The 67,338-nt window shown below is 43.8% G+C and overlaps 2 protein-coding genes and 1 long non-coding RNA gene across 4 annotated transcripts; 1 reads left to right on the top strand and 2 right to left on the bottom strand.

Moving 5' to 3' along the window:
* The first annotated feature begins 12,761 nt into the window (after positions 1-12,761).
* On the top strand, positions 12,762-13,423 carry LOC121861424. 2 transcript variants are annotated; one of them, XR_006088025.1, is made up of 5 exons: positions 12,762-12,793; positions 12,874-12,963; positions 13,014-13,043; positions 13,092-13,121; positions 13,344-13,421. It is a non-coding gene; the product is annotated as an uncharacterized LOC121861424 (long non-coding RNA). The 2 variants fall into 2 exon arrangements; XR_006088031.1 differs by lacking the exon at positions 13,092-13,121 and having other exon boundaries at positions 13,344-13,423.
* A 13,995-nt stretch (positions 13,424-27,418) lies between these two features.
* LOC121861209 lies at positions 27,419-30,279 on the bottom strand. The gene is made up of 3 exons (XM_042358877.1): positions 30,270-30,279; positions 28,775-28,918; positions 27,419-28,500 (listed from the first exon to the last, which is right to left on the bottom strand). Exons 1-3 carry the CDS (start codon positions 30,277-30,279, stop codon positions 28,244-28,246), a joined length of 411 nt encoding a protein of 136 aa, XP_042214811.1. The 3' UTR covers positions 27,419-28,243.
* On the bottom strand, positions 30,166-66,456 carry LOC121861142. Its single transcript, XM_042358737.1, has 16 exons — positions 66,424-66,456; positions 65,899-66,238; positions 53,121-53,212; positions 50,751-50,862; positions 48,559-49,304; positions 48,248-48,284; positions 44,664-44,795; positions 43,016-43,227; positions 40,042-41,097; positions 39,258-39,326; positions 37,279-37,397; positions 36,912-37,185; positions 33,211-33,311; positions 32,581-32,746; positions 30,873-31,988; positions 30,166-30,419 (listed from the first exon to the last, which is right to left on the bottom strand). Exons 1-16 carry the CDS (start codon positions 66,454-66,456, stop codon positions 30,291-30,293), a joined length of 4,734 nt encoding a protein of 1,577 aa, XP_042214671.1. The 3' UTR covers positions 30,166-30,290.
* Between the last annotated feature and the right edge of the window lie 882 nt (positions 66,457-67,338).

Genomic DNA, 67,338 nt, shown 5'->3' with positions numbered 1-67,338 from the left:
CACCCCAACACCACACCCAGCCCACAGTACCCCAACACCACACACCAGCCCAGCACCCCAACACCACACACCAGCCCACAGCACCCCAACACCACACCCAGCCCACACCCCAACACCACACACCAGCCCACAGCACCCACACACCAGCCCGCAACACCCCAACACACACCAGCCCACACCAAAACCCAACACACACCAAAAAACCCACAGCACCCCAACACCACACACCCAGCCCACAGCACCCAAACACCACACCCACCCACAGCACCAAACACCACACACCCAGCCCACAGTACCCCAACACCACACCCAGCCCAACAGCACCCCAACACCACACACCCAGCCCACACCACCCCAACACACACCCAGCCCACAGTACCCCAACACCACACCCAGCCCACAGCACCCAACAACACACCCAGCCCACAGCACCCCACACACCCACACAGTCCAACACCACACACCAGCCCACAGTGCCCCAACCACCACACACACCCAGCCCACAGTACCCCAACACCACAGCCCACAGTGCCCCAACACCACCACCATAACACACACCAGCCCACAGCCCCCAACACCACAGCCCAGTCCCCCAACACCACCAACCACAGTACTAACACCACACCCAGCCCACAGTACCCCAACACCACCCAGCCCACAGTACCCCAACACAACAGCACACAGCACCCAAACACCACACACCAGCCCCACAGCACCCAAACACCACCCAGCCCACAGTTCCCCAACACCACACCAACACAGCACCCCAACACAGCCACAGTACCCCAACACCACCAACACACAGCACCCCAACACAACACACACACACAGCCCACACCCCAACACCACCACACACCACACCCACCCAGTACCCCAACACCACCCCAGCCACAGCACCCCAACACACACACCCCCACAGTACCCCAACACCCACACACCCAGCCACATTACCCCAACACCACAGCCCCACAGTACCCAACACCACACACCAGCCCCACACCCCAACACCACCACCCACACCACCAGCCCACAGTACCCCAACACTACACCCAACACAGTCCCCCAACACCACACCCAGCCACAGCACCCCAACACCCACACCAGCCCACAAACACCCAGCCACCCCAACACCACACCCAGCCCACAACCCCCCCAACACCACAACCCACAGCCCAAACACCACACCCAAACACACACACACCCACCAGCCCACAGCCACACAAAATTCCCCAACACACACAAACACCACACCCACACCCAGCCCACAGCACCCCAACACCACCCCAGCCCATTGCCCCAACACCACCACCCACAACCCCAGCTTTACACACAGCCCACATTCCCCAACACCACCATCCCACAGTGCCCCAACACACACACCCACCCCACAGCACCCCTGACACCACACCCAACACCCCAACACACAACACACCCAACACACACCCAGCCCAGCACCCCAACACACACCAATACAGTGCATCACACACACCCAGCCCACAGCACAACACCACACCCAAACAACCCCACACAGCCCACAGCCCCAACACCACACACCCACAGCACCAACACCACACACCAGCCCCACAGGCCAACACACCACACCAGCCCCAGTACCCCAACCCACAACACCACCAGCCCACAGCCCCAACACACACACCCAGCCCACAGTACCCCAACACCACCCAGCCCACACACAACACCACACCCAGCCCCACAGCACCCCCAACACAGCCCACAGCACCCCAACACCACACCAGCCCACAGTCCCCAACACCACCCAGCCACAGCACCCCAACACCACACCCACCCACAGTACCCCAACACCACACACACCACCCCACAGCACCCCAACCACACAGCCCACAGACCCCAACACCACACCCAGCCCCAGACTGCAACCCCAACACCCCAACACCACAAGCATCCCACACCACCCAGTCCAGCACCCCAACACCCACACCCAGCCCATGCCCCCAACACCACACACCCACAGTACACACCTCCAAGACCCACAGTACCAACACCACCCCACAGTACCAACACCACCCAGCCACAGCCCCACAACACACAGCCCCACAGCACCCAAACACCACACACCCAGCCCCAGCACACATTCCACAACACAACACCACAGCCACACAGCCCCCAACACCCACCCAGCCCACAGGCCCCAACACCACACCCAGCCCACAGCACCCCAACACACACACAGCCGACACCACACCCCACCCCACCCACACCACACAGCCACAGCACCCCCAACACCCAGCCAACAACACCACCAACAACACAACACCACAGCCCACATCACCCCAACACCACACCCAACACAGCACCCAACACCACACCCAAGTCCAATCACCCCAACACCCACCCAGCCCACAGCACCCCAACACCACCCAGCCAGTACCCCAACACCACACCCACAGCACCCAGCACCCAACACCACCCAGCCCACAGCACCCCAACACCAACATAACCACCCAGCCCACAGCACCCCAACACCACCCAGCCCACAACACCACCACCCACAACCCCAACACCACACCCAGCCCACAGCACCCTGACCACACCCAGCCCACAGCACCCCAACACCACACCAGCCCACAGCACCCCAACACACACAGACCCACAGTCCCAACACCACACAGCCCACAGCACCCCAACACCATACCCAGCCCACAGTGCCCCAACACCACAACACAGTACCCCAACACCCACACACCCAGCCCACACGTGCCCCAACACCACACCAGCCCCACAGTACCCCAACACCACCCAGCCCACAGTGCCCCCAACTTTTCCACAATTCAACAGCCTACACCCAGCCCACAGTGCCCCAACACCACCCCACCCCACAGTACCCCACCACACACACCCAGCCCCACAATCCTAACACCACTGATATATAGTGTTTATAAATCCTATATCCTATCTGTACTAACCTCTTGTGGTGTATGTGTGTGTGTTCAAACTTTCCGCCAGTGTGTGTGTGTGTGTGTGTGTCTGTGTGTGTGTGTCTGTGTGTGTGTGTGTGTCTGTGTGTGTGTAGAGGTAAGCTACTACCCCAGGTGACAAACTGTTAAATAAACACTAATACTCCAAGAGGAGAATCAGTCCATCATGTACACTAGAATACTTTACACAGAATACAATGATGGCTGTGTGCAGGAACATCAGTGTATATGATGATAAGAAAGAACAATTTTGGTGACTACAGTAGCAGATGTGATGCTTTATAGGCTAACGACATCCCTGATAACAAGCGGGCTAACCTCTTCCACCAACCATTGGTGCTGAGGCTTACAAATTCTCAGAGGTTGTGTGGCCCAGACAACCTTCGAATACCAAGACTTATAATGAGTTAAAAAGATTATTTCTCTACTTTATGACTTTAATACTGTTGAGATTAATGCCTCTGGACAGCTAATCAGAAGATGAACCTGTGGTGGAATATATTAACAGATAACTAAACTATCGGCAATGTAACTTTAGGGTCGTTTCTACAGGAGGCTTCGTGATAGACTCGTCTGTGGTCTATAACCATGAAAGATATACAAAGATATTTATTAACTGTTCTAACCTTACAATGGGCCAGGCTACAGCACGGTGTATTAGTCATGGCCAGGACATATACAAACAGTAAGAACTTGTTATGTGAACTGATGATAAACTGAAGAAAACAAGAAATACAACTCCTACAAAAACACCTCAAAAAAACCCCCACCCCTCATAACAACCCCCACACCCTCCTTAACCTTCCCCCTCCAACAACCCCCCACCCTCCTGCCTGACTCTCATAACAAACCTCACACCTCACATAACCCCCACACCCCTCATAACAACCCCACACCCCTCAACAACCCCACCCTCTACAGCTTCCACCTCTAAAACCCACCCCTCAACCCTCACCTCATATAACCACCTCACACCTTAGCCCCACCCCTCCTGTACCCCACCCTCCATAACCCCACACTCCGTAATAATACCTCAGCATGGGTGTTGTGGTGGCAATCATCAGAGCCGAGAACTGCAAATCGAGGCTGTTTGTTACCTGTGCTACAACAGCACATCCGTCCTGTGTGCGCTCTCTCAACTCATAAGGTTAAGATTTACCTTTCATGTACCTCCCAGTGAGAGAATATTGTCATGCATTATATACAACTTTGGGTCAACTTCCTTCCTTCAGTTATTTTATTTCACAGTTAACCTAACCTAAAGTTAACATAATCTAAACTAACTTGGTAAAATTATCTTTTCATCATCCACCTTATCCTGTATTTGGAAGTTGAAGTTATGTTTTTCTGGGTCATTTTTGATGTTTTGAAGCGACTCTTGCGTCATGGCTCCCACAAATCACTACTTTTCAGCCCCTCAGGATAATGTGGCCGGGGTGTTGGTGGGATAATCACAAAAATGCACTTGTGATAGAAATAGAGTCCAGAATCATCCAAAGCCTAACCTAACCTACCTCTAAACCTCAACCTAAACCTAACTCACATACCTAACCTACCCCAAACCTAACCTAACTCTACCCTAAACCTAACCCTAACCTAAATCTAAACCTTAACCTACCATACTAACCCTAAAGCCTAACCTCCTCAAACCTAACCTATCCCATTGTGCTCACATTAGACTAGGATGACTCTGAGATGGGTCACCGGTCCTCCTCCTCCTCACAGTGTTGTTCAGCTTTGTATCAACAGGTTGGTTACACTGCCTCAGTAGCCTCCGTAGGTAAACCACTTCGTTGGCTTGAGCATTTCAGCTTTCCGTCTCTACTGTGATGATGAAATCTGGCAATGGTTTGGAAATAATTCTTATGACAGCCATTGCACAAAAACATCTTGAACAAATCAATTTGAGTGGGTGGGGGCCTTACTTGAGGGCTGTGATTGGTTGATTCAAATCATACCCACCAATCAATGTCAAGAGCGACTGCTTGTGTTGTCCGTCTATGGCGCATGCATAGTCCGAAGCGCGGTAACCCAATAAACACACTCGCAGGATCTCTGAGTCGATGGTAACATAAACAGAACTTGGAAAAATACAATATTTTCCAACAATTTATTGCAGTTTCTCAGAAATTAATCATTTGTGGAAGAAATAAGCAGGAGAAATGAATCATTGAATTTGATAACTACTGATCCCCTAAAACATATAATTCCTTCCAGTTACTCCGACTACTCCTGTTTAATATATTTCACTAGATTCACCTGGAACAAAACACTAACCTAATGCTGTTGACCATTACATGATTAATTGATATGCTTGATCAGTTTCACCATGTTAAAAATTGATACCAACACTGATAGAAAAGTTATGTGCAGTACTCAAGGTATGACAACACTGGAATGACGTAACACCTGCGGTAAATATGAAGAATAAATACTAATAATAATAAACCTTAATTTAAGTATTCTGTATATAATAAATTATTTTGAAACTTCATTCATTAACACTCACATGAATTAGTGTCACCCCATCACCTCACTGCCTGTATGTTCAGTATCTGACACATACCTCTCCACACACTCAAACATAACATTATAGATGATAGATATTGGGGCGGTATTTACAGTACTTTGGTAATATCTCCGTTAGCCTGAATCCTCTTAACCGCAACTTTCAATAGGCCGGTTTGAAATTTTTCCATGGGCACATTTTGGAAAATTCTCAAAATGTTCCAGTACTGTACCTGGAAAATTGCGAAAATTGCAGGGATGTTTTTTCCGGTTTAGAGATGAAAATGGGGTGTATTTCCAGAAATTCAAGAAATTTATTCAATCACCGAAAATTCGGGAGGAGATTTTTTCCGCTTTTGAGAGTTCTTGTTCGAAATTCATTCCCGAAGTACTCTGTTAAATTGTCAGCTAATGAGATGTCACTAGTATATCAGATGACACAAGTAATACTGTAATTATTTTGGTGTAATTAATATGGTGTTCAGCCAAATGTATGAGGATCAGTATACAGAGCAATAGACTCCAGTTGTATTATGTTGTACAGGTACACCACCATGGTCCGGAACTGATGAGTCCGCACCTCCTTTAGTCCAGACAAAATTATGAGGCACTTAACTTCCCAGCCAGGGTGAAGGTGGTCTAGGCTAAAGTTTTTATCTTATAAATGTTGCTGACTAGACTTAGCAGAATATACAGTAAATTGCATTGCTGGAATCCTTGTAAGATAGTGATAATTTGAGTATAAACATCACATAGTTTGCACAAGAGATAGAAATTTTAGTCTAGTGTTGCATATTTGAGTACAAAGTGTGTACAGTAATGTTGCTCAAAATTATGGCTTTCACATTTAATTTACATTTAATATTTGTTTAATTTAAGTTTCTATCAGTCCATGGTGCTTTAGAACACAGGAGGTGTAACTGCATTGTTGAATTATTATTACCTGACCAGTTGGCTAGCAAGGCGATAATCCGCAAGGCTTTGGAACCAAAGTTGCGGAAAATCGTGGTGTACCTGTACATTAAAAAAAGATACTGTATTAATGTTTGCACAATAATTATAAATAGAATATTTTATGTGGCAGCCAAGGCATAGTAACTGAGTATGTTTGGTTGTAATAACGAGAACAATCGAATGATCTGGATAAGAAAACCCCAACAGAAATGAGCAAATAATCAAACACAAAAATTTGGAAATTGTTTATATTAATGAAAATATTCTGAATTGAGTTAATTCAGATTTTGCAATTGGAGTTATCCAGAGCCTTTTATGTCAAATGAACGAGGTGTAATGTACAGTTCCTTTCACTAGTGCATTTACAGAGCTTGTCGGTTTGTGCAGTGTGGCAGCACTGTGTTTGTTTACATTCAACAGAAGAAACTAGCACTAGTAAACATACTATGAATCAAAGTAAAACAATATTAAAACAAATAGTACAAGTGCTTCGGATAATTAAGCTGATTTTTATTTCAGTCCACTATTGTTCACGGATAACGCCCTGGATGTACCCAAGAATGTCTGCAGGTAGTTTAAAGTTGCGGCATTTTTGCGGCCGGGCAGGAGACATTAGTTCTACAGACAGTAATTTCCTTCACCTGTATTGCATATAGGTGTGTGTGTTTTACACACACACACACAACATACCCACAATATAATGGGAAAAATACTCACAAATAATCAGAAACAAATTTATTAAAATATGAGTTCACAGGTAGTTTGCTATAACGCGATAATTGTGTTCTTAAAAATATCGTGTTACAGAAAATCGCAATAGAAATAACAGGGCTTATGGAGAAAATAGGGTTAGGTGCAGATTACTGAAATCGAAAAGATTTAGTAGTTAGCCTAACACAAAGAGATAAGCACAGTCTAAATAAATGCTACATTCATATCTAATAATGAAATCATACAGTAAATGTTACACTTTACTTGATGGGGGAGAAGGGTGATTTTGAGGTTGATAAAATCGGCTTCTCTTCAAGTGTTATATCCTTTTTCCGATCATCACGGGAATTTATCACCGAGCGCTTGTTGATATTCTTTACTATATTCACAAAATTGGAGAAATAGTAAGTAAAAATCGCGTTATAGCAAACAAAGCGCTACAAATATCGCCTAATTCATAAATCGCGTAGAGCAATTAAGATCAAACACGCTATAGCAGAAATCACTGTACCTCGTCAAACCGGTGCTTTATTAACCCCTATGCCCTGTTGACATTTGGATCATTCATCTAGGCGCCTCGTTGATGTTCGAAATACGAGCCGCCCATTGTTTGAATGCCCAGCCGGGTTATAAGGTTACAGCGTGACTATAGTAAGGGTCGGGATATATTGCCAGATAGGCCCAAGGATACCATATATACTAAATCGTGATATATAATTACATGTAATCAATGGAAAATAGGATTAGGTTCTGGAGGCCAATAAAAGTGACTAAACTTGACTTAATGAGTTTATTTTCTTACTAACTAAAGCACCAAGGAACACTAGACTGGAACAACAGACTCGCAGCAGATGCCACTGCCACCTCACTTGACAATCCCACACCTACATGACCAACACCAAAAATATTAGTTACAGTATTAAATCTTCTCCATTAAGTTTCCATCTTTCACTTCACTTTTCACGCCGCCAGCAACCCATTTACCACCTTAGAAGTCGAATCTGCAGCAGTCGTCAGCTGACTCGCCACTCACCCAGAAAGACTGACGGGCGAAGCGGAACGAGAGTGAGCAGCCTGCATGCCTCTGGAGCAAATAATGCATTTGTTGTCATGGCTGTATATTTTAAATATTTTCTGCCGATTTCATGAAATAAATAGATTTATCGCTATTTATTGAAAATGTCGATAATTGTGGTATGATATAAAAAATAATTTAAAAATCGCGATATATCACACCCTACTGTATTATGATCAGTAAATATATGCATTATACATCCCGACACAAAAAAGGCAGAAAGTGGCCACCTAGTGACCAATAGCTGCCAGCCAAAACAACACTGTTCTCCTGACCACCAGAGGGCTTACAGGGTCAATATGCAGTATAGTTTTTCTTACTTATTATTTATTGTTTTATCATTTAAAAAGGTTAACAATTATTTTTTGAAAAGTGGACTTATCGATACCCCTGAGAGGTGCACCCAACCCGGCCTAGGGTTAATAAAGTACTGAGTAACTTGAGGGTAGATGTCACATTTATTATTATTTATTTGTGTTGTCACGGTCTCCCTCATGCTGTAACATAAATATAATCAGGATAAAAGTATATTAAACAATAATGGACACGCCTGATAGCTTCCACGAACTTTACATTAATGTCAGTCTTATATCTTAATCTAACAATATGCTCTCTCTCTACTTTACAAGTATGCTTCACAAATAGATTATAATATCTTATTACTACCAGTAAAAACTGGATTACCCTTTCAACCTGTGAGTTTTCACGATACAAAATACCATCCTTCACCAATAACACCCAGAGAGAGAGACTGCTTCCATGTTCCAATAAAGTTTCACTAACTTATCCTCACTTTGTTTACATCTTCATTTAAACCACTGCAATATTCTCACATTGAAAACTGTTTCACAAAATCATAAATCACCCTTAGGCCCCGGTGGCGTTCCTGAAACGTCCACCTATTTTCCCTATATTTTATTTTAATTAATTAATTTGGAAATGTTGATTTTTGATTCAAGATGGGGTACTGCCAGCAACACCCTAACCCGGGCTTATTAATGTTCTTTAATCATATCAGTTACCTGAACATATCACAAATCAGAATAACAAAACATATACAGTATCACAATCTTAAGAAGACTTTAACCTTCACAGTGATTAAGGGTGTCAAAGAAATGAGACACTTAGGTAATGGGATGACTGAGGAAAACATAAGTACATAACATTTTCTACACACACACACACACACACACACACACACACACACATATATACAATACAGGTAAAGAAATAATTACCCTAAGGGCAAACACATAAAGGGAATACAGTATACTGTACATTTATTTATACACAAGGAAAAATGTAGCCCTGGTCAGCAAATATTATTCACGGATTTGCGATTTGTCCATTTTGAGAACCTAACCCCCCGAATTTGAAGGAAAAGTTGTATCTCAAAGATAATGATTTGTGGAATGTTTATATGATGGGCCCTGTAAATACACTGTGAAGGGGACTGCACCTGACTGGCCAGGAAGCTGTCCCATTGAACCCTGTGCTATAATGCTCCTGATCTACAATATTTTGATTTGTGACAGGTTTTCAGGAACATAACTCCATCGAGATCTTCTGGGGATTCCAGTACAGTGGGATATGCTATAACGAACGGATCTGATGAATATTCCTATAACTAACGGTTTTACCTATAAAATTGAGAATGCTATAACCAACGAAACTCCTACAACATAATAATTTAATTTTTTTTTCTAATTTATTGTTTTATTATTACAAATATTCATGATATTCTTTATTTCAGGGGTTTAGATGCATATTTATGCACTTTTTACAATTTTACAATTTTATATTATATTTTTCAGTGTTAAGTGGTTGTATTTGGGGCCTGGAGCGGATTAATCCTATAGAACGAATGCTATAACGAACAAGGTTCTAGAACCAATTAGATTAGATTATAGCATACCTACTTTGATCCGGATGGTTCAGCATGATTCTGTTTCCGATGGTGCCGGAAAACTGGTGGTCAACCTGTAGAGCATTTAACTTGTATGCTGTGTTTACTATTGGCTTATAATTATGGCCTACACCAACAGTTTATTTAAGTTTGTTTTTTGTCATTTTAAGACATTTAGTCTGTGGAAAGTGCTTCAGTTATTGAAACTCTTTCATAAATCGGGAATAATAATGTTTATCATCGAGGAAACACAGATGGATAAGTGCTGTACTAGTGAGGTGTGTGGAGTACAATATTGTGCCAACACAGACGTACTCTACTCTTGTTCAATCCCAAACTTGCAGCTGAGCCAAATCAGCTTGTGATTGGTTGAATCATGGTGGATGAATAATCACTGGGATGGTGGAATAAGGTAACAGGAAGTGCATCTTATTGCTAATAAAGTCATTTTAAGATATCAACATTATCAATGTGTTTCACATGCTAATTTTACTTCCTCAGCTTCAGATATCATTTAGATCAATACTTGATTTAATAATACAGTACTTGCAGCCAATCAGTTTCACTGATAAAATCTGCTCAGATTGTGGGGCCATATTCAGTCATTACACCACCCAACCAATTGGGATCACTGTGGTTATTCAGAGACTCCTACAATCTCAAAGGTGGTCCGGTGGATCGCTTCCTATCAGGATCATTGAAACAAATTCATGAGGGGGTACCACTATAGCAGTCCCGATGAATATAAGAATTTTTAGCCTCCAAACTTTGATATACAGAGATAGAATACAGTAAACCCTTGTTACCAGAGAGATGGGGTCAGGAATTGCATAAATAGGCAAACCCGCGAATAGCAACTTATACTATCTTAGTGCACAACTGTATACCCAGAGTTGTAAAAAGTACTGGACTGTTACTAAAAGTAATATTGTTACATTAAAAATGTTACCTGCTAGCAGTAAAGTATCCAAATATCAATGTACTGTACTCAAGTAGAAAAGTATCTCATTCATATAGTATTCGTACTGAAAGTAACAACAAAATTATTATTGGTCTCAAATATTAAAATAAATTCACAGTAAATTATAAAAACTATTTAACTAAAGACTTAAAATAAGTCACAGCATTACACATATTTATTTGTTAATCTTTCTGTTGAGATTAATCAATAACTGGTTCTCAACATTATGGCTGTCCTATCAAGATGTTTTAGGGCCTAGATATAAGCCCAGCACACTCTACTGAAAGAGAACACATTCCCCCTGCAATCCATCGCAGGATAGTAAAAGGGCTTATATCCATCCAACACTCTGATCACTAGTCGACATGGATTTATGGTCCACAGACATAATTCTCTGCTGGCATTAGGTTAGGATACAGACCCATCTGGCAGTATCTGAGGTGGGGATGACCACGTCTTTCCTGTAACTGTCCCAACACTAATACACTTCAACACTATTGCCTTACCTGTCAGGGACCTCCCACAGGAGTGTCACTAACCAGTATATGTCACCACTACCACACTTTGGTGGTGCTAACTCCCATTGTTCCAAATCATATCAATATGGTTCCATATGAAGTCATAAGTGGTCCTGCGAGACAGAGTACCAAGTATTAGTGTGTGACCGCATGGTCTTGGGACTAGGCTTGTCGCCTGGGGTAATAAATTAATTAAATAATAAGCCCAGCATGACTAAACAGACACGCAGCAGCTGCTGGTAGGGGTGTTAAGCTTCAGAGATAAGTCACATAATATCAGAAAGACTTGTATCCATTCCATCCCCTGGGCATGACAAGTCGCTATCAGGCTCCTTCGGAGAGGTGGATGACTGTTGCTCCGTAATGACCGACTAAGACCAACGTGAATCTGTGGCTGTGGTAGTTAGTTATTAGTGAATTTTAAATACACTCAGTCTCACACATGCGTTCTACAGTGTGGAGTAACTGATGTCTAATGGAAAGAAGGGGACAAGAGGGTGGGTGGTCAAGGTGCATGGACACAAGAAAATAAAAGGTGAAAAGTCTGCTGTCAGGATCACCTCATGAGACCTTGTGTGACTGCTTGGTGTCTCCCCTGTAATATGGGCCGTGGTTTACCTCTGTATTGTTCTTATGTACTAATGTATGTCTAAGGATGTAATGCTTTTTTTTTTACATATATAGGGGGGGAGTATAGGTTAGATTAGTGAAGCTAATTAAAATACTGTAGAGTGATAGGTTAGGTGAAGTTTGTTATGTTCTGGCAAACTTTATAACATCTGCTCATTACTGGTGCTCAGAAACTTTTTATTTTTTAACATGATGGTGTTCTTGAACAATATTTTTAACACTTAAGTATTTTAACATGGTACTTTGTTTACAGACTGTTGGTTCTCATACAGGGAAAACAAGAAGAGCATCCGTGATATTCTGTGGGTACAAGTTGTCCCTGTGTGTGCTCATTAGTGTGACTCTTCCAGCTGCTGATCATGGGTGTTTTTATCTAAAACGTCTTCGAGGACCTGCCAATTGATCGGAACTTTTGAGAACACCAAGAAATACATGGATTTAGTCCGCCGAGGTTTTAAGACGAATGCTTAACTGCTTCATTGCGGTCTTCATATTGCCACTGTCTGCCTGGCAGTTTTACCTGAACCGAGTTACGACTTAAGGTGTAATGAATCTATATCAAGTGTATATGAGGTGGTGTTTGTGCTGAGCTGTGTACATGAGTGGTGTTTGTGCTGGTACATGAGGTGGTTTTGTGCTGAGCAGTACATGAGGTGGTGTTTGTGCTGAGCAGTGTACATGAGGTGGTGTTTGTGCTAAGCAGTGTACATGAGGTGGTGTTTGTGCTAAGCAGTGTACATGAGGTGTGTGCAAGCAGCTACATGAGGTGGTGGTGCTGAGCAGTGTACATGAGGTGGTGTTTGTGCTGAGCAGTGTACATGAGGTGGTGTTTGAGGAGAAAAAGGAGGTGGTGTTTGTGCTAGTACATGAGGTGGTGTTTGTGCTAAGCAGTGTACATGAGGTGGTGTTTGTGCTACAGTGTACATGAGGTGGTGTTTGTGCTAAGCAGTGTACATGAGGTGGTGCTAAGCAGTGTACATGAGGTGTTTGTGCTACAGTATACATGAGGTGGTGTTGGTATACAGTGTACATGAGGTGGTGTTTGCATGAGCAGTGTACATGAGGTGGTGTTTGTGCTAAGCAGTGTACATGAGGTGGTGTTTGTGCAAGCAGTGTACATGAGGTGGTGTTTGTGCTGAGCAGTGTACATGAGGTGGTGTTTGTGCTGAGCAGTGTACATGAGGTGGTGTTTGTGGAGAGCAGTATGGTGTCACTGTACAGTATATAATATCTGGTGTAAATGAAGACATCACAATACTATAGTGAAGGTGATGGTGGCCTCACATGGAGACATAAATGATATAGTGCACTGCACTTGGTAGAAATACGTCTACCATGACTACACCTAGGAAGGAACATCTACCATGACTACACTAAGAAGGAACATCTATCATGACTACACCTAGGAAGGATCTACCATGACTACACCTAGAAGGAACATCTACCATGACTACACCTAGGAAGGAACATCTACCATGACTACACCCAGGAAGGAACATCTACCATGACTACACCTGAAGGAACATCTACCATGACTACACCTAGGAAGGATCTACCATGACTACACCTAGGAAGGAACATCTACCATGACTACACCTAGAAGGAACATCTACCATGACTACCCAGGAAGGAACATCTACCATGACTACACCTAGGAAGGGAACATCTACCATGACTACACCTAGAAGGAACATCTACCAGACTACACCTAGGAAGGAACATCTACCATGACTACACCTAGGAAGGAACCAGCACAGTATCAAGGTGTGTGAGGCTCTCAATTGTATATACAGTATTGTATAAATGTTGTTTGTGGATCAGTCTTATCACTTGAATTTTGTATTATTGGTTTAATATTCTTCCGGCTCTGTTGTTTGAACTGTTGAATTATTATTTGACATTTAAATATGTATTGAAACACTATACAGCACAAAGTATATTTATAAATACATTTTGGAGCAAGTATCTAAATACATATATGATAAAAAAATTAAATATTTATATAGAAATACTCAATATCAGATACATTTAAATACTTTATTTACAGTAAACATTGAGCTGATACATTATAAAAAATCTTCCAAAACTTTACAATAAATCTAAGGAAATTAGTAACACCACCACAGGTACAGCAGTGGTCTGTAGCCTCGGTCCTCAGACAATGATGAGAGTTTTTACCTTTGATATTTCATCACAGCACAAACCCCAGAAATGATGGTCCAGTACATTACATTACAGTACAGTACTAATATAGGTACAGTACATTACATTACAGTACAGTACTAATATAGGTACAGTACATTACATTACAGTACAGTGAGTTCTGCTATAACGCGTGTTTTGATAACTTGAATTTGCTCTAACTCGATTTATGAATTAGAAACGATATTTGTATAACGTGAACGCTTGTTTGCTATAATGCGATTTTTGCTTACTATTTCTCCAATTTTGTGGTATTAACTGTGAATATGGTAAAGAAGAATATCAACAAGAAGCAATCTGGTGATAGAATTCCTGGTGATGATCGTAAAAGAAAGGATATAACACTTGAAGAAGCTCGATTTATCAACCTCAAAACCACCCTTCTCCCCATCAAGTAAAAATTTAACATTTACTATGATTTCATTATTAGATATGAATGTAACATTTATTTAGACTGCTATCCTTTGTGTTAGGCTAACTACTAAATTTTTCGATTTCGGTAGTAATCTGCACCTAACCCTATTTTCTCCATAAGCCTGTTATTTTCTATACGCGTTTTCTATAACACGATATTTTACAAGAACACAATTATCGCGTTATAGCAGAACTACCTGTACTAATATAGGTACAGTACATTACATTACAGTACTAATATAGGTACAGTATATTACATTACAATACTAATATATCTAAATGATCCAGACAATAAATTAACACAAATCTCCCCTAATTCTAAATTTTTTTTTTTTAAATATAACCCAACATTGCCTTAGTCAGCACCCGATGTATGACCATTTTTCTTTGTTCGACTGAGAGTTTGGTGCCAATACTTTACACTGTTGGCAAAGTAAACATGGAAAATGCGGCAACACCCCTCAGGTTCCTGCCTGAGGTACAGTTAGTCGCTATGACCAATGGTCAGCGTATGGTTAAGTTAATAATTTTATTTTATTTAAACTGGAAAAGCAGCAACTGACAGCCTGAGGGAATACATTTGTTTTAAAAGGTTTGGAACTAAATTCATATATAATTTTATAAATGTATTTTAAATCTATTTAATTATAATTTGGAAATACTGTACTGTATTGTACTTAGTATTTAAACACATTTCAGTGACAACCTACATTACAGAGCTAAGGTGAGACAAGCAGTTTATGACTACACATTAACATTACTTAGCACTGTATTTTATATAACATTATCATCATCAAGTGTAAAGATTGTTACCTCAGCCTAACCTGACCTATACTGTACCACCTGACTGTAGCATTTCTTGAACTCTGAGGTTAGGTTAGGACAGGATTAAGGAAGAATCATGTACTATATATGATTTCATCTTTATACACAGTGCATAAATTATCATTCAGAGTGAAAGATATTTTGTTGAGTCGTCTATTATGATTAATGTATTAGTAATTGTTGTGAGAGTTGTCTTAAAACAGTTAACTTGTCCTGTGGGTATATAAGTTGATGGGTGGCAGATAACACTATAGTATTGTGTGTGTGGTACTGTATATATTGTCAACCATTATATTATATGAGATGATAAACTCTTTTCCTCTCTTACATCCTTTGTAATATATCTTGGCAGAGAACTGTTATAATTATATAGTTATGAGTACTGTATTTTACGGCATATAAGGCCCACTTTGGTCTGAAAAATGGCAAAAAATCAGTCTGCATCCTATATGAAGTTGCAGTCTCCCTCAGCTAATGAATCCCACAGTTGCTGTCTCCAGTAGGATCAATTCTACCTAACACTCAGAATTAAAATATATTGCTTATTTAAACACATTATTATTTCTAATTAATTAAAAGAAATAATTATTATAAATATAAAACTTATTTATAACTACTGTTTGATGATGATAACCGACAATTAATGTCCCTACAGACACAACTCTTCTGAGGTAACTAAACAGTAGCCATTTCTGAACTCTTACAAGCATTACAATCTATTAATGCCATACCTGCAACATTTATTTTAAACCTACAATTACCTGAAACAAATGAAGATTTACAGATAACTTTCTTTTCATATTTACATCTGTTAACATCACTGGCAGCGTTGTAGCCAGGTAAGACTTGTCTCTGTAACCATCAGGCTAGGCCAAGCTGTTGTTTTCAACTCGTATTTTGGGTGAACATACGTTTCTTGCACACGAGTTAGCTGGCTGTGGGAGGACTGTTGGTGGCGGGGGAGGGGGTGAATGTTGCTAGGAATAGGTGGAGGTAGTGTCGCCGTTGCTATGGTGAAGGGGTACAGCTGTGCACAACCTTAACCAATGAACTTTTATTTATTCGTTTGGCAATACATTATTATTGTCGTAATTTATTTATTGGTATTTTTATTTATTCCTCATTTACTGATACAGAACAGGGCGCCCGCATCATTAGGATTATTCCACCAAATTTGAAACCAGAAAACGGCATTTAAAGTTTTACTACTTAAAACATTCATAACTTTGTTGTTTTATGAGATACAACAATCATTTTTTTACATTTTGAAGCTAAATGACTGTACTTGCAGATGGTGATGGCGCATCATGAGTGATGTACTGGGTGTGACTTAAGCAACAAAGCTCCCACCCACTTATGGTTTTTTACTTTAATCAGTATCAGAGTGTAGATCCCCCACAACAAAGAACTGAGGAGAGGGATTCAGCCTCTCTTTGGCTGGAGGGCTGTGGCGTGAATCCAGATGCTCACTGTCATTGGCCGAGATGGGGAGGAGGCTGTAGGCCGGCTGATTGTCAACATACACACCGAGGTCCTTCTCACATTCAGTCTCAACTAGTGCAGTTTCTTCATCCCGTTGGGACATATGGTACGCCTCACTTACCATTAGTCGCCCCAGGTGCATCCTCTTACACCGTGACATTGAATCTCAGCAGCCATTCCCGACCATTCCTGGAGCCCACAGAGGTCCTTCTGCAGCTCTTCACTGTCAGCTTGGTTCTTAATTTCCCGGAATAACTTAGCGTCATCGGCAAACATTTGTATGGAGGGGCGTACAACGTCAGGCATGTCATTTATGAAACAAACAAACAACAGCGGGCCCAATACACTGCCCTGTGGTACCCCACTTGTGACAGGTAAAGATGATGATTTTTGCCATTAATCACCACACACTGCTTGCGGTCATGTAGAAAGTCTTCTATCCACGCTAGGACATTTCCCGAATTCCATCCTTCAGTCTTATATGCTGTAAGTATGGTATATGTTGGCAGGGAACTACTATTCAGTAAAACTTCCATAATTCAAAATAACAGAGGCTCATGCCCTTCTGATATCAGACTTTACTCTCGCATATAAGGGACACTTTCTCAGGGGTATAAAACAACGGTACTTTTCGTTATTTGCCCCAAGTAATAATTTATGATTATATCCACACTCCCTGACCTACTGTAGTTATAAACATTTACTTAAAAAAAAAAATTCCAATTAAATAAAAGAAGAAGAAATTTTAGAAAGGACAAGAACAAAAACAATTGTAATAAGATGGCAATTTTTTTGTACATTCAGAAAATATATATATACAGTCCCAGACGAAAGTTGTTGATACAGTCAGGCGGAGGTGTAAAGTCCGCCCCGCCCTTACTCGACAGGGCGTCTTGTCATTCATTACCCCTCAACACACATACAAGTAGTTCAACAATCATTTCTCAATGAGGACTAGGGAAGGATGTCATTGTTTTGTTAAATTCACAAAACAATTTACCCAATCAAGTTTTACATTTTTGACAAAGCGGGTTACTGGTAGGTCATACTGTATTATTTTCGCCTTTTTGACTTAGACCTGATTAGTCGGGACTGAACCCGTCATAAGTCGAGGAGAGAGACTGTATATTCTGTAGCACTGTATTGATTAAAATTAAAATAATTTGAATTTACATAATTTTAATACTTCAAATTCTGTTTAGCGATCTGGAAAGATTCGAATGCAATTCGTTAAACTTTGTTTTTCAGAATTGCAACACTGATAATGACCGCCGTCAGTAAGGGTGGAGTTGACTTCACACCATCCACCTTGGCTCTATCAAGAATGTTCGTCTGGGACTGTACATTATGTTTTGATTTTTTACACAATTACATTATGGCACTATGGAGGCATCTGTTATTCACCATACAGTATAGTATATTGAACATAACTATAAGGCCACAGCTATAAACTTAATGACTAATTTACTTAAAACTTAAGGTGATAAAAAAATGTTAGTGGTAATTTCCATCACAAGTGTGTACCATTGTCCTGGTGGTACACTACAGGTGTACCATTGTCCTGGTGGTACACTACAGGTGTACCATTGTCCTGGTGGTACACTACAGGTGTACCATTGTCCTGGTGGTACACTACAGGTGTACCATTGTCCTGGGGTACACTACAGGTGTACCATTGTCCTGGTGGTACACTACAGGTGTACCATTGTCCTGGTGGTACACTACAGGTGTACCATTGTCCTGGTGGTACACTACAGGTGTACCATTGTCCTGGTGTACACTGGCAGCAGTAAACAGTAGCCTTTACTGAGGCAACACCCTGAAGCTCACTCACTACTGTACAGTGACAGTACAGTACAGTACAGTATAGCACAGTACAGTACAGTACAGTATAGCACAGTACAGTACAGTATACAGTATATAAGCACAGTACAGCAGTACAGTACAGTACAGTACAGTACAGTATAGCACAGTACAGTACAGTAACAGTATAGTACAGTATAGTACAGTACAGTACAGTACAGTACCTAATGCTATTCTGGGGTTAGGTTAGTTAAAAGTACATTAGTTTAGCTTAGGTTAAGATACCTTTAGGTTAGGTTAGGTTATGACAACTTCAGAGAGATGTCTGAGTTGTATAACCTTTACTTTAGTCTCTGTCACTGATTGGTTGGTTAACTTTTGAGCAGTCGGTCACACTCTGTTACACACTGTTGGGCAAGTACTGGCTCTGCTAGACACTGTTGACAAATTACTGGCTCTGTTACACACTGTTGGCAAGTACTGGCTCTGTTACACTGTTGGCAAGTACTGGCTCTGTTACACACTGTTGGCAAGTACTGGCTCTGCTGAACTGTTGACAAATGCTGGCTCTGTTACACACTGTTGGCAAGTACTGGCTCTGCTAGACTACTGTTGACAAGTACTGGCTCTGTTACACACTGTTGACAAATTACTGGCTCTGTTACACACTGTTGCTTGAAGTACTGGCTCTGCTAGACACTGTTGACAAGTACTGGCTCTGTTACACACACTGTTGACAAGTACTGGCTCTGCTAGACACTGTTGACAAGTACTGGCTCTGTTACACACTGTTGACAAGTACTGGCTCTGTTACACACACTGTTAGCAGAAGTACTGGCGCTGTTACACTGTTGGCAAGTACTGGCTCTGCTAGACACTGTTGACAAGTACTGGCTCTGTTACACACTGTTGGCAGTACTGGCTCTGCTAGACACTGTTGACCAAGTACTGGCTCTATTGCACACTGTTGGCAAGTACTGGCTCTGTTACTACACTGTTGACAAGTACTGGCTCTGTTACACACTGTTGGCAAGTACTGGCTCTGTTACACACTGTTGGCAAGTACTGGCTCCTGCTAGACACTGTTGACAGAGTACTGGCTCTGCCTAGACACTGTTGACAAATTACTGGCGCTATTACACACTGTTATTGGCAAGTACTGGCTCTGTTACACCTGTTGGCAAGTACTGGCTCTGTTACACACTGTTGGCAAGTACTGGCTCTGTTACACACTGTTGACAAGTACTGGCTCTGCTGAACACTGTTGACAAGTACTGGCTCTGCTGAACACTGTTGACAAGTACTGGCTCTGCTGGTTCACTGTTGGCAAGTACTGGCTCTTCACACACTGTTGGCTTAAGTACTGGCTCTATTTACCCACACTGACAGCAGAAGTACTGGCTCTGTTACACTGTTGGCAAGTACTGGCTCTATTACACACTGTTATGAAGTGCCTGATATGTTACACACTGTTGACAAGTACTGGCTCTGGTATTTACTCATTGCTTAAGTACTGGCTCTGTTACACTGTTGGCAAATTACTGGCTCTGCTAGACACTGTTGACAAGTACTGGCTCTGTTACACACTGTTGGCAAATTACTGGCTTTCTGCTGAACACTGTTGACAAGTACTGGCTCTGTACACACTGTTGACAAGTACTGGCTCTGTTACACTGTTGGCAGAGTATAGCGCTGTTACACACTGTTGTTGGCAAATTCTTTGGCTCTGTACACTGTTGGCAAGTGCTGGCTCTGTTACACTGTTGGCAAATTACTGGCTCTGTTGCCTGTTGACAAGTACTGACTGCCTGCGTTGCTGTTGACAAAGTACTGGCTCCTGCTAGACACTGTTGACAGGTAAACCACTGAACACTGTTTGGCAAGTACTGGCTCTGTTACACACTGTTGGCAATACTGAAATATATTACACACTGTTGGCAAGTACTGAGCTCCTGTTACACATGTTAGTACTGGCTCTGTTACATTGAAGCAAGTACTGGCTCCTGTTACACACTGTTGGCAAGTACTTGTCTGCTACACACTGTTGGCAGAAGTACTGGCTCTGCTAGACACTGTTGGCAAGTGATGCTGAGCTCCTTCTACACTGTTAGCAGAGTACTGGCTCTGCGCTACACACTGTTGGCGAAATTACTGGCTCTGCTGAACACTGTTGGCAAGTGCAGGCTCTGTTACACACTGTTGGCAGAAGTACTGGGTCTGTTTACTGTTGGCAAGTGCTGGCTCTGCTAGACACTGTTGACAAATTACTGGCTCTGTTACACACTGTTGAGTACTGGCTCTGCTACACACACTGTTGACAAGTACTGGCTCCTGTTACACACACTCTTGGCAAATTCTGGCTCTGCTACACACTGTTAGCAAGTACTGGCTCTGCTAGACACTGTTAGCAAATTACTGGCTCTGCACGCTACACACTGTTGGCAAGTACTGGCTCTGCACTACACACTGTTGGCAGAGTACTGGCTCTGCTAGACACTGTTGGCAGTACTGGCTCTGCGCACTAGACACTGTTGGCAAGTACTGGCTCTTACTACACTGTTGGCAAAGTACTGGCTCTGCTACACACTGTATTGGCAAATTACTGGCTCTGCTAAGACACTGTTAGCGAAGTACTGGCTCTGCTAGACACTGTTGGCAAGTACTGGCTCTGTTACACACTGGCAAGTACTGGCTCTGCGCTGTTCATTGTGGCAGTACTGGCTCTGCTAGACACTGTTGACAAGTACTGGCTCTATTACACACACTGTTAGCGAAGTGCTGGCTCTGCTACACACTGTTAACGTGCTGGCTCTGTTACTGTTGGCAAGTACTGGGTCTGTTACCTGTTGACAAGTCTGGCTCATAGACACTGTTGACAAATTACTGGCTCTGCACTACACTGTTAGCAAGTACTGGCTCTGTTACACACTGTTGGCAAGTACTGGCTCTATACTAGACACTGTTGACAAGTACTGGCTCTACTACACACTGTTGTAAATTACTGGATGTTACCTGTTGGCAAGTACTGGCTCTGCTGAACTTACTGTTGACAAGTACTGGCTCTTACACTGTTGGCAAGTACTGGCTCTGTTACACACTGTTGACAAGTACTGGCTCTGTTACACACACTGTTGGCAGTGCTGTTACACACTGTTGACAAGTACTGGCTCTGTTACACACTGTTGGCAAGTACTGGCTGTTACACACTGTTAGCAGAAGTACTAGGCGCTGTTACACTGTTGACAAGTACTGGCTCCACCTGTTGACAAGTACTGGCTCTGTTACACTGTTGACAAATTACTGGCTCTGTTACACTGTTGACAAGTACTGGCTCTGTTACACACTGTTGACAAGTACTGGCTCTGTTACACTGTTGACAAGTACTGGCTCTGTTACACTGTTGACAAGTACTGGCTCTGTTACACTGTTGGCAAGTACTGGCTCTGCTACACACTGTTGTAGCAAGTACTGGCTCTGTTACACACTGTTGACAAGTACTGAGCTCTATTTTTACCTGTTGGCAAGTACTGGGCGCGCATTTACACACTGTTGACAAATTACTGGCTCTGTTACACTGTTGGCAAGTACTGGCTCTGTTACACACTGTTGGCAAATTACTGGCTGTTACCTGTTGACAAGTACTGGCTCCTGTTTACACACTGTTGACAAGTACTGGCTCTGCTAGACACTGTTGACAAGTGTACTGGCTCTACTACACTGAAATTTGGCAAGTACTGGCTCTGTTACACACTGTTGTAAAGTACTGGCTCTGCTACACACTGTTGGCAAGTACTGGCTCTCTGTTACACACTGTTGGCAAGTACTGGCTCTGTTACCACTGTTGGCAAGTACTGGCTCTGCTGAGCCCACTGTTGACAAATTACTGGCTCTGCTAGACACTGTTGGCAAGTACTGGCTCTGTTACACACTGTTGGCAAGTACTGGCTCTGCTACACACTGTTGGCAAGTACTGGCTCTGTTACACTGTTGGCAAGTACTGGCTCTGTTACACTGTTGACGTGAAGTACTGGCTCTATTCGCCTGTTGGCAAGTACTGGCTCTATTGTTACACACTGTTGGCAAGTACTGGCTCTCTATTTACCACTGTTGGCAAGTACTGGCTGTTACACACTGTTGGCAAGTACTGGCTCTGTTACACTGTTGGCAAGTACTGGCTCTGCTAGACACACTGTTGGCAAATTACTGGCTCTGTTACGCACTGTTGGCAAGTACTGGCTCTGTTACACACTGTTGTAGAGTACTGGCTCTGTTACCACACTGTTGGCAAGTACTGGCGCTGTTACACTGTTGACAAGTACTGGCTCTGTTACACACTGTTGACAAGTACTGGCTCTGTTACCTACTGTTTGGCAAGTACTGGCTCTGCTACACACTGTTGGCAAATTACTGAGCTCTGTTACACACACTGTTGACAAGTACTGGCTCTGCTGAACTTACTGTTGACAAGTACTGGCTCTGCTACACACACTGTTGGCAAGTGCTGGCTCTGTGTACACACTGTTGACAAATTACTGGCTCTGTTACACTGTTGGCTAAAATTACTGGGCTGGTACACCACTGTTGACAGAGTACTGGCTCTGTTACACACTGTTGGCAAGTACTGGCTCTGTTACTGTTGACGAAGTACTGGGCGCTGTTACACACTGTTGACAAGTACTGGCTCTGTTACCACTGTTGACAAGTACTGGCTCTGCTGAACACTGTTGACAAGTACTGGCTCTGCTACACACTGTTGGCAAGTACTGGCTCTGTTACACACTGTTGGCAAGTACTGGCTCTGCTACCACACTGTTGTGAGTACTGGCTCTGTTACACACTGTTGTAAGTACTGACTCTGTTACCTGTTGTGAAGTACTGACTCTGCTAGACACTGTTGACAAGTACTGGCTCTGCTAGACACTGTTAGCAGAGTACTGGCTCTGTTACACACTGTTGGCAAGTACTGGCTCTGTTACCTGTTGGCAAGTACTGGCTCTGCTAGACACTGTTAGCCAGTACTGGCTCTGTTACACACTGTTGACAAAGTACTGAGCTCTGTTACACACTGTTGACAAGTACTGGCTCTGTTACTACCTGTTGACAAGTACTGGCTCTGCTGAACACTGTTGACAAGTACTGGCTCTGCTACACTGTTGTGAAGTACTGGCTCTGTTACACACTGTTGGCAAATTACTGGCTCTACTACACACTGTTGGCAAATTACTGACTCTGTTACCACACTGTTGGCAAATTACTGGCTCTGTTAACACACTGTTGGCAAGTACTGGCTCTGCTAGACACTGTTGACTTCAAGTACTGGCTCTGCTAGACACTGTTGGCAAGTACTGGCTCTGTTACACACTGTTGGCAAGTACTGGCTCTGTACACACTGTTGGCAAGTACTGAGCTCACTGGAACATACTGTTGGCAAGTACTGGCTCTATTACACTGTTAACAAGTGGCTCATATTTACACACTGTTAGCAAGTACTAGCTCTATTACCACACTGTTGGCAAGTACTGGCTCTGTTACACACTGTTGGCAAGTACTGGGCGCTGATACCTGTTGACAAGTACTGTGGCTCTGTTACACACTGTTGACAAGTGCTGGCTCTGTTACCCACTGTTGGCAAGTACTGGCTCTGTTACACACTGTTGGCAAGTACTGGCTCTGTTACACACTGTTGGCAGAGTACTGGCTCTGCTTGCTACACACTGTTGGCAGTACTGGCTCTGCTAGACACTTACTGTTGGCAAGTACTGGCTCTGTTACACACTGTTGGCAAGTATTTTGGGTCTGTTACACACTGTTGGCAAGTACTGGCTCTGCTAGACACTGTTGGCAAATTACTGGCTCTGCTTGCTAGACACTGTTGGCAAGTACTGGCTCTGTTACACACTGTTGGCAAGTACTGGCTCTGTTACACACTGTTGACAGAGTACTGGCTCTGTTACACTGTTGGCAAGTACTGGCTCTGCTAGACACTGTTGACAAGTACTGGCTCTGTTACACACTGTTGGCAAGTACTGGCTCTTTACACACTGTTGACAAGTACTGGCTCTGTTACACACTGTTGCTTGAAGTACTGGCTCTGTTACACACTGTTGACAGAGTACTGGCTCTGCTGAACACTGTTGACAAGTACTGGCTCTGTTACACACTGTTGGCTTAGTACTGGCTCTGCTACTATTTGACAAGTACTGGCTCTGTTACACTGTTGGCAAGTACTGGCTCTATTACACACTGTTGACAAGTACTGGCTCTAGACACTGTTGACAAGTACTGTGGCTCTATTTTACTGTTGGCAAGTACTGGCTCTGCTACACTGTTGGCAAGTACTGGCTCACCAGTACACACTGTTGGCAAGTACTGGCGCTGTTACACACTGTTGGCAAGTACTGGCTCTGTTACCTGTTGGCAAGAGCCTGGCTCTGCTACACTGTTGACAAGTACTGGCTCTGCTAGACACTGTTGGCAAGTACTGGCTCTGCTAGACACTGTTGGCAAGTACTGGCTCTGTTACACTGTTGACAAGTACTGGCTCTATTTACACCTGTTGACAAGTACTGGCTCTGTTACACTGTTGACAAGTACTAGGCTCTGCTACACTGTTGGCAAGTACTGGCTCTGTTACAAGTACTGGCTGTTATTTACACACTGCTGGCAAAAAATGGGTCTGTTAATACTCAAGGGCAGTACATGTACTCTGTAAGCACTGGCTCTGGCTACACACTGTTGCGTACTGGGTCTGTTACACACTAAGGGCAGTACTGCATGTACCTGTAAGCACTGGCTCTGATACACACTGTTGGTAAGTACTGGGTCTGTTCTACTAAGGGCAGTAATGGGAATTTCCTGTAAGCACTGGCTAATACACACTGTTGGCAAGTACTGGGTTGTTCACAAGTACTGGGCATGCACCGGCTCCTGAATGTGCCTGAACTGCTCCAGTGTTTGTAAGTCTGTTCTTGAAACAGCTCACACTGGGTGCCGTACACTCTCTGGTGGTGTTGTAATAGTTCAGTTCACAACTCTCATTTGTAGCTTCTTCAACTTGCTGTGACAATGGGGGAGGTCATCCACCAGTTCCAGGTATGAACACTCAACTGAGTAATGACCTGGGGTGTCTATAGACCACCTTTAGTAATAGTTAGTAACTGCAGGCCTTCTTAAATAATAGTAGCAGGTAGCTGAGGTGCTGGAGTGCATGTGTTATCACCAACTGACATGTTCCTCTCTGTATAATGGTTCTGACGTTATACAGATGTTTGGTTGGTGTTATAACTCTGATTTAAAGGACAGATAACTGACTTTGGTTTAACAGGGGATTTTTTCCATTGTTGCTCAATTTAGTGAACTAGTTAGCTAAATTGAATACGTTAATACATTCACACCTACGGAGGAACCTCAGGCGCATGATGTGTACGGAGACACCTCAGACACATGATGTGTACAGAGACACTCAGACACATGATGTGTATGGAGACACCTCAGACACATGATGTGTACAGAGACACCTCAGACACATGATGTGTACGGAGACACCTCAGACACATGATGTGTACAGAGACACCCTCAGACACATGATGTGTACAGAGACACCTCCAGACACATGGTGTGTGCGTGAGACACCTCAGACACATGATGTGTACAGAGACACCTCAGACACATGATGTGTACAGAGACACCTCAGACACATGATGTGTGGAGGAACCTCAGACACATGATGTGTAATGCGGGACACCTCAGACACATGATGTGTGCGGAGACACTTTAGACACATGGTGTGTGCGGAGACCTCGGACACATGATGTGGACGGAGATACTCGGACACATGGTGTGTGCTGAGGACATCGACACATGGTGTGAAAAGAGACACCTGTGACACATGATGTGTAGGACAGGTTGTCTGATGTGTAGGGCGCCTTGGCACATGATGTGTGGAGACACCTCAGATGATGTGCCGGGGAGACCTCAGACACATGATGTGTACAGAGACACTTCAGACACATGATGTGCTAAGAGACACCCCAGACACATGATGTGTGTACAGAGACACCTCAGACACATGATGCAAGGAAATTTCAGACACACATGATGTGTGCACGGAGACACTCTGCAGACACACATGATGTGTACGGAGACACCTCAGGTACATGATGTGCACAGAGATACCCCTGTGACACATGATGTGTGCCAGAGACACTTAGACACATGATGTGTACAGAGACACTAGACACATGATGTGTACAGAGACACTCTCAGACACATGATGTAATGAGACACCCAGACACATGATGTGTATGAGACACTCAGACACATGATGTGTACAGATATACCAGACACATGAGATGTGTACAGACACCCTCAGACACATGATGTGTACAGAGACACCCCAGACACATGATGTACGGAGACACCTCAGACACATGATGTGTACGAAGACACCTCAGACACATGATGTGTACGGAGACACCTCAGACACATGATGTGTACGGAGACACCTCAGACACATGATGTGTACATGCAAACATTATTCAAGGCTTACCTTAAACTATGGGGTTCGGTGTTTGTTTGAATTTGTTCTATAATTTGCCAACTTTGTTCCAATTGCTAGCTGCCATCTGTTAACTTTATCCCACACACCACTTCCTTTCTGAGACTTATGGCATGATGTCTAAGTACAGTTGACCAAGAGGGAGCAACACACACGGTGGTGCCAGGACACAGACTGAGTGGATGTACACAAACCCCATACACCGAGTGGCATGTTTGGCGCGGAATTGAACAGAATCTCGCTTGATTTAGTGAACTAATTCGCTAAATTGAGCAAAAATAAAGAAAAGTTCGATTTACCTGAAATTTTGATTTAATGGAAAGGGGCGGCTTGAATTAAATGGTTAAATAAAAATATTCTGTATATAATAACTATGATATCGTGTACTAGCCTAACTTAAACTAACTAACTTAACACAGCAATATGGAAGACTTCTAATCTTAGATCTTTAGAAGAATATTGAAGAGTGTCATGTGCAGTACAGTGTAAGGTATTACATATCTTCTGTTTGATGACCGGCCACACACAGAGGTCATCACTACTGGTCGGTCATCACAGGAGCTGTCTAGCCACACACAGAGGTCATCACTACTGGTCAGTCATCACAGGAGCTGTCTAGCCACACACAGAGGTCATCACTCCTGGTCAGTCATCACAGGAGCTGTCTAGCCACACACAGAGGTCATCACTACTGGTCAGTCATCACAGCGGCTGTGTCTAGCCACGCCCTGAGGTCATCACTACTGGTCAGTCATCACAGCAGCTGTGTCTAGCCACGCCCTGAGGTCATCAAGCTTGCGGGTTATATTAAGGTCATCCTTGTGACTCTCAGACTTCAACATTCCTCCGTTAAGGACAAGAGACGTGCGCGGCCCAGGAGACGGGGTGTTAATGCTCTTCATAAAGGCAGGTGAGGTCTTCTCATTCACTAACAAGGTAGACTCACCGATAACTTGTGCTGGCCAGCCTGCCCGACCACCCAGAGGGACTGATAACTCTGAAACAAGTAGAAATAATAAGATAAATCAAACATATTGGTGTGTGTGTGTGTTTGGGGGAGGGGGGGAACACACACTTGCACATGATGGATAATTACAAAACTTTCAAGATAATTAACACTGTATCATACTGAATAAGATTTTTTGGTAAAGTTTCATACAGTACAATCATACATACAGTATACATAACCATTTACAGAGGAAAACAAGTTAAGTAAGATTATTGTTTATTTATAATGACCAGGACGAAAATGTAACTGGGAAACAACTTACCTCCGAAGTAATTAGTCCATCTTTGCTGTAAGTACTGGTTAACACCAGCTATCCTATCAATGGTGTGAGGACCCAGGTCAGGGACAGAGCCAGTGTTGAAATGGTCAAGTCTGAGAGAAGCTCTGGGTAACACTCTCTTATATCCTGCAAATAATAAGTAACTTTACAGTATTAATGGCACTAAACACAGTACAGTACAGTACAGTGGAGTACAGTACAGTACAGTACAGTACAGTACAGTACAATACAGTACAGTATAGTACAGTACTGTACAATATAGTACAATACAGTATAATACAATACAGCACAGTACAGTACTGTACAATACAATACAGTACAGTACTGTACAATACAGTACAGTACAATACAGTATAATACAATACAATACAATACAGTACAATACAGTATAATACAATACAATACAGTACAGTACAGTATAATATAATACAGCACAGTACAGTACAATACAGTACAATACAGTACAGTACAGTACAGTATAATATAATACAGCACAGTACAGTACAATACAGTACAATACAGTACAGTACAGTATAATATAATACAATACAGTAAAGAGTGAATTATGTAACCATGACAAAGTTAATAACAATATAAGTCATTCAACATTGTCTTGAACTAACAGACATTTGTACTGACCTGAAGAGAGAGTGTTTGATGGCATGTTATTTAACCCTCGCTCTAAGCTGGTGGTCGCCTGAGCCTGGTGTTGTCTTCCCCGCCAGAGTAATACTGAACACTCACCGCTGACTTCTTGTCGCAGCTCATCTTTGCTGTTTGGAAATTAATTGTCAGTTAATGTACACACACACACACACACACACACACACACACACACACGCTACTATTACTTTGCTGTTACTGGTATAAATCATCATACTCAAGGGGTTAAATCATCATACTCAAGGGGTTAAATCATCATACTCAAGGGGTTAAATCATCATACTCAAGGGGTTAAATCATCATACTCAAGGGTTAAATCTTCATACTCAAGGGTTAAATCATCATACTCAAGGGTTAAATCATCATACTCAAGAGTTAAATCATCATACTCAAGGAGTTAAGTGATATTACTGAAGGGGATAACTCAGTACTCAAGGGGTTAAATCATTGTACTCAAGAGTTTAATCTGTCATACTCAAGGGTTTAAATCATCATACTCAGGGGTTAAATCATCATACTCAAAGGGTTAAATCATCATACTCAAGGGGTTAAATCATCATACTCAAGGGGTTAAATCATCATACTCAAGGGGTTAAATCATCATACTCAAGGGGTTAAATCATCATACTCAAGGGGTTAAATTGTAATACTCAAGGGGTTAACATCATGCTCAAGGGGTCAACATCATACTCAAGGGGTTAAATCATCATACTCAAGGGGTTAAATTATCATACTCAAGGGGTCAACATCATACTCAAGGGGTTAAAGATGATGTTATGCATTAAACAGGTGTACTCATTAGCTCATTGACTACCTGAGGTCATATTCACTATCTTCACTGACCTAACATTTGATCAAGGCCGAAGGTGGAGTCCAGGGAGGGTGCGTTATGAGTGTGTTCGTCAGATTCTGTGTCAGATGTTAGGGACCCGCTGTGATCCGGGTGAAGGCGCCGCAAAGGTACCTGACCAAGGCAACAACATTGGTTATTATACTGTTATCTTTACCCTAAATTAACTTAACACACTCAGTTGTTCCCTCACACAGCTGTAACATACACCACTTAACACACTCAGTTGTTCCCTCACACAGCTGTAACATACACCACTTAACACACTCAGTTGTTCCCTCACACAGCTGTAACATACACCACTTAACACACTAAGTTGTTCCCTCACACAGCTGTAACATACACCACTTAACACACTCTACTGTACCCTCACACAGCTGTAACATACACCACTTAACACACTCTACTGTACCCTCACACCTCCAGTAGTATATTTACTATCATACAGATCAATACAGTGAGAATAATACACCAACACCTAGTGATCTGATAGCTGGTGTAAGTGATAACAATAATAATAACATAAAATATATATATATATTAATTTGACATTACTGAATACTGTACCTTGGGTCTTGGAGTTGCCTCGAAGTCAGTGTTCTGTCGTAGTATTTCCCTACGCATGTCCTCAGCTGTTGCCTTCAATACTTTGCGTGGATTTTTCAAACGATTTGATTTGAGGAATTTTTCTGTTTTCCTCAGAACTCTTCGACCATGTAGCAGAAGGTCATCCTCCAACCACGCCTCCCTGGGTGTGCTGGTGAGATTATTATGAGGTGAGTGGCTATCGAGGGCAGTTAATGATATACGTTTACTGTTATTATATTCTGGTAAATTATTATATTTTGCTAAAACTTGAGAAGCAAGTTTCATTTCTTCGTCGTCACTGGCTTCACTTCTGATATTTGGAGGACTAGACGTGGCACTCGAGGTTATGTCATTTGATGGCTGGCAGCTGTCCGTCACATTGGCGTTACTTTCTGTACTACTTCTATCACTCGACAATGATGGAGCGTTCTGTACGACAGTTTCAGGAGTTGTTGGTAATTTTCTCGATAACTTTTTGGCTTTTTCCGATTTGATGCGGCTGACAAGATTAGTGTATTTGTGTTTAATTTTATTGTATTTTGACTCGTGGACACAAACACTCCCGCTGCAGCAATGTGAACCACTTGACGCCAACTTCTGATTATTCAATTCTATTATTTTATTTTCCTCTGCCTTCAGTTCATCGAGTTCTCTCTCCAGGATTCTCCGTCTTTCTCTTTTCTCTCTCAAAATCTGGTGGTTTTTTCTCTCTTCTTCACTTATTCTCCTGTTATCGCTTCTTACGCTTTCATCGCGGTTCGTCCCGTTCTCTCGTACATCATCACATCTCCCTTCCGTTTTTCCCGATTCTCTCCCTTCCCTTTCCTCCTCATTATCATCGACTTCGTGTTCTAGGCTGTTCATTCGCTCTTCGTATTCAATTTTAAATTCCGTAAGTTTGTTCTCAAGTTCAGTCTTTTGAAGTGTTAGTTCAGCCTTAAAGTCAGACTTGAGTTTGGTCAGATCAAGCTCATGTTGGTCTTCTACCTCCTTCCTCATGAGTTTACATAACTCTTGCACATGTTGGAGCTCTTGTTCGTGTTGTTGTTTCATCTTAGCGAGCCTCACACTGTGGTTCTTCTTCTCCAATGTTTCCTGTATAGAATATTTATACAACTGTAACATGTATAGTATCAGAGCCTATGTCTTTTATATTAATACCAAGATGTCTCAGAATAAAATGTATACACAATGCTGCACTGATTTTTTTTTCTGTAGTCCTTGTGAACATTTGCCTAACAATGACAGCAGTATTGTCTACACTTGCTGATATGTAAAGTCTCCCACAAGTAGAAACAATGTTGTTGTAATAAATTCAAATGGTCTTTGAGACACACGTATACAATTCAGTAAGGTAATATCTTTAATTAATGAGTAAAGCAAAGACCCTAAGTTAACTACTGTACATCAATAATTGAGGAGCTCTGGACCATAATCTGCTAAGTGCTGAAATAGAAAATGGAGGAAAATGCTCAGGTAGGAATGTGTGACATACAATAGTGTTTTCAGAGGACAGTCACCCACCTGTACAGGTTCCCAATTGGTTCTCTGACTTACCCAGGGGACAGAGGAGAGGTTGAGGAATACAGTGCAATACATGACACGTTTCAGCGATATATGGCTCTTAGCGGGTTATGGAAGTCAGGGAATGAAGGCAGTAAGGAGAGATAAAGAAGGAACGCCTCACCTTCTCCTCGGCGCGCCTCGCTGCCATCTCAAGTTCCTCATCTAACTTGGCCTCGAGGATGTTGAGTTGTTTGGTGTGTTGACTTTTAATATCAAGTTCCTTCACTCTCAACACTTCTGCTAAACTGTGTTCCAACTCTGATGTTGCAGCAGATACATCATTCCTTCTGTTAAATATAGTTTACATTATAACAAATATTACCTGTGTTAACTATGTACTGTACTGTACATCACCTACAATAATACAACAAGATACAATACAGCAACACCTACAATAATACAACAGGATACAATACTGCAACACCTACAATAATACAACAAGATACAATACTGCAACACCTACAATAATACAAGATACAATACTGCAACACCTACAATAATACAACAGGATACAATACTGCAACACCTACAATAATACAACAAGATACAATACTGCAACACCTACAATAATACAACAAGATACAATACTGCAACACCTACAATAATACAACAAGAACACCTACAATAATACAACAAGATACAATACTGCAACACCTACAATAATACAACAAGATACAATACTGCAACACCTACAATAATACAACAAGATACAATACTGCAACACCTACAATAATACAACAAGATACAATACCTGGAAAGAAGTGTTGATCTTGTTGTATTTATCTTGTCCTCAGTAGTTCTCTGTTCCTGGTCATACAGCTGTCGTAGTTCTTCCTCTAATTCTTTCATCTCCTGAAGTAAACAGTACAATTAGTTCAGTACATTGATTATCTTATAACTTTTGGGTTTTTTAAGAGTAATCGCTTACCCTGGCACAGGTCATCAACGCGCAGGGCCAAGTGGGGCCTGGGGGGTGAAGGGAATAAGAGTAAAAAGAAATTAAAAATAGAAAAGAAAAAGGTTATACAGTGGTCCCTCGGTTAATGAACGCCTCGGTTAACGAATTACCTTCCATAAGAATATTCAATTCGGTTAACAAAATTCTTACAAAAATGTTTTGACATGCTTTGGCTTGCTCACCAGCTGGAAGATTAGTTCGCCAGTACAGAAATCAGTTCTAGGGCTTACATTCGTTAAAATTGGAGTAATTATCAAGAAGGTTGTACTATTCAATAATTTTCCAAGTTTTATATTAAATTTTTTAGTCATTTTAACACTTATTTAACATAATTGCAGTACAGGGAACTAGTTTTTGGTGCACCCATCAGCCACTTCACTCACCCACCAAGGCCTCAGTTTGAATCTCTGTTCAGCGGAGGAAACATCTTGCTTGTGGGTCTCTTGAACACAAGAGTATTTTTACGTTTTTACAGTACAATTATTAGTCATTCTGAAATTTATTTAACATACAGTATTGACAGTATATAGTGCAGTGAAGTGTTGATTTAAAGAAAATTTACTTTGTATGTAATTTTCGGTGAGCTGGAACCAATTACCCAAAATCCCATTGAAACAATGGTTTCGGTTAACAAAATTTTCGGTTAACTTTTACTTTTATCCTCTTCGCCACTGATCGGCTCGTTAGCCGCTTGGGCGATCGGTCACGTCTCGGATTACTTTTCATTTTCATTTATCTTTTTTACCAAAAGATCGTCTCGCTAGCCACCCGGGCGATCGGTCACGTCTCTGTCACGCACTGTTGGCAAGTACTGGGCATGTACTGGCTCTGTTACACACTGTTGGCAAGTACTGGGCATGTACTGGCTCTGTTACACACTGTTGGCAAATACCGGGCATGCACCGGCTCCTGAATGTACTTGAACCCGCTCCAGTGTTGGTCAAGTCTTGTCTTGAAAGAGCTCGCACTCGGTGCCGTCACAACACTCTCTGGTAGATTGCTCCAAGAGTTTACAACCCTCACTCCGAAAAAGTTTGCCCTAACAGTTTTCTGGACTTGTGGCTTCTTCATTCTTGAGCTGTGACCCCTTGTGGGGCGAGCGTCCGCCAGCTCCAAGTAAGGACACTCAACTGAGTAGTGCCCTCTGAGATGCTTATACACCTCAACTAGGTCCCCCCTTGCCCGTCTGAAGTATAAGCTAGGCAAGTTCAGGCTCTCCAAACTCTCAGGGTAGCTGAGGTGCCGAAGTGCAAGCACCAGTCTGGTGGCCCTCCTTTGATTATTTTCAACCAACTGACAGTCCCTAACATATCTCGGGGACCAGATGGGGTGACAGTACTCCAGATGGGGAAGCACTTCACTCCTGAAGATCGTTACGAGGGACGGACCGTCTAGATATCTGAACGACCTTCTTATAAGACCCAATAATTCATTTGCTTGATTTACCTTCTTCTCGCAATGGCCCGAGAACTTCAGCTCATTGTCAACATACACACCGAGGTCCTTCTCACATACAGTCGCAACTAGTGCAGTTTCTTCATCCTGTTGGGACATATGATACGCCTCCTTACCATTGGTACGCCCCAGGTGCATCCTCTTACACTTCGTGACATTGAATCTCAGCAGCCATTCCTTCGACCATTCCTGGAGCCCACAGAGGTCCTTCTGCAGCTCTTCACAGTCAGCTTGGTTCTTAATTTCCCGGAATAACTTAGCGTCATCGGCAAACATTTGTATGGAGGAGTGTACAACGTCAGGCATGTCATTTATGAAACAAACAAACAACAGCGGGCCCAATACACTGCCCTGTGGTACCCCACTTGTGACAGGTACAGATGATGATTTCGTTCCATTAATCACCACACACTGCTTGTGGTCATGTAGAAAGTCTTCTATCCACGCTAGGACATTTCTCCGAATTCCGTACCCTTCCAGTTTGATTTTCAGCCTTTCATGGGGTAGGCTGTCGAAAGCCTTGGCAAAATCTAGGTAAATATTGTCGATATTACCACCCAGTTCCAGAATATGGGTCCAAATATCCAATACCTCGAGCAATTGTGTTAAGCAGGAGCGCCCCGGCATAAAACCGTGTTGGCAATCCTTTACAAGATTGTTTCGCATTAGATGTTCCATTGCGGCATCTCTGATAATACTCTAAAGTACTTTACATATTATGCTGGTCAGGCTCACCGGTCTATAGTTGTTCGTGGAGTGCCGATCGCCCTTGCAATCGCCTCATTCACCTTGACTATGCAGCCAGGGCAATACTAGCAACAGCCATTATGCTTTACGGCAGTTCGTAACTTCCTAAACGTTGCATTAGTTAGGCCTATATCCTCCATATCCGACGTCTCCCTTCAGTAGTCACACATCATACTCATGGTTGTTGTTGTTGTGGGGGGGGGGGTGCAGACTGTGTAGATTACACCTATTTAAAAAATTAAAGAGAGAAAAAGTACTTAGCTACTCTCTGTTGCCTATAGAGTTGTCGTCTGCGACTGCGTACACTGTATCTCCCTGTGAATGGTTTATTGTAGGCACAGTTTCAGTCCTTGAGAAAGCACACAATCAAAATAAAATTTAAAGTCTCTGTGGCACCTATAACTCGACTTGGTTTCAGCTGACACGGTGCCTTTCCAGCTTGCTTGCTAGTTAGCGCTCATTTTAAGTTCCGAACGACCTTCTGGAACGAATTGTGTTCGTTAACCAAGGGACCACTGTATTAATCTACACTACGAAGATGCCGGAAAACCAGCTTTTTAAAGTGAGACAGATTGTATGAGTATGGAAACACAGAAGAAGGCAGAGCATTCCACAGTTTGGCTGTGTAAGGAATGAAGGATGTACTATAACGGGTTATTATAGTGTGACCGACATCCACAGAGAAACGGTGGGCACCGCGGGAAAGACGAGTGTTACGATCCCATAGCCTTGCCGACAGTACACAGGATGCCAAATCCACGGAATATTGCCCGTTAAAGTACCTGTAAAAGAGAGAGATAACAAGCAACATTGTGGTGAAGAGAAAGGGAAGAGAGATTGTCAACTAAAGGAGGAGAGTTAATAAGACGAAATACCTTTGATTCCACCCTATCTAACAGTTGAAGAGCCACCCCAGATATGAGAGCAGTACTCCAAGTTAAGACGAATGAATCCCTTATATACTTGAAGCAACTGCTCAGGAGTGAAGTAACTGCGGCATCTGTACAGCATTCCCAACTTTTGGGAGGCAGCTTTAGCTATGTTGAGGATGTGTGGCTTCCATGATATATTAGAGGAAATGGTGAGGCCTAGCATATCTATTTTAGAATTTGGCAGAATGATTACGTCCTGAAAAGTGACTGGTGGGAGATCATCTAATTTAGGTTAGGTTAAAGTTAGGTTTGGTTAGGTAAATATTTGGTTAGGATAGGTTAGTTTAGCATTAGGTTAGGTTAGGTTAGTTTAGCATTAGGTTAGGTGTATTATGAACACGTCATTAAAGAACAACTGACCTCCTCATGATCTTTTTGTAATGTGTTCTTAACTTGCTGTAGATCTTGAACAAATAGCAATTTCATCTCCTCAAACTGTTCATTGTTCTTCTCCTCAAGTTCTTTCGTCAGTTTGTTCTTCTTCTCTGTGTTCTCCTTCAGTAAACTGTTCCTCAAGACCTCAATGTTCTTCTTGTTCTCTTCTTCAAGTTGTAACTGAATCCGTCTCTTGTTCTCAACCATTTTCTTTTTTTCTTCTTCATGAAATTTTTGAATAAAATTTTTGTGTTCAGTCCTGTGAAAATACAAAGTTAATGAACAATTTTATACAGTAAGTACAATTTAATTTTATAGTTGTACAGTACTGGGGAGCGTTAACAATACTAACTTGATCTTTTCCTGCGTGGCCTGAGACTCCTTACTAAGCTTCCCTCGGAGGGCTGCCACCTCCACTGCTAACACGTCTAGCATCTTCTTCTCTTCAACCTCTAATACCTTGGCTACAGTCTGAGGGAGGAGGGAAGGTGTGAGGTACAGTAATATAGTGTTACAGTCTGAGGGAGGGAGGGAAGGTGTGAGGTACAGTAATATATTGTTACAGTCTGAGGGAGGGAGGGAAGGTGTGAGGTACAGTAATATGTTGTTACAGTCTGAGGGAGGAGGAAGGTGTGAGGTACAGTAATATATTGTTATAGTCTACAGTAATATATTGTTACAGTCTGAGGGAGGAGGGAAGGTGTGAGGTACAGTAATATATTAGTCTGAGGGAGGAGGAAGGTGTGAGCAGTAATATATTGTTACAGTCTGAGGGGAGGAGGGAAGGTGTGAGGTACAGTAATATATTGTTATAGTCTGAGGGAGGAGGGAAGGTGTGAGGTACAGTAATATATTGTTACAGTCTGAGGGAGGAGGGAAGGTGTGAGGTACAGTAATATATTGTTATAGTCTGAGGGAGGAGGGAAGGTGTGAGGTACAGTAATATATTGTTACAGTCTGAGGGAGGAGGGAAGGTGTGAGGTACAGTAATATATTGTTACAGTCTGAGGGAGGAGGGAAGGTGTGAGGTACAGTAATATATTGTTATAGTCTGAGGGAGGAGGGAAGGTGTGAGGTACAGTAATATATTGTTACAGTCTGAGGGAGGAGGGAAGGTGTGAGGTACAGTAATATATTGTTACAGTCTGAGGGAGGAGGGAAGGTGTGAGGTACAGTAATATATTGTTATAGTCTGAGGGGAGGGAGGGAAGGTGTGAGGTACAGTAATATATTGTTACAGTCTGAGGGAGGAGGGAAGGTGTGAGGTACAGTAATATATTGTTACAGTCTGAGGGAGGGAGGGAAGGTGTGAGGTACAGTAATATATTGTTACAGTCTGAGGGAGGAGGGAAGGTGTGAGGTACAGTAATATATTGTTACAAGTCTGAGGGAGGGAAGGTGTGAGGTACAGTAATATATTGTTAGGGAGGAGGGAAGGTGTGAGGTACAGTAATATATTGTTACAGTCTGAGGGAGGGAAGGTGTGAGGTACAGTAATATATTGTTACAATCTGAGGGAGGGAAGGTGTGAGGTACAGTAATATATTGTTATAGTCTGAGGGAGGAGGGAAGGTGTGAGGTACAGTAATATATTGTTATAGTCTGAGGGAGGAGGGAAGGTGTGAGGTACAGTAATATATTGTTACAGTCTGAGGGAGGGAAGGTGTGAGGTACAGTAATATATTGTTACAAAAGGTAGATCTGAACACAAGTTACAAGAAGATAAATTAAATTACAGTTTAATATTTATTTATTGGATAAGGTAGAATATACTTTAACTCTTACTGATATTAAAACTAAGAGGAAACTGAAGGTTGGCACTGTACAGGTAGGATTAACACTGTACTAGTAGGATTAGCACTGTACAGGTAGGATTAGCACTGTACAGGTAGGATTAACACTTTACTGGCAGGATTAGCACTGTACTAGTAGGATTAGCACTGTACAGGTAGGATTAGCACTGTACAGGTAGGATTAGCACTGTACAGGTAGGATTAGCACTGTACTGGTAGGATTAGCACTGTACAGGTAGGATTAGCACTGTACAGGTAGGATTAGCACTGTACAGGTAGGATTAGCACTGTACAGGTAGGATTAGCACTGTACAGGTAGGATTAGCACTGTACAGGTAGGATTAGCACTGTAGAGGTAGGATTAGCACTGTAGAGGTAGGATTAACACTTTACTGGCAGGATTAGCACTGTACAGGTAGGATTAGCACTGTACAGGTAGGATTAGCACTGTACAGGTAGGATTAGCACTGTACAGGTAGGATTAGCACTGTATAGGTAGGATTAGCACTGTACAGGTAGGGTGTTAGCAGTGACTCACCATGGTATTGTCTTGATGCACTCTTGACTCTTGATGTGAACAATTTCCATCATTTACACTATATTCTTCCTGTCAATTGTTGAGTCATTTTAGTAACTGTCAATACATTATAAGTGTCCTCATTATAAGTGGTCAAATAATTGTGGACCTTCTTGTAAAAAGTGCCCACAGTTAAGAGGATCCTAAGGTTTAAATCCTTCAATCTTTGGGAGTACAAGTGTTTGATATTCCCACCCACCTCACATGTCATCCTTCTCACCCACACTATGTATGCTCAGAACCTGTGTCCACACACGTTATTTTGAAGTGCTCCAACAACTATAATTATCAACTTGTTGTGTCTTTGGTGACGTTGGTGGACTACTTTTTGTAACCATCAGCTCCAAACCAAAGCAAGGTGGTGTAGTGGCTTAAAGGAAGTGCAGTAGCTGTGGGATGGACGTGTTGTGAGAAAAGTGATGAGCATGAGTCAATGAACCACTGTCACTAGAATGAGTGTGTGAGTGTGTGGTTAGGTAACCTGCGTCACATCAACACACCGACCCCAAGCAACTTTAATTACCTTAAATAAGTTGTAAAGCTAAATAATATCATAAAATAATGTGTAATTAAAAGTTTAACCAATGTTTCTTAGGTGTATATATCAATGTTAGAAGATACCAGTGGCTTTTTTCTGGTCCCTATTAGCCACTTATAATGAGGACCTCCTGAATTAGTTTATATCCATAAGCTTTAGTTCAAACAAAGATTATTATTACCATACAGTAAGGTAAAGTAGACTCACTTCACTTTCTGCATCATTCACCAAGAGCTTTGTCAAGTTAACTGTGACATTCTTCACCATCCCTGAAGGCGCCGATGCCTCGGGTCTTCCTCTGTCAGTACTGCCTGAAGGTGCCGATGCCTCGGGTCTTCCTCTGTCAGTACTGCCTGAAGGTGCTGATGCCTCGGGTCTTCCTCTGTCAGTACTGCCTGAAGGTGCTGACACCTCGGGTCTTCCTCTGTCAGTACTGCCTGAAGGTGCTGATGCCTCGGGTCTTCTTCTGTCAGTACTGCCTGAAGGTGCTGATGCCTCGGGTCTTCCTCTGTCAGTACTGCCTGAAGGTGCTGATGCCTTGGGTCTTCCTCTGTCAGTACTGCCTGAAGGTGTTGATGCCTCGGGTCTTCCTCTGTCAGTACTGACAGTGTCATGACTATCATCTCTGTTGTCGTTTCTTCCGCTAAGTTTAGCAACAACACGATCCATTGGGTTAGTCTTTCTGTTCCTGGCTCCTCCTTCCAGCTCCAGTTTGCGCTGCTCGTGTGGTCGAGCTTCCTGTCTCTGAGACTCTTCAGTTTTCGTTGGCAGGGTTGAAGAAGGTTTACCTCCCTCAACAACCTTATCTATCTTGGTCTCTTTTGTGGCTGCTGTGGACGGAGTTGAGCTGGTGTGAGGAGTTGCCAGTTTGAGATTTCCTGTTTGAGATTCCTGAGTATTTGGCTTAATGCCTCCAGACACCTGAGTCGCAGCTGACTTAGGTCTGCTCTGAGGAACTTGAGCGGCATGTAGCGTCGTCCCCTTACTGGCATCTTGTTGCTTTACTGCTGCACCTCCTTTAGTCTCCTCTTTCTGCTTCCTAAAGTCTTTGAGAGGATCACGACTATCCTGAACTACTCTGGCAGAAGATTTGACTGTGTTCGCACCGACCCAGGGGTCAGGGCCGTGAGGCAGAGGGTTGAGTTTATGTGAGGGAGGCTGAGAGGTGAGTTGCAGTAGGTCAGCGGCATCATTCAGCATGAAGCCACACTCTTCACTGTCATCATCAATAACACCCCGGGCTCTCAGGATGGCCTCTTCTTCCTGCAGTTAATTAAGTCAATTAACATTAAATACATTACTAATATAAACAAAATATTAATGTATCAGAATCTATGAAAACACACACACACACACACGCACGGATGCACGGACGCGCACACACACACACACACACACACACACAAATATAAATATATATATATATATAAACAGTATTTTCTTTCTGTTTGTAAAAGCTATCAATACTTATTAATGTGTGGGGAGTAAGGAGGGCAGTCCATGTAGTAGCATGGAGTGTATCTGTTGTGTGTGGTGAGAGTGTTGGACACAGGGAGACCTTACATGTGTACAGTACCTCATCTATACTGAACACAACCTACACCACTGACAGTGCCACTTAACGTATTCAAATGATTCACAGTTCAAGAGAGCGAGTCACAACAACTCGTATCCTCCTCGTGCACTTAAGTTGACCGATCGACATCTTCCATGAGCTCACAGACCGCTTACAATCTAGGAAGCCTATGGCCAACGAGAATTGTGCGCCGACCCGTATAAACGCTCACGACGGGAGACTCGCCTCCCCACCTCAGTGTTGACACATTACTTGGTTTACTCAGGACCTTATTTACTGCCCAATATCTTGACGTCTTTTTCTCTTTCATACATCAGGTGAGGTAACATGAGCCACTGCTCTAGGGTATTGTCTCACCTGGACTAGCAGTAAACACTCCTTCCAGTGCACCTCTGAGTGAGGTGACTCCCCAGTTTTTCATATATTATTTATATTGTTTGTATAACCTCAACTCAGAACTGGTTTAATGCTCTATGTTTTTAAGCTTCATGTTAACAGTTTCTGCTGAATTTATTGTTTTTTGTTATAGACTTAAGTGTAAATAATTATAGTCATTGTATTGTAGTGGACGTCTCCCCTACAAACTAACTGCGTAGCAGCCCACCACCTGCTATCACATTCCAATGTGCCGCCTTCCCTAGCAACCAACCAGATGTTACCGTATCTTAGCAACGAAACTATTCACCGGCTACTTCTCGGGTTTTCCCACCATGACTCATAGCGGCTGCTGCGGAGTATATAAGCTCTGTCTCTCCCTTGAGATTCAGTCTGACCAATCTTCTTGAACAAGCAACACCTCCTCCTCTGCCGCTGCCTGGCGACCCTCGCCTCTCCTCCGCCTGCCTGGCGGTCCTCGCTCCCGCCAGCGAGCATGTCCTTCTCTGAGCTTCCTCACCAACCAACTCTCATTCTGCCCATTTTCCTGAACAAGCAACATCTCCTCCAGCAAGCTCCACGCTGTTAACATTTCATTCAACCAGGAGGCCAGCAACAGGCAACATCTTCTCTAACGAAGCTCCTGCACATCTACCTCCTTCAACAAGCTACTCACCGCACGTCTCTACCAAGCAGCCCCTCACCACACAGCACCTCCAGCACCAGACTGTCTATCATATAACTTATATATTATACAAGAAAACTACATTAGAGTTTCCTTCCATCCTGAGTGCTAGACCACATTAATATCTCGATACCCCTACTATACTTACTCATTTACCTCACCACATTAACCCTTGAGGAAAGTAATAATATTTGAGACGTTACTTGACCATCTCTTGGTCATTACACTCTTGGCCTCATACAATAAACACCATATAATCTTGGGTTCTTTGCTCATTGACAACTTTCATATCTAACACTAACCTAAAGTTACCTAACATAACCCAACCTAACCTAACGTAACCTAACCTAAAATAATCCAACCTAACCTAACATAACATAACGTACCCTAACGTAACTTAACCTAAAATAACCCAACCCAACCTAACGTAACATAACATAACCTAACCTAATGTAACCTAACCTAACCAAACGTAACGTCACCTTGTACCCCGAGAAGACATGCACAGTGAAAAAAGTGAGACTATTTCAGGTTTATATACGTACTGGGTCATCTGCCTCACTGTCAAATTCTTCCTCTTCTTCATATTCATATTCATCTTCTCCTTCTTCCTCTTCCTCCTCCTCCTCTTCCTCCTCAAACTCCTCTTCCTCATCAAATTCTTCCTCGGATGAATGGAACTCCAGTTCATCAGTCTTGAAGTCAAAGCGGATATTCTTCGTTTCTCTAGACTGTGTGAGTAACAGTCTATCAACACCTGGAAATAATGACTCACTCAGTCTACAATACACTCAGCCTACAATAAACTGTTTATTAGGTATACACTCAGTCTATAATACACCCAGTCTACAGTACACTCAGTCTACATACATTCAGTCTACAATACACTGTTTATTATACACTCAGTCTACAATACACTCAATCTTCAATCCACTCAGTCTACAATACACTAATTATTATACACTCAGTCTACAATAAACTGCTTATTATACACTCAGTCTACAATAAACTGCTTATTATACACTCAGTCTACAATACACTCAGTCTACAATGCACTCAGTCTATCACACACAGTTTATCATACACTCAGTCTACAATACACTCAATTTACAATACTCAGTCTACAATACACTCAGTCTACAATGCACTCAGTCTACAATACACTCAGTCTATCACCACACTTTGTCTATTATACACCAAGTCTTTCACACACTCAGTCTATCACACACAGTCTACAATACACTCAGTCTATCGCACAGGACAGTCTACAATATACTCAGTCTATCACACAAACAGTCTACAGTACACTCAGTCTATCATAGACTCATTCTATCGCACACACAGTCTACAATACACTCAGTCTATCACACACTCAGTCTATCACACACACATTCTACAAAACACACAGTCTATCATACACTCAGTCTATCATGCACTCAGTCTACAATACACTCAGTCTATCATATACTCAGTCTATCACACACTCAGTCTACAATACACTCAGTCTACAACACACTCAGTCTACAATACACTCAGTCTATCACGCACTCAGTCTATCATACACTCAGTCTATCACACACTCAGTCTATCACACACACAGTCTACAATACACTCAGTCTATCATATACTCAGTCTATCACACACGCAGTCTACAATACACTCAGTCTATCACACACTCAGTCTATCACACACACAGTCTACAATACACTCAGTCTATCATACACTCAGTCTATCACACACACAGTCTACAATACACTCAGTCTATCACACACAGTCTACAATACACTCAGTCTATCACACACAGTCTACAATACACTCAGTCTATCACACTCAGTCTACAATACACACTCAGTCTGTGCCTGCTCAGTCTATCACACCCAGTCTACAATACACTCAGTCTATCACACACTCAGTCTACAATACACTCAGTCTATCATACACTCAGTCTATCATATACTCAGTCTATCACACACACAGTCTACAATACACTCAGTCTATCATATACTCAGTCTATCACACACACAGTCTACAATACACTCAGTCTATCACACACTCAGTCTATCACACACTCAGTCTACAATACACTCAGTCTATCATACACTCAGTCTATCATACTCAGTCTACAATACACTCAGTCTACAATACACTCAGTCTATCATACACACAGTCTATCACACACACACACACACAGACCTGGGGGTGTGGCCCGGCGTGGACCAGTACGGGCCAACACGGGTTCTTTGAGAATGGACTTGGGAGGTGAGGCTGGACAATCAGAGGTGACACTTGATGGCTGGTCCACCTTGTGTCTCCTGTTACCTTCACCTGTAATACCAACACAAAATGAAGTGTTAGTCTCACAACACAGCACAGCACAGCACAGCACAGCACAGCACAACACAGCATAACACAACACAACACAGTTCACTTCCTTCCTCTGCCCTCTCCCTCCTCCCCTCTCTCTTTCCTCTCCCCTCTGCTCTCTCCCCCTCCCCTATCTCCTCTCTCCCTTAACCACGATATGTTGTACAGTATGGGGTACACCTGTGTTTGGATAACTAACAAGTGTGTTTTATCCACTGTACACACCTGTTGCCCCGACCACATGTGAATGATGCCCACACCTGTCTCACACACACACACACACACACACTACTACTACTACTTTGCTGTCACTGGGAATCGAGTATGACGATCATCCAGCTGTGATACAATGATATGAGTTATTAGGGATGTCAACTAGGTTGGTGAGCTCTGAGGTGATTAAAGAGACTGATATTGGACCGGGAGAGTCGTTCACAGATGTTGCACAAGTGGGGGGCTACATCTAATATGGGAGGGGCGATGGTAGCATCTTTCCGTCTTTGGCACTTGTCTGCCTCGGTATGCAGTTGGGCTAACTCGAAAGTATTGACACCTTCTTGAGTGGTGATCCTCCAAGCGGTACGGTGTGGAGTGATCGTCTCCCAGGTGAGGGGGTCGATTTGGCACTTTTTCAGGTTTGTCTTAAGACTATCCTTATACCTCTTCAGTTGCCCGGCAGCGTTACGTTTACTATTCGTTAGGTGACTGTAAAGTAGCTGCTTTGGCTGTCTACTGTCGTCCATGCGGGTAACATGGCCAGTCCAGCGTAGTTGTTCATGGATAATGGTAGCCTCGATGCTCCTACAGTTGGTGTCAGCGAGAATACTGGCATTTGTTTTCTTGTCTTCCCAGCGAACTCGGAGGATGGAACGTAGACTACGTTGGTGAAAGTTTTCAAGTGCCTTGAGGTGCCTCCTGTATGTAACCCATGTCTCGCTGCCATATAGCAGGGTGGGGAGGACCACTGCTCGATAAACATGTACTGTAACTTTATAGATAATTTCAACTCCCTACAGCTGAAGATACGGGTATGGAGTCTGCCAAAGGATTGAGATGCACATTTGAACCGATGTTGAATCCCTTCATCGATATCCACAGTGTTGGACAGGTGGGAGCTGAGATACTGAAAGTGGGTAACATTAGAGAGTGCAGTACAGTTAAGCTAGATGGATGGTGGAGGTGTGTCTGATCCAGGGGCAGGCTGAAAGTGAATCCGAGTCTTACGTACAATGTACATTCACCTCAAGGCCAAAGTGTGCATACGCATCTGCGTAGGTGTTCAGGATCTCCTGTAGGTCGCGTTGAATGTGAGCGACAAGAGTGAGGTAGTCTGCATACTGAAGTTCAGTAATGGAAGCTGCCAACACCTTTGTTCCTGCCTGGAGTCGTCTTATGTTGAAAAGATCCTTCATCCAGTACTCGACATCCACCTCGCCGGCTAAATTGGCGCTGGCACGAGTAAGGCAGGCAGCCAAGAAAATGTAAAAGAGAGTTGGTCCCATGACACATCCTTGTTTTACCCCCACTTGGATGGGGAAGAACTCAGACTGGGTGCCATGTACAGGGCACTATGTTGTTCTCTGCACTTTTCCTGTATCTGGCGGGCAGCAAAGATCATGTCAGTGGTGCCATGTGATGGTCTAAAGCCACATTGAGATTCTGGGAGAAAGTTTTCCGCCTCAGGAAGAACTCTGTTTAGGAGGACTTGGGCGATAATCCTGCCAGCTACGGACAGCAGCGAGATCCCATGGTAGTTGCCACAGTCTGACCGGTCTCCCTTGTTCTTATAAATATTAACGATGGAGGCGTCTTAAAGAGCTTGGGGGATTTCCCCCTTTTCCCATATATTCTCCAGGAGAGAGTGGAGACGGCTGGTAAGCAGAGGTCCTCCTGCTTTATACATCTCGGCTGGGATTCCATCAGGCCCTGAGGCTTAGTTATTTTTCATCTGTTTGATGGCAGTTGCTACCTCATCCAGGGATGGAGGATAACTGAGGTGGGTCAGCTCTGAGTGTACATCAACAGTTTGTACAGTACAGTACAGTGTTGGAGGGTGTACATCAACAGTTTGTACAGTACAGTACAGTGTTGGAGGGTGTACATCAACAGTTTGTACAGTACAGTACAGTGTTGGAGGGTGTACATCAACAGTTTGTACAGTACAGTACAGTGTTGGAGGGTGTACATCAACAGTTTGTACAGTACAGTACAGTGTTGGAGGGTGTACATCAACAGTTTGTACAGTACAGTACAGTGTTGGAGGGTGTACATCAACAGTTTGTACAGTACAGTACAGTGTTGGAGGGTGTACATCAACAGTTTGTACAGTACAGTACAGTGTTGGAGGGTGTACATCAACAGTTTGTACAGTACAGTACAGTGTTGGAGGGTGTACATCAACAGTTTGTACAGTACAGTACAGTGTTGGAGGGTGTACATCAACAGTTTGTACAGTACAGTACAGTGTTGGAGGGTGTACATCAACAGTTTGTACAGTACAATACAGTGTTGGAGGGTGTACCCAGGGGCTTATTACCCAAACACATGTGGCAGCTGAGACACATGTGGAGGCTGAGACACATGTGGAGGCTGAGACACATGTGGAGGCTGAGACACATGTGGAGGCCTAACACACTAATAATAATGATCACATTATTTGTTTAAAGTCTAATTTCTAAAGATAACTTTATATTTATTGATGGTAATACAGAGGTTTGTTTTATAACCTTTTATTGTCTTAATAACCAAGAATATATTTGTTTTGACCACTATGGATCAATTAAGGACATATTTATAACCTGAACTTTGTCTGAGCAATTTTCTAAATATTCAAGTGGGATTCACAGACTCACTGTGTTGTATCAAGTTTCCTTCATTTCTTCTCAGTGAATGCAGAGATCACAGAAGTGACGTCGACTTTACATAGAAGGTCAGAAACGCTCTGTCCACCGTGTGAGTCCTTAAAACTCTGTACATCTCCACTTGGACAGTGCAGCTCTCCTCCTCCTGCTGAGCTGCAGCTTGAGATATTGACTTGAAGTAGCTGACTAATTGTACAGTCTCATCATACAAAGCAACCAGAGCATCTGCTGCCTTCTTCACATTGGATCCCACAGTTTCCTCCAACAACTCTGCTAGGCCTCGTCTCGTCTTGCCAGGGCTGACGATGGATGGTCCACAATTTGTGTTACGACAGTGACTCAAAAATTCTCGCTCGCTGAGAATTATGTCTCTTCTGCTGAGCTCTCGTACCAAGTGACGTGGCACCTGAATCTATAAAAGGGAATTCTCAATTCAAATAATTGTTGGATTCTTCTTCGACACGAGCCTACAGAAATAATGGGCCTGAGCCTCACCTGCCTGTTGGATAATCCTCCCTGGGTGTACATCAACAGTTACAGTATGTTACTTACCTTCTCTGTTGGCTGCAACAGACTGTCTCAGCGGCTTCTGTCATAACAAACAATAAACTTAACATTATTTATTGACATTTCATAATGCACAAAATTCTTGATGTGCTGAGAGATAAAAATTATATTACAATACCTCCTTCACCTGAAGATTAACCCCAGCTTATTTCACCTGAAGAATAACCCCAGCTTATTTCACCTGAAGAATAACCCCAGCTTATTTCACCTGAAGAATAACCCCAGCTTATTTCACCTGAAGATTAACCCCAGCTTATTTCACCTTAACCCCAGCTTAGAGGTACAGAAGCACTCACCAGGTGGGAGGGGCTGCCTCTGTTAGCAGCAGCGATGGGCACTAGAGGTGTCAGTTGCCCTCCTAAGGGTGGGACTCGACCCCCTCCCAGGGCTGGCCTCCCTAGGGGTGAAGGACCTCCCCCTAGTAATGAAGGGGGCCCTAGTGGCGAGGGGGCCCCTAATGGCGGGGGTCCAAGAGATGGTCGCCCTACACCACCAAGCATGGTGTGGCTGTCTTGGGGGGCAGGAGGAAGGCTGTGGCGGACGTAACTATGGTCGTCACCTTCACCTCTCTCACCACTTATCTCTATATGTTTGTGTCTGTCCTTATCATTTGCTTCACATGTTGCATTATTTGCTTCACATGTCACATTATTTGCTTCACATGTCACATTATTTGCTTCACCTGTCACATTATTTGTTTCACATGTCACGTTATTTGCTTCACCTGTCACATTATTTGCTTCACATGTCACATTACTTGTTCCAACTGTCGTGTTATTTGCATCATTTGTCACCACACCTTGTTCACCATCATCACCACACTTTGTCCCTGTCACCACACCCTGTTCAACATCATCACCACACTTTGTCCCTGTCACCACACCCTGTTCACCACCATCACTAACAACAGACAGAGGTTGTAATACTCTTGATATATTATCATTAATTGCTCTGACACATTTATCTGTCCTCTGGGAAGGATCACTCACCAGGGTGTAGAGCAGGTCAGAGAGATGGACTTTATCTTGTGTGTTGTAATCTTCTGAAACAACAACAACAACAACTACTATCAACAAATAAACAACACCAACAACTACTATCAACAAATATTTATAATATATATAACAACTTGTCCAGGTCAGGGAAAAACAATAACTTTATCACTCAACGAGGAAAACTTTGTATATAAATTCCCCTAAGTTGGGTTATGTTACTTGGTTAGGTTAGGTTACATTTGGATATGTTAAGTTAGGTTGGCTTATATTAGGATTGGTTAGTGGTAGTTCTGGACACTAAGACACCCACAACATACCTTGGTTAGTGGTAGTTCTGGACACTAAGACACCCACAACATACCTTGGTTAGTGGCAGTTCTGGACACTAGAACACCCACAACATACCTTGGTTAGTGGTAGTTCTGGACACTAGGACACCCACAACATACCTTGGTTAGTGGTAGTTCTGGACACTAGGACACCCACAACATAGCTTGGTTAGTGGTAGTTCTGGACACTAGGACACCCACAACATACCTTGGTTAGTGGTAGTTCTGGACACTAGGACACCCACAACATACCTTGGTTAGTGGTAGTTCTGGACACTAGGACACCCACAACATACCTTGGTTAGTGGTAGTTCTGGACACTAGGACACCCAACAACATACCTTGGTTAGTGGTAGTTCTGGACACAAGGACACCCACAACATACCTTGGTTAGTGGTAGTTCTGGACACTAGGACACCCACAACATGCCTTGGTAGTGGTAGTTCTGGACACTATGACACCCAACATACCTTGGTAGGTCGTAGTTCTGACACTAGGACACCCACAACATACCTTGGTTGTGGTAGTTCTGGACACTAGGACACCCACAACATACCTTGGTTAGTGGTAGTTCTGGACACTATGACACCCACAACATACCTTGGTTAGTGGTAGTTCTGGACACTAGGACACCCACAACATACCTTGGTTAGTGGTAGTTCTGGACACAAGGACACCCACAACATACCTTGGTTGGTGGTAGTTCTGGACACTAGGACACCCACAACATACCTTGGTTAGTGGTAGTTCTGGACACTAGGACACCCACAACATACCTTTGTTAGTGGTAGTTCTGGACACTAGACACCCACAACATACCTTGGTTAGTGGTAGTTCTGGACACAGACACCCACAACATACCTTGGTTAGTGTAGTTCTGGACACTAGACACCCACAACATACCTTGTTAGTGGTAGTTCTGACACTAGGACACCCACAACATACCTTGGTTAGTGGTAGTTCTGGACACTAGGACACCCACAACATACCTTGGTTAGTGGTAGTTCTGGACACAAGGACACCCACAACATACCTTGGTTAGTGGTAGTTCTGGACACTAGGACACCCACAACATACCTTGGTTAGTGGTAGTTCTGACACTAGGACACCCACAACATACCTTGGTTAGTGGTAGTTCTGGACACAAGGACACCCACAACATACCTTGGTTAGTGGTAGTTCTGGACACTAAGACACGGACAACATCATCAATGGTGTCCAGCTGCTGATGCCTGTGTCCCTGTTGTAGTAATATATACCCAACTGGCTGTCCTCCCTGTCCATCCACCCAGAGATAGAGACTTGGATCAATACATACATACATACATACATACATACATACATACATACGAGTACATACATATTATCATACAGTAATACCACACGCTGCTTTTTACGCTGCTTTCCACATTTACTGCACCGCCAGAACCGAATGCCCACTTTCCAGGGTTCATCTACTCATATATCGGGCAGGTGCGCACGCGTCGCCCAGTCATCAAAACATTACCGAGTTCTTCAACCGCCACCCACCACAGCCGGCCCAAGTCAGTGATAATGATAGTGAGGATATGGACTTATATGGACTTTGAGGGTTTGAGCCCTGCAAGCCTCTGTGGGGATAGTAATACAATTGATACAAGTGATACAGGAGGGCCAATAATCTGCCCTCTGCCTCGAACCAACCCCCATCCCCCCGTGTGCCCAGCCGTCTTTTCTACTAATGTAGGTTAAAACCTAATATTATTGATATTTCTCTTAATTATTAATTGTGTGTGCATACCATCATAAAATTAAGATGTTATTTTTACTACAACGTAGGTATTGTGTCTGAAAAAGTGGAGTTTGGGGGTCGGGCCAGTCTCTATTTCAATTAATCCCACATGTTGTTATTCACTTTACTGGCCAGTGGGTTCAATTGACCGCGTAAAGCGAGGTATTACTGTATACTGAACATATTGGTACAGTATATATACACACATAATAAATGGTATTTTTATGAATAGTTCTGAATATAAAATAATAATACTGTAATAATAATAATAATAATAATAATAATAATAATAATAATAATAATAATAATACTAATAATAATAATATAAAAAAATAACAGTATTAATAATAATAATAATAATAATAATAATAATAATAATAATAATAATAATAATAATAATAATAATAATAATAATAATAATAATAATAATAATAAAAGTACTACTACTATTACTACTACTACTGTTACTCACAGGCTTGGATCAATTAGTAATTGTAATTGAAACTAGTTATAATTAATTACACAAATCTGAGTAATTGTAATTGTATTTGTAATTGAACTTAGAGAATAATAAAGTAATTGTAATTATAATTGCAATTTGCTATTCAAGTTTAATCCAATTACGCCATGAAACTGGGACAATATGAAGGATTACACACACGGGACTACTGTAGAGTTATATGTCTAGCCCACTATGACGCCGACTGTCGCACTATGACGCCTCATGTCAGCCCACTATGACGCCTCGCACTCATGTCGCCCACTATGACGCCTCGCACTCATGTCAAGCCCACTATGACGCCTCGCACAGCCCACTATGACGCCTCGACTCAGTGGCCCATGACGCCTCACTCGCCCATGACGCCGACTCATGTCAGCCCACAGTTCATGTCGCCCACTATGACGCCTCGCACTCATGTCAAGCCCACTATGACGCCTCGCACTCATGTCAAGCCCACTATGACGCCTCGCACTCATGTCAAGCCCACTATGACGCCTCGCACCTGTCAAGCTATGCCCTGACCATGTCGCCACTATGACGCTCGCACTCATGTCAAGCCCACTATGACGCCTCGACCATGTCGCCCACTATGACGCCTCGCACCTTATCAAGCCCACTATGACGCCTCGACTCATGTCAAGCCCACTATGACGCCTCGCACTCTTATCAAGCCCACTATGACGCCTCGCACTCATGTCAAGCCCACTATGACGCCTCGCACTCATGTCAAGCCCACTATGACGCCTCGCACTCATGTCAAGGTGTACTGGGACTACTGGCAAAGGCTGGGCTTATTGGAAACACAATAAGTTTTTACCTGTATCTTACTTGGTTTTATTATTCACAAGTGATGTACCAACTTAGTGTTTTGCTGTAGCTAACACCAGATAACTTAATTTAGCTTATGGAAGTCTAATATCTGCACACCGAAAACATTAATACTTATGTAAAATTTATACTAAATCTTGTGTTGTTATGACTACTGTTTAGATAAGCCAATCTATAATAACTCTTTATAATGAGTTAAAGGGAAATTATTATAATTATATAGTAATTGTAATTTGAGAGAATTGTAAGCCAAGTAATTGTATTTGTAATTTAAACTTCAGTTGAGTAATTGTAATTGAAAATGTAATCGACCTTAAATAGTGTAATTGATCCAAGCCTAAATACTACTACTACTACTACTACTACTACTACTACTACTACTACTACTACTACTACTACTAATAATAATAATAATATGATAATGAAGACTCACACAGGTACCCAGGCAGGTGGTAGAGGGTGTATAAGAGCGGCTCTGGCTAATGGCACCAAATGTGGTTCTGTCGACGGCTGAATACCGACCACCTCACAATATTCCAGCACGTCTGTAATGATTATTAATACACCTTTATAATACTAAAGTTATTATAATGATATACTGATTTACTACAACACTATCACCACCAACCAGCCCTACCTACCACCACCACCAACCACCTACCTACCACCACCACCAACCAGCCCTACCTACCACCACCACCAACCAGCCTTACCTACCACCACCACCAACCAACTTACCTACCACCACCAACAACCAGCCCTACCTACCACCACCACCAACCAGCCTTACCTACCACCACCACCAACCAGCCCTACTCACCACCACCACCAACCAGCCCTACCACCACACACCAACCAGCCCTACCCACCACCACCACCAACCAGCCCTACCACCACCACCACCAACCAGCCCTACCTACCACCACCACCAACCACCAACCACCACCACCACCAACCAGCCCTACCACCACCAACCAGCCCTACCACCACCACCAACCAGCCCTACCACCACCACCAACCAGCCCCACCTACCACCACCACCAACCAGTTACCTACCACCACACCACCAACCAGCCCTACCACCACCACCACCAACCAGCCCTACCACCACCACCACCACCAACCAGCCCCACCTACCACCACCACCACCAACCAGCCCTACCTACTACCACCAACCAGCCCTACCTACCACCACCAACCAGCCCTACCACCACCACCAACCAGCCCTACCACCACCACCACCAACCAGCCCTACCACCACCACCACCAACCAGCCCTACCCACCACCACCACCAACCAGCCCCTACCACCACCACCACCAACCAGCCCTACCCACCACCACCACCAACCAGCCCTACCACCACCACCACTAACCAGCCCTCACCACCACCATAACCACCCAACCACCACCACCACCAACCAGCCCTACTACCACCAACCAGCCCTACCTACCACCACCAACCAGCCCTACCTCACCACCACCAACCAGCCCTACTCTACCACCACCACCAACCAGCCTACCTACCACTACCACCACCAACCAGCCCTACCTACCACCACCACCAACCAGCCCTACCACCACCACCACCAATAACCAGCCCTACCCACACCACCACCACCAACCAGCCCTACCTACCACCACCAACCAGCCCTACCACCACCACCAACCAGCCCTACCACCACCACCAACCAGCCCTACCTACCACCACCACCAACCAGCCCTACCACCACCACCACCAACCAGCCCTACCCACCACCACCACCAACCAGCCCTACCACCACCACCACCAACCAGCCCTACCACCACCACACACCAACCAGCCCTACCACCACCACTCACCAACCAGCCCTACCCACCACCACCACCAACCAGCCCTACCACCACCACCACCAACCAGCCCTACCCACCACCACCACCAACCAGCCCTACCCACCACCACCACCAACCAGCCCTACCAACCACCACCAACCAGCCCTACCACCACCACCACCAACCAGCCTTACCTACCACCACCACCAACCAGCCCTACGCACCACCACCACCAACCAGCCCTACACCACCACCACCAATCCAGCCCTACCTACCACCACCACCAACCAGCCCCACCTACCACCACCAACCAGCCCTACGACCACCACCACCAACCAGCCCTACCTACCACACCACCACCAACCAGCCCTACCACCACCACCTCAAACCAGCCCTACCACCACCACCACCAACCAGCCCTACCTACCACCACCACCAACCACCCCAACCACCACCACCACCAACCAGCCCTACCACCACCAACCAGCCCTACTCTACCACCACCAACCAGCCCTACCTACCACCACCAACCAGCCCTACCACCACCACCAACCAGCCCTACCTACCACCACCACCAACCAGCCTACCTACCACCACCACCAACCAGCCCTACCACCACCACCACCAACCAGTCTTGTACCTACCACCACCAACCAGCCCTCCTACCTACCACCACCAACCAGCCCTACCACCACCACCAACCAGCCCTACCTACCACCACCAACCAGCCCTACCACCACCACCAACCAGCCCTACCTACCACCACCACCAACCAGCCCTACCACCACCACTCACCAACCAGCCTTACCCACCACCACCACTAACCAGCCCTACCACTCACCACCACCACCAACCAGCCTTACTCACCACCACCACCAACCAGCCCTACCACCACCACCACCAACCAGCCCTACCCACCACCACCACCAACCAGCCCTACCTACCACCACCAACCAGCCCTACTCTACCACCACCACCAACCAGCCCTACCACCACCACCACCAACCAGCCCTACCTACCACCACCACCAACCAGCCCTACCACCACCACCACCAACCAGCCCTACCCACCACCAACCAGCCCTACCACCACCACCACTAACCAGCCCTACCTACCACCACCACCAACCAGCCCTACCACCACCACCACCAACCAGCCCTACCACCACCACCACCAACCAGCCCCACCCACCACCACCACCAGCATCACTGAGGAGAAATCATGTGGGTTTGACTTTACAATGAACCTCTTCTCCTCCTCCTCACTCCTCCCTCCCTCCTCCTCTTCCTCCTCTCTCTCCTCCTCCTCCTCCTCTCCTCCTCCTCCTCTCCTCCTCCTACTCCTGGGACATTTGGCCGAATGGATATAGCTTTTATTTTTTCTTTCTTTTTTGCAATATATTCTTTGTACATTAACTAAAGGATAAAAGATATTAATTATAATGTAATTACTTTATAAATATTGTTTCAGTCTTGTGTTTAATATTTATGAACATCTCGTTTTATACAGTAATATTTATGTAATTATATCACAATAATATCTTTTATCCTTTAGTAAATGTACAAATGAGAGAGAGAGAGAGGCCAGGCATATTATATCATTAAATCATCCCATACACGTGCTCCCCCCATGACCTTTATAGTATCGACGGTACAGATTACAGGTAGTATTAGTGGCGGGAGGAGGGAGAGTACTAGACCTGTATAAGGGAAGAACGACCAGCTACCTGCCTCCTGCCGCCCCTCCTTCCCCCTCCTCTCCTGCCGCCCTCCCTTCCCCCTCCCTCCTGCCGCCCCTCCCTTCCCCTCCCTCCTGCCGCCCCTCCCTTCCCTCCCCTCCTGCTGCCCCCCTCCCTTCCCTCCTCTCCTGCTGCCCTCCCTTCCCTCCTCCTGTCCCCCTCCCTTCTCCCTCTCCCTGCCGCCCTCTCTCCTCCTTCCTGTTCCCCCCCACCCCTCACACAACACGTGGCACCCTTCACGGCACCTCTCATATGGATCAACCCTATCCCTACTTGACTGTCTGCCAACTCACCTGTTGTCTACTCTGTCTACCTTCCACCTCGTCTATCTCCGTCTGTCGTTCAATCACTTGTCTGATCTCAACTGCCGTTTTCTCACCTTGTTGTCTACCTGTATAAGGGAGTTAGGTTCCCACAAGTCACCATGGCAACCATCCAGTGTGCTGGACTCAGCTGACATTTACCTTAATGTCAAACTAATACACAGTTGATGGCACTATAACACCCCCTAATACACTCACTACAACACCCTGTAATACACTCACTACAACACCCTGTAATACACTCACCACAACACCCTGTAATACACTCACTACAACACCCTGTAATACACTCACTACAACACCCTGTAATACACTCACTACAACACCCCTGTAATACACTCACTACAACACCCTGTAATACACTCACTACAACACTGTAATACACCACTACAACACCCTGTAATACACTCACTACAACACCCTGTAAACACTCACTACAACACCCTGTAATACACCTCACAACAACACCCTGTAATACACTACTACAACACCCTGTAATACACTCACTACAACACCTGTAATACACTCACAACAACACTCTGTAATACACTCACTACAACACCCTGTAATACACTCACTACAACACCCTGTAATACACTCACTACAACACCCTGTAATACACCTACTACAACACCCTGTACACTCACTACCAAGGTTGGTTAGGTTAGGGTTAGCATCACCATCAGCTACACAGGTTCGGGTAACGGCAAATTTTACGATGACTCACACAAGGTTTAAAGGGCAATGTATGCACACACACGCACGCACGCACGCACGCACGCACACACACACACACACACACACACACACACACACACACACACACACACACGTGCCACGTGATGGTCAGCCACATTGAGATTTTGGGGAGAAAGTTTCTGCCTCAGGAAGAACTCTGTTTAGGAGGACTCCGATAATCCTGCCAGCTACGGACAGCAGCGAGATCCCACGGTAGTTGCCACAGTCTGACCGGTCTCCTTGTTCTTATAAATATTAACGATGGAGGCGTCTTAAAGATGAGGGAATTCTCTTTACCCACATATTCTCCAGAGAGAGTGGAGGCGGCTGGAAGCAGAGGTCCTCCTGCTTTATACATCTCGGCTGGGATTCCATCAGGCCCTGAGGTTGTTATTGTTCATCTGTTTGATGGCAGTAGCTACCTCATCCTGGGATGGAGGATAACTGAGGTGGGCTCTCTGAGTGCTGAGGGACCTGCTGGGTAGTCAGGACATCCACTTTGGTGTTTCGGTTGAGCAGTGAACGGTAGTGCTTTTTCCAGCGCTGAAGGAGGCCTTCATCGTCTTTAATTATGGAGTTACCATCAGATGAGCGGAGAAGGGGTGTGCCATGAGTGATCGGCCCATATAATGTTTTAATGCAATTGAAAAATTTGTGCACCTTGTGCTGATCTGCAATTTTTTGTATTTCACATGTTTTATTTTTAAACCAATCGTTCTTTAGGTTGTAGTTCTGCCAAGCCGCCGCTTTTTTTGGAAGGTATCAGCTTTAATCCGACACTGAGAGTTGTTCTGCCAGTCAGTTAAAGCAGCACGTTTATCATTGATTGTTGGGTCATTTTCATCAAAACAGTCCTGGAGTATTGTGTCGATCTGGCCGAGGGTCTCTGCAGGTTTTTGTCATGACAGTGTCGAGAGTATCCCATTCGGCACCGAGATTTGCGTTGATTGCTGTTGGGTTGTTTATCAGCCCGTGGTCGAGATGCTCTCTGAAAGTATGTGCTACCGCCGGGTCCTCCAAACGCTCAGTGTTAAAACCTTATCTTGAGGCTTGCTGTCTTCATTGTTTTTGGGCGACGTGAAGTGAGAGCTTGGCTCTAACGAGCCGATGATCAGTGTCGCAGTGGTCTGAGCCACGCATGGCGCAGGTGAGGGGACATCTCGGCGATCTCTTTTTCTGACAATGATGTCGTCAGTGATATGCCAGTGTTTGGATCGTGGCTGTTACCACGAACCCTTGAACTTGTCGGCCTGCCTAAACAAGGTATTGGTGATAGTGAGGTTGTGTGCAGCACACTTGAGGAGGAGAGGCCATTGGGATCCTTGCCTAGTCCATTTCTCATGGTTCCCTGCCAAATGTCAGCATCTCTGCCAACTCTGGCATTGAAGTCACCAAGGAGCACAACCTTAACTTCTCTAGGGATAGAGGTTAGCACTCTGTCAAGGTCGACATAAAAGGCCTCCTCGATGTCATCCTCTGCATCCAGTATTGGGGCGTATGTACTGATGAAAAAGGCATGAATTGAATGATTCAGTGGGACTCGGAGTGTCATGAGAGTCATTGATCCCAATAGGCATTTCAGTTAGCCTGTGTAGGATGTGTTGGAGAATGGCAAAGCCAACTCCATAGATGTGGTTTCTTCCGCAGCAGGTTTTACCTTCCAGAAATAGCTTAGCCAGATCCTCGTTCTGTGACTTGACCCTCATTTGGGAGCCGGGATTCACTAATGGCTGGTATGTCGATGTTATACCTCGCCAGCTCTTTTGCCACAAGGGCAGCTCTTCTTTCAGGACGCTCATTTGTGCCAGTATCCTGAAGCGTCCTGACATTCCATGCAGCGACCATAAGAGGTTGTATAGTTTTGTTTGGATCTGTGATTTTGATTGTGTTTTCGACCACATAAGGATGACCTTACTGGGTGCAGTTGCCCAATCAAGTTGGTTCTTAGCAGGCTATGTTAAGGGCACCTTTTCTAGCCCCCTCCCCATGTGGGGTGAGCAGAGTGGCTCCTTGAAAGGGCTGCTCAGTCGCATAGACAGGACCGGATTGCACTGCTGCCTAGATCCCAGTGCATAAACGACCATCTTATCTGTGCTGCCCATGTGCAGAGTTTTGACAAGAGACTCCCAGCAGTCATCTCTGCCTGTCCCTGCCATAGGACTTTTGGATGTACAGTACAGTATAGGGATTTTGATGATGATGAGAGGTATGATGAGCTGGATGATGGCTGAATGTGAGTTGATTTATGTAGTGAGGCAGGAGCGCAGGCCGCAACCACACATCTTGGCTCTACCTTTTCCTGATCCAGTGGTGCAAGTGTTGCAACGACGGGAGAGAGTTGCAATGGACTGTCGATAGCCCAGTTTGTTGGGTTTCGCCTTAGTAGCCTGTCCATCAGGCATTGCCTTCGTCGCGGTGTAGTCGTTGGGTTCCCATGGTGGTCACCTCTTCCCCTATACCACCCGTTAGGGTCTTGTTGGGCTCTGTAATCATGTCTGCCTGATGCGGGGCTCCACCGAAAATTTTCATTCGGGGTTTACTCCGCAGCTTTACCTGCTAAGGTTAATCCACGAGGCAGCGTGGCAATGGTTGGACGAGGACATGTCCACATGTCAGTGGGCCTATGCGCCAATCCTCTGGGGCCCACTGCTACTCCGAGATCTCCTTCTGGTCTAGCCTGGGCCCACGAGGAACCCAGTTACCATGTGGTGCCACGAGGAGGTAGAGCAGGAGTCTTGATGATGAGAAGACCGTGTACTGGCAGGGGAAGACTTATGGAAGTAGCTTCCCTGTGTGGGGGGGTAAGTTTCTAGTGTGCTACACGTGTATGGTTGTGCCAGTGTCTGTGTTCACACAGAGGGTGATAAAATGAGTCTAGTGCGGCAGCAATAAGTCAGTGTTAAGGATCAAGCAGCGACCTGAGGTTGGGAACCTCTGTTCTATACAGTAACTCACTGAAGCTGCTGACTAAGGGAAGCAAGTGTCCTAAAGTATTACCTTATTTATTCCTTCTACAGCCTCACTACAGTACAGTACAGCACTGTACAGTACAGTACCTACTGTACTATTTTCTTACAAACCACAACAAAACTAATCATTTATACTAATATAAAAACTTAAATTCAAAAATAAAAATTTATTTTGGTACTACAGTCTACAGCAGTTTATATTGAAAGGTTTTAATAACATTTATGTATAAACTTAAAAAAAGTCCAGGTGAGGCAGCTGTCTAGTGTATAATATTTATTTAATAAAAGTCACCTATTACCTATTTCAAGACTAACCCAAATTGGGTGGAAGAATTACATATTTCCCACTGAGGCTTTTTCTCTAGTGTTGGGTAAAGAGGCGGATCCTGTCCACCCAACACCAAGTTTATGATTCACCTGTTTATAAACAGTTTCAGTGAACAACCAAATACTAAGTGACAACTGTTTCTGGGGAACTTTGTGTTGTACATTATTAACAGGTTAAGCTACCTAACCTGACCTGACCTAACCTGACCTAACCTAAAACAAATGTACTGTATGCACTGTATGCTACATAGGATGATGCTGGTAAGTCATTATATACATCACCAAATTTATAAAACAAAAACTGTACAATAATGTTTATCTTTATCAGGGTACCGTATATACTTGTACCTCGTGTATTGGTCGACCCAAGTTTTTGAGGGTAATGGAACAACAAATTAGGGTAATAAAGCACCATATTTTATGGCATATAAAATTCATTTCAGAAAACCTTCACTAAAAACACTCTGTGTCCTATAAACTGAGGGTTAGCTGTGCCGAAACACGATTACCGAAAGGCAAATTGATTACCATTACGGCACTTTACACAGAATTGGGTAGTTTCAGCAAATATTGTAGATTTCCATTCAAGTATTCATTCAAGATAATTAGGATAGAATATTATTGTAATACAACAGTTTTTAATTGAAAACCATTCAAAAAGATTACGGTAACATCTTTTGAACAACGAAAGAAAATGAAAGTTGATTGTTTTTGGCGTGGTTTTATCCCACTCACTGTAATATTGTGCATTTCAGCAAAAATATTACATTTCCTTGAATGTATTATATTGAGCACAGCATGGATAGAATATCATTGTAATACAACAGTATTTTAACGAAAACTATCAAAAAACGAGTAACATCTCTTGAACATCGGAAGGTTAGGTAAAGGTCTTTTGTTTCGTCGTGTACTTTATCCTATTTTACATTGAAATACATCACGTTTCAGCAAAACTACTACAGTATTTATTTCTGAGAATTCAGGCACAGTTAAGGTCAAATATACATGTGATGTAACAGTTTTTTAACTGAAAACGATTCGAAAAACACATCCGTCTAGCCGATACGTCAGAGCCCTGGTTGCGGAGGCTTTGCATTGGCCCTTCCCGAGCAGCCTTTAATATTACCGTACGTTGAAATTGTGTTTATATTCTTACTGTCTTGCTTCTTATTTTCCAGAAATATGACAAGTTTGTATGATATAATACAATGTTGCGGTACTTTTAATTTACAAGTACAGTACAGTGATCCCTCGGTTAACGAGCGCCTCGGTTAACAGCTCGGTTAACAATTACCTTCCATAAGATTCTTAACTTCGGTTAACGAGCATTCCCTCGATTAACGAATTCCTTCTGGCCCCTCAACATGTTTTAACGCTCACTAGCTGTCATTAGTCCGCCAATACAGTAATGGTTCTAGGGCTTAAATTTCTTACTATTTTAGTAAATATCAAGAAGTTTGTACTATTCAATAATTTTAAAAGTCTTATATTAAATTTTTTAGTCATTTTAACAATTATTTTACATAATTTAAGTACAGAACTAGTTTTTAGCATGCCAGACAGCCCTCAACACACCAAACAGTAAGGAATTTACTACAGCTGGTGGACCGCCAAATGCAAGCTAAAACATGGAGGCGGCTCGTAGAAACTCGTTAACCGAGGGTGGTGCGTTGCGTAAACAATATGAGGTTGAGGTGGATTATTATATTAAGTGTGAAATATCGAAAAGGTTTTATTACCGGTATTTTTGTCGATCTCACGGCTACTGTGATACGTATATGATATAATAAGTTAGCCCGTGGCAAGAACTTCAACATAGACTACTGAAAACCGTTGTAAGGTAAGTTAGCCTATTGTTAAGTTGGTGAGCTTCATCTGCTGAAGGAACTGCACAGTTTATCATTACTAATTGGTACATATTTTATGTTTCCATTGTTTACTGGCAGTAAATGTTAAATATTTTTCATGTCTAAAGCTAAAAGTTGCTCCTCGCCCTTCCCATCATGCACGGATACAACCTAACTACACTATTACCCATGTAGAGGTTGACCCCCAAATTTTTTGCCTAAAAATTTGGTCTTAAAACTCTACTATACAAGACTATATACAGTACTGTACTTGTTCTCAACACTATTATCAATGTTTCATTACCTAAAATAATTTACATTGCTATGTCTTGCTGGCCAAGACGTGGTTAATTATCACCAAACATTCCTGCCGACAAAAACGGATCACCCGCGACGATGGCATCTTTGTTGTGGGGCAGCACGAATTATATTTATTTACGGGAAAACAACAACATTATCAGGTTGGTTATTTCGGTGGAAATAAATTTTGTCCAAACTAACTTTAAGGTTTACATAGACGGTCTACTGGGCTTCTAAATCTCTACTCTAATCCTTGCCAACCTAACCTAACCTAGTGTGGCTTCTACTGTATATTAGCACCAATGATGGTAACATATTGACAATTATGTAAACACCAACTTTTCATCGCTCTTTGGACCTTAATGAGATAAACTAACATTTTCTGGAAAAAAAAATGTTGTTAGGTTATGGTAGGTTAGGTTATGGTAGGTCAGTAGTAGGGGTTATGGTAGGTTAGGTTATGGTAGGTTAGGTGGTGTGTTATGGTAGGTTATGTTATGGTAGGTTGGTGTAGGTTAGGTTATGGTAAGTTATGGTAGGTTATGTTATGGTAGGTTATGGTAGGTTAGGTTGTGGTAGGTTATTGTAGGTTAGGTTAGAGTAGGTCAGTATGGTAGGTTAGGTTATGGTAGGTTAGGTATGGTAGGTTGGTAGTAGTAGGTCAGTTTATGGTAGGTTATGTTATGGTAGGTTGGGTTATGGTAGGTTATGTAGGTTGGTGGTAGGCTGAGGTTAGGCGGTAGGTTGTGTTATGTAGGTTAGGTTATGGTAGGTTATGTTATGGTAGGTTATGGTAGGTTGGTGTGTTATGGTAGGTTATGGTGGTTATGTTATGGTAGGTTATGTTATGGTGGTTGGGCGTAGGTTATGTTATGGTAGGTTGGTAGGTTATGTTATGGTAGGTTATGTTGTGGTAGGTTAGTGTTGTGGTAGGTTGTGTTGGGGTAGGTTATGTTATGGTAGGTTGTGGGTCATGGTGGTGGTTATGGTAGGTTATGTTATGGTAGGTTATGTTGTGGTAGGTTATGGTAGGTTATGTTATGGTAGGTTATGGTAGGCTAGGGGTTAGGTTATGTTATGGTAGGTTAGGTCATGGTGAGGTTATGGTAGGTTATGTTATGGTAGGTTATGTTATGGTAGGTTATGGTAGGTTAAGGTAGGTTATGGTAGGTTATGTTATGAGGTTGTGGCGGTAGGTTATGTTATGGTAGGTTATGTTATGGTAGGTTGTGTTATGGTAGGTTATGGTAGGTTAAGGTAGGTTATGGTAGGTTATGTTGGGGTTGTGTTATGGTAGGTTATGTTATGGTAGGTTAGGGTAGGTTATGTTATGGTAGGTTATGGTAGGTTGGGTGTAGGCAGTTATGGTAGGTTATGGTAGGTTATGTTATGGTAGGTTATGTTATGGTAGGTTATGTTATGGTAGGTTAGGTTGGGGTAGGTTGTGTTGTGGTAGGTTATGGTAGGTTAGTTGTGGGTTGGTTATGGTAGGTTATGTTGGGTAGGTTGGGTGTGTTGGGTTATGGTAGGTTGGGTAGGTGTTATGGTGGAGGTTATGTTATGGTAGGTTATGGTAGGTTGTGGTAGGTTATGGTGTGGTGTTAGGTTATGGTAGGTTGGATGGTAGGTTATGGTGGTAGGTTGGTGTTGGTAGGTTATGTTATGGTAGGTTGTGTTGTGGTAGGTTATGTTATGGTAGGTTAGTGTTGTGGTAGGTTGGTGGTAGGTTGGTAGTGGTAGGTTATGGTAGGTTATGTTATGGTAGGTTATGTTATGGTAGGTTATGTTATGGTAGGTTATGTTGTGGTAGGTTATGTTGCGGTGTTGGGTTTGGCGGTAGGTTATGTTATGGTAGGTTGCGGTAGGTTATGTTGCGGTAGGTTGGGGTAGGTTGCGGTAGGTTGCGTTGTGGTGTTGCGTTGGGGTAGGTGGTAGGTTGTGGCGGTAGGTTAAGGTAGGTTATGGTAGGTTATGTTGTGGTAGGTTATGTTGTGGTAGGTTAGGTCATGGTAGGTTATGGTAGGTTATGTTATGGTAGGTTATGTTTATGGTAGGTTATGTTATGGTAGGTTATGTTATGGTTATGGTAGGTTAAGGTAGGTTATGGTAGGTTATGTTATGGTAGGTTATGTTATGGTAGGTTAGGTCATGGTAGGTTATGGTAGGTTGTGTTATGGTAGGTTATGTTATGGTAGGTTATGTTATGGTAGGTTGTGTTGGGGTAGGTTGCGGTGTTGCTGCAGGTAGTTGCGTTATGGTAGGTTATGGTAGGTTGGGGGTGTTGGGGTAGGTTGGTAGGTTGTGGTGGGTTGGTTATGGTAGGTTGGGTAGGTTGTGGGTAGGTTGTGTTGTGGTGCGGAGGTTGGTTGCGGTAGGTGGTAGGTTGCAGGTTGTGTTGTAGGTTATGTTATGGTAGGTTATGGTAGGTTATGTTATGGTAGGTTATGGTAGGTTATGTTATGGTAGGTTATGTTATGGTAGGTTATGTTATGGTAGATTATGTTATGGTAGGTTATGTTATGGTAGGTTATGTTATGGTAGGTCATGGTAGGTTATGGTAGGTCATGGTAGGTCATGGTAGGTTATGCTATGGTAGGTTATGTAGGTTATGGTAGGTCATGGTAGGTTATGGTAGGTCGTAGGTTATGTTATGGTAGGTTATGTTATGGTAGGTTAAGTTATGGTAGATTATGTTATGGTAGGTTATGTTATGTGGTAGGTTATGGTAGGTCATGGTAGGTTATGGTAGGTCATGGTAGGACATGGTAGGTTATGTTATGGTAGGTTATGTTATGGTAGGTTATGGTAGGTTATGTTATGTTATGGTAGGTCATGGTAGGTTATGTTATGGTAGGTTGGTGGTAGGTCATGTAGGTCATGGTAGGTTATGGTAGGTTATGTTATGGTAGGTTATGGTAGGTTATGTTATGGTAGGTTATGGTAGGTTATGTTATGGTAGGTCATAGTAGGTTATGTGGTAGGTCATGGTAGGTTATGGTAGGTCATGGTAGGTCATGGTAGGTTATGGTAGGTCATGGTAGGTGCGGTAGGTCATGGTAGGTCATGTTATGGTAGGTTATGGTAGGTCATGGTAGGTCATGGTAGGTTATGGTAGGTCATGGTATCATGGTAGGTTACAGGAAGAGTAACAACACTGACCTTGCTGTGTGATGTTGTAGTCTGGGCTGAAGACTTCTTCAAGCACTGTCTGCTGCTGATCCTCCACTGTCTGCTGCTGATCCTCCACTGTCTGCTGCTGATCCTCCACTGTCTGCTGCTGATCCTCCACTGTCTGCTGCTGATCCTCCACTGTCTGCTGCTGATCCTCCACTGTCTGCTGCTGATCCTCCACTGTCTGCTGCTGATCCTCCACTGTCTGCTGCTGATCCTCCACTGCTGCTGATCCTCCACTGTCTGCTGCTGATCCTCCACTGTCTGCTGCTGATCCTCCACTGTCTGCTGCTGATCCTCCACTGTCTGCTGCAGGGTGAAGGTCATGCTTCAGGTGGTAGAGGCGTCAAAGCCATAATGTTCCCAGCCTGACGTGAGGGGCACCATTATGACGTGAGGGGCACCATTATGACGTGAGGGGCACCATTATGACGTGAGGGGCACCATTATGACGTGAGGGGCACCATTATGACGTGAGGGGCACCATTATGACGTGAGGGGCACCACTATGACGTGAGGGGCACCATTATGACGTGAGGGCACCATTATGACGTGAGGGGCACCATTATGACGTGAGGGGCACTATGACGTGAGGAGCACCACTATGACGTGAGTGGCACCACTATGACGAGGGGCACCACTATGACGAGGGGACCATTATGACGTGGGGCACCACTATGACGTGAGGGGCAATTATGACGTGAGGGGCCCATTATGACGTGAGGAGCACCACTATGACGAGGGGCACCATTATGACGTGAGGGGCACCATTATGACGTGAGGAGCACCACTATGACGTGAGGGGCACCACTATGACGTGAGGAGCACCACTATGACGTGAGGAGCACCACTATGACGAGGGCACCATTATGACGAGGGCACCACTATGACGTGAGGGGCACCATTATGACGTGAGGGGCACCATTATGACGTGAGGCACCATTATGACGTGAGGGGCACCATTATGACGTGAGGGGCACCACTATGACGTGAGGGCACCATTATGACGAGCACCACTAAGACGTGAGGGGCACCACTATGACGTGAGGAGCACCACTATGACGTGAGGGGCACCACTATGACGTGAGGGGCACCACTATGACGTGAGGGGCACCACTATGACGTGAGGGGCACCATTATGACGTGAGGGGCACCACTATGACGTGAGGAGCACCACTATGACGTGAGGAGCACCACTAAGACGAGGGGCACCACTATGACGTGAGGGGCACCACTATGACGTGAGGGGCACCACTATGACGTGAGGGGCACCATTATGACGTGAGGAGCACCACTAAGACGTGAGGGGCACCACTATGACGTGAGGAGCACCACTATGACGTGAGGAGCACCACTAAGACGTGAGGAGCACCACTAAGACGTGAGAGCACAGTGTGTACACCACACTGTTGGGTGGCTGACTGAAAC

Source organism: Homarus americanus, unplaced genomic scaffold (assembly GCF_018991925.1).
Source record: "Homarus americanus isolate GMGI-L3 unplaced genomic scaffold, GMGI_Hamer_2.0 scaffold320, whole genome shotgun sequence".
Classification (NCBI taxonomy): Eukaryota; Metazoa; Arthropoda; class Malacostraca; order Decapoda; family Nephropidae; genus Homarus; species Homarus americanus.
This window is presented reverse-complemented; position numbering and strand designations above follow the sequence as displayed.

Bases quoted from the DNA above. Each gene is read 5' to 3' on its own strand.
- LOC121861209 (XM_042358877.1), bottom strand. The intron at 28,501-28,774 runs GTAAGTTGTTTC...TACTTGTTTCAG, and splicing joins ATGGACTAATTACTTCGGAG to AGTTATCAGTCCCTCTGGGT.
- LOC121861142 (XM_042358737.1), bottom strand. From the start codon at position 66,456: ATGGTGCCCTCACGTCATAATGGTGCCCCTCAC. The intron at 37,186-37,278 runs GTTAGTATTGTT...GTATTTTCACAG, and splicing joins GCCACGCAGGAAAAGATCAA to GACTGAACACAAAAATTTTA. The intron at 32,747-33,210 runs GTATTGTATCTT...TATATTTAACAG, and splicing joins AGATCAACACTTCTTTCCAG to AAGGAATGATGTATCTGCTG.